General features: G+C 41.4%; 4 protein-coding genes across 5 annotated transcripts in view; 2 read left to right on the top strand and 2 right to left on the bottom strand.

The window, feature by feature from the left end:
- Positions 1-23,327, top strand: part of znf385d (zinc finger protein 385D) — a 152,811-nt gene extending 129,484 nt beyond the window's left edge. For both annotated transcript variants that reach the window (XM_033981402.2, XM_055227589.1), the window contains 3 exons: positions 6,596-6,777; positions 13,851-13,952; positions 22,509-23,327. In XM_033981402.2, coding sequence (XP_033837293.2) covers positions 6,596-6,777; positions 13,851-13,952; positions 22,509-22,751 — 527 coding nt within the window. In that variant the 3' untranslated portion in view covers positions 22,752-23,327. The remainder of the gene's footprint in view (positions 1-6,595; positions 6,778-13,850; positions 13,953-22,508) is intronic.
- A 13,324-nt stretch (positions 23,328-36,651) lies between these two features.
- rab5ab (RAB5A, member RAS oncogene family, b) lies at positions 36,652-46,685 on the bottom strand. Its single transcript, XM_033980576.2, has 6 exons — positions 46,479-46,685; positions 43,484-43,704; positions 42,152-42,303; positions 40,542-40,664; positions 40,374-40,467; positions 36,652-39,760 (listed from the first exon to the last, which is right to left on the bottom strand). The coding sequence occupies exons 2-6, from the start codon at positions 43,647-43,649 to the stop codon at positions 39,645-39,647; spliced, it is 651 nt and encodes a 216-aa protein (XP_033836467.1). The 5' UTR covers positions 43,650-43,704; positions 46,479-46,685; the 3' UTR covers positions 36,652-39,644.
- A 579-nt stretch (positions 46,686-47,264) lies between these two features.
- On the top strand, positions 47,265-58,972 carry efhb (EF-hand domain family, member B). The gene is made up of 12 exons (XM_033981400.1): positions 47,265-47,279; positions 47,345-47,404; positions 48,865-49,008; positions 49,802-49,979; positions 52,370-52,480; positions 53,252-53,381; positions 54,331-54,392; positions 55,000-55,154; positions 55,367-55,574; positions 56,467-56,664; positions 57,621-57,802; positions 58,826-58,972. The coding sequence occupies exons 1-12, from the start codon at positions 47,265-47,267 to the stop codon at positions 58,970-58,972; spliced, it is 1,590 nt and encodes a 529-aa protein (XP_033837291.1).
- Positions 58,973-62,755: 3,783 nt separating this feature from the next.
- si:dkey-82o10.4 (uncharacterized protein LOC797793 homolog) lies at positions 62,756-67,234 on the bottom strand. Its single transcript, XM_033980575.2, has 5 exons — positions 66,766-67,234; positions 66,199-66,270; positions 65,181-65,307; positions 64,607-64,751; positions 62,756-62,970 (listed from the first exon to the last, which is right to left on the bottom strand). Exons 1-5 carry the CDS (start codon positions 67,117-67,119, stop codon positions 62,874-62,876), a joined length of 795 nt encoding a protein of 264 aa, XP_033836466.1. The 5' UTR covers positions 67,120-67,234; the 3' UTR covers positions 62,756-62,873.
- Positions 67,235-72,089: the final 4,855 nt, after the last annotated feature.

Raw genomic sequence — 72,089 nt, 5'->3', positions numbered from 1 at the left:
AGAACTGACTTAGCTGGAACTACAACATGTGAGATGATTTTGTAGCGTTAAAGTAGACCCTCTTAAAAATAGTACAAGTTTCATTTTTTTTGTTTGCTTTGTTTTGAGTTTTTTTTTTTGGTTGAAAATCAAACACCTAAATGGGATCATGACTCAAAGGTTCCTGAAAATGTGCTGTTTCAGTCCATTTGTATTTGTTCTTGTTTTTGGCAGTGTTTGCTAAAGGTGTACATTGTGTCACCATGGTAACCGCTGAATATTTTGCCATAGACATACATGCAAAAACACCACCAATGTTATGGATTATGGCAGTAAAGTTCTCTATAAGATAAAAAAAAAACATAACTCGAAAATGTTCATGTATGACTCACATGTATACAGACAAAGCAATAACATCTCCATGGAGACTAGCCGGTGGCGAATCCTTTAACAAAAAAGTTACGCAGTGAATATTTAAGCCACTAAAAGAGGTTCAAAATCCATACCATCATCATCAGATCATCAGATGTTGTCACGGTCCCTGCTCTGCTCCCCTCGTGTCCTCGTCTTCCCCTCCCTCACCTGTCTGTCTCCGGAGCGGGGCGGAATCCGGACTCCTCCCACGCGCACCTGCTCCCCATCAGCGCAATCAACGCCACCGGCCGTGGATAAGAGGGGTTCGGACGAGTCACTCGGCGCCGGAACGTCCGCGTGTCTCACGTGATTATACTTTTGGCTTTGTACTTTTTGATCTATGCTCGTCCTCTGTGTCTCACTGGAATCCCTTTGTCCTGCTCCAGATCTCCGTCCCAGAACCTGCTCCGGACTACCCCAGCACCCGCACCTCCGCCCCGGTACGTCTCGTATCCTCACTGCCGCGCACCGTGTCCCTCTACGCTCACGGACCCGCACCCACGCTCCCCAGCTACGTTGGACCTGTGCACTCTGATCTATATGAACACTTGTATGAACTTTGTCTTTGATGAGCATTTATTATAGCTCCATTTGATCCATGAACTCTGATCTCTTTGAACTTTTGATTTCTATGAACAATTTGAGATTAAAGACATTATAGAACTTTGTGAGTCTCGCTACTCTGGTCCTTACGCCCCGCTGGTTACGACAGAACGTTCCGGCCAGAAATGGACCAGGCGGACTCTAGACCAGACACCACGCTTCAACAGGCGTTCACTCACCACGGTGACGTGCTCGGTCAGCACGAGAGGACCATCCGGAACCTGCTGGAGCAGAACCAGTCCCTGGCGCAGCAGGTGTCCCAACTCAGCAATCAGGTCACCACGCTACTCACGCACCTCTCTCCTGCCGCTGCCGCCGCGGGACCCGCTGCTCCGCTCTACCCTCCGGAATCCAGGAGCACCGACCCGGAGCCGTTTGCGGGGCAGCCGGACCTCTGTCGGGGGTTTCTGTTTCAATGCCGCTCCGTGTTCCAGCAGCGCCCGGCCCGTTTTCCCACCGATGCATCCAAGACGCGTTACGTATGTGGGCTGCTCCGGGGCAGGGCGCTCCAGTGGGCGGAGGCTAGGTTCTCTAACTCCGCGCTGGATACTACGGACTTCGAGGCTTTTATCAATGAGTTCAAGCTCGTTTTTAGTCACCCGCACTATCGTGCGGACGCCGCCTCCCGCTTACTTGACATCACCCAGGGCTCTAGGACGGTGGCGGACTACACCGTGGAGTTTTGGACACTCGCCGCGGAGGTGGACTGGTCCGACAGCGCGCTCAAAGCCGTGTTTTCCAAGGGGCTCCGTGACTCACTCAAGGACGAGTTGGCCTCACGGGACGAGCCCTCGGACCTCAAGGCGTTGGTCACGCTAGCCAACCGCGTCGACAACCGTCTACAGGAGCGGCGGCGGCAGGCTCGACACTCTCCCGTGCGGTCCACGGCCCGCTTTCCATCACCGACTGCGGAGGAGCCCATGCAGGTCGGGAGGGCGCGTCTCACGGCCGAGGAGCGCATACGACGCCGTGCGGCGGGGGAGTGCTTCTACTGTGGGCGGAAGGGACACTTCGTCGCCTCCTGTCCTGCCCGGCCCAAAAGAGAGAGCCCACCAGTAGCCCTGGGAGTACTGGTGGGTCAGTCGCAAATCCCAGCGAACTGTAATAGACTGCAGCTCCCGGCCACCCTCTGTCTCCGCTCTAGGACTCTGCCTGTCCAGGCCTTGGTGGACTCCGGGGCCGAGGAGGATTTTATCGACCGCCACTTGGCGGAGCAGTGGGGCATCAGCCTGGAGCCTCTGAATCACCCCCTCACTGCTCGCGCCCTTAATGGTTCGCTGTTAGCACGAGTAACTCACGTCACGGAACCGGTTACTCTGCTGTTATCCGGGAACCACCACGAGTCCCGCAGGTTCTATGTTATCGCCACCCCTTCCTCGCCGGTGGTGCTGGGCTACCCCTGGCTTCGGGCCCACAACCCGGTCGTCGACTGGGTCCGGGGCAAGATCGCGGGGTGGAGTTCCGACTGCCATGCTGGGTGTCTGCGGTCCGCCCGGTCTCCTGCGGAGGGGGCTTCCCCACGGAGCGGTCCCGTTCCCAAGGCCCCGGACCTGTCGGTGGTCCCGGAGGAGTACCATGACCTACAGGAGGTTTTCAACAAGGACCGGGCCCTCTCCCTGCCTCCGCACCGTCCCTACGATTGCGCCATCGACCTGTTGCCTGGGGCCCCCTTACCTGCGAGCCGCCTCTACAACCTGTCCCAGCCCGAGAGAGAGACTATGGAACGGTATATCCGGGACTCCGTGGCCGCAGGTATTATCCGCCCGTCCTCCTCTCCCGTGGGGGCGGGGTTCTTTTTTGTGGCCAAAAAGGACAAGACTCTTCGCCCCTGTATTGACTATAGAGGTCTGAATGAGATAACTATTAAGAATAAATACCCTCTGCCCCTCATTGACTCGGCGTTTACCCCTCTCCACGGTGCCACTATATTCTCTAAGTTGGACTTACGTAATGCTTATCATTTGGTACGGGTGAGGGAGGGGGATGAATGGAAAACGGCCTTTAAGACTCCTATTGGACATTTTGAATACTTAGTCATGCCCTTTGGACTCACTAATGCCCCAGCTGTGTTTCAGGCCCTTATTAACGATGTTCTTCGTGATTTTCTGCATCAATTTGTGTTTGTTTATTTGGATGACATTCTGATTTTTTCCAGGTCCCTGCAGGAGCACAGACAACATGTCCGCCTAGTGCTTCAGCGCCTGTTGGAAAATAGACTTTTTGTTAAAGCAGAAAAATGCGAGTTTCACGCCGATCAGGTTAGCTTTCTGGGGTTCATTATAGGGCGGGGCCAGGTGAAGGCGGATCCGGATAAGGTCAAGGCCGTTAGGGACTGGCCAGTCCCTACGAATCGGAAGCAGCTCCAGAGGTTTATTGGGTTTGCCAACTTTTACAGGAGGTTTATTAGGGATTTTAGCAGAGTTATTGCCCCTCTCACGAGGCTCACATCCCCCGCTCAGACGTTCACCTGGTCTCGGGAGGCCCAGGTCGCCTTTGATAGACTTAAGACTTTGTTTACTTCCGCTCCCATCTTGCATCAACCTGACCCCTCTCGACAGTTTATAGTGGAGGTGGATGCCTCCGACACAGGTGTCGGGGCGGTCCTCTCCCAGAGATTCGACCCCCACGACCGACTGTTCCCCTGCGCCTTCTTCTCCCGGCGGCTGTCCCCAGCGGAGGCGAATTACGATGTGGGGGACCGCGAGCTGCTCGCCGTCAAGCTGGCTCTGGAGGAGTGGCGGCACTGGCTGGAGGGGGCCGAACTACCATTTCTGGTATGGACAGACCACAAGAACCTCTCATATATTCAGTCTGCCAAACGCCTTAACTCTCGCCAGGCTCGCTGGTCCCTGTTTTTTAGCCGCTTTAACTTTGTTCTTACTTACCGGCCGGGGACTCGTAATGTGAAGCCGGATGCCCTCTCCCGCCAGTTCGCTCAGGAGGAGACCAGTGCTGCTCCGGAGACCATCCTCCCCTCGTCCCGTGTGGTTGCCGCTCTCCGCTGGGAGATTGAGGACTTGGTACGGGAGGCCCAGCGCGATGACCCAGCTCCAGGTAACGCGCCCCCCGGCACACTATTTGTCCCTGACTCTGTTCGCTCCCAGGTTTTGCAGTGGACTCACGGATCCCGATTTGCTTGCCACCCCGGAGCCTCCCGCACCCTGTCGTTACTCAAACGACACTTCTGGTGGCCCACCATGGACAAAGACACTAGGGCCTATGTCTCGGCGTGCGAAGTGTGTGCCCGGGGGAAGTCGTCTCACTCCCCGCCGTCGGGATTGCTGCACCCACTCCCGGTCCCGAGGCGACCATGGTCCCATGTAGCCGTGGATTTCGTGACGGGCTTACCTCCATCCCAGGGTAACACAGTCATTTTAACCATTGTTGACCGTTTTTCCAAGGCAGCCCACTTCGTCGCCCTGTCCAAGCTTCCTACTGCTAAGGAGACGGCTGATCAGCTCACCAATCATGTGTTCCGCCTGCACGGCATCCCTACTGACATTGTTTCCGACCGGGGACCCCAGTTTACCTCCCAGGTCTGGCGCGCCTTCTGCGAGGGGTTGGGGGCCTCGGTGAGCCTCACCTCGGGATTCCATCCGGAGTCTAACGGACAGACCGAACGCACCAACCAGGACCTGGAGAGGGCTCTCAGATGCGTGGTCTCCGCCAATCCGGCCGCTTGGAGCACCTATCTTCCGTGGATAGAGTACTCTCACAACTCCCTGGTGAGCTCAGCTACTGGAGTCTCTCCATTCCAGGCCTCGTTGGGGTACCAACCTCCACTCTTCCCTTCCGAGGAGAGGGATCTGGCGGTGCCTTCCGTCCACCACCACCTGCAGCGCTGTCGTCGGGCCTGGCGGAGGACTCGGGCGGCTCTCCTCAAGGCGGGGGCCCGCACTAAGATGATGGCTGACCGCCGGCGCATTCCAGCTCCCAACTATGCACCCGGGCAGTCGGTTTGGCTGTCCTCAAGAAACATTCCGCTCAAGACGGACTCACGCAAACTCTCCCCCCGATTCCTGGGCCCGTTCAAGATTGACAGGGTCGTCAATGACTCTGCAGTACGACTGCAACTTCCCTCCTCGCTCCGCATTCATCCAACATTCCATGTCTCGCAGATCAAGCCGGTCCGTACCAGCGACCTTTGCCCTCCTTCCGGTCCCCCTCCTCCCGCCCTACTTGTCGATGGTCACCCAGCCTTCTCCGTCCGGCGGCTCATCGATGTCCGCCGGAGGGGTAGAGGGCTCCAGTACCTAGTGGACTGGGAGGGCTACGGACCTGAGGAGCGTTCATGGGTGCCCAGGGCCCGCATCTTGGACCCGAATCTGGTGAGGGACTTTCACCGCGCCCACCCGGATAAACCTGGGGGTCCACCGGGAGGTGTCCCTTAGGGGGGGGGTACTGTCACGGTCCCTGCTCTGCTCCCCTCGTGTCCTCGTCTTCCCCTCCCTCACCTGTCTCTCTCCGGAGCGGGGCGGAATCCGGACTCCTCCCACGCGCACCTGCTCCCCATCAGCGCAATCAACGCCACCGGCCGTGGATAAGAGGGGTTCGGACGAGTCACTCGGCGCCGGAACGTCCGCGTGTCTCACGTGATTATACTTTTGGCTTTGTACTTTTTGATCTATGCTCGTCCTCTGTGTCTCACTGGAATCCCTTTGTCCTGCTCCAGATCTCCGTCCCAGAACCTGCTCCGGACTACCCCAGCACCCGCACCTCCGCCCCGGTACGTCTCGTATCCTCACTGCCGCGCACCGTGTCCCTCTACGCTCACGGACCCGCACCCACGCTCCCCAGCTACGTTGGACCTGTGCACTCTGATCTATATGAACACTTGTATGAACTTTGTCTTTGATGAGCATTTATTATAGCTCCATTTGATCCATGAACTCTGATCTCTTTGAACTTTTGATTTCTATGAACAATTTGAGATTAAAGACATTATAGAACTTTGTGAGTCTCGCTACTCTGGTCCTTACGCCCCGCTGGTTACGACAGATGTACTATGTATTTTGTCACATCTGAGAAGCAAAGCAGGGCTGGTTAGTATTTGGATGAGAGATCACTGGAAATACAATGGATAAACTGATCTTGTGTCCTTAGGCAAGACACTTCACCCACCGTGCTTACTTACTGATGTGTGAGGGTTGGTATCCGAGTTACTATTTTAAACTTTTTTTTATTATTATTTTAAACCCACTGTTGCCAGGAGAAACCATCTGGCACTTAATCCGCCATTCAAAAGCCAAGTGATGAAGAAAGTGTGGAAGAGCACACATTTTCCAAGCCAAAAACATGCCTTTTTGTTGCAATCAGTGAGCTATAATTGGTGCACGGTTTGAGTGAGATTTTTGATGAAAAATTGGAATCGGAATATTTTGTTTTTGATGTGGATTTACTCAAAAGAAAAAAGTAAATAAACAAAATTGGAAAAAAAGAAAAACGTCCTCTTTCTCTGATTATCTGCTCCAACTGTACCATCAAAATTATTCGCTCAAAATAGTTCAAACCGAGAAATACTCCTTTGGGCTGAATACAAAGTAAGCATGTTTATCTGTCTGAGCGTGCTGCTTCAACTGTATTGTTTCGTATGGCCCAGGTACGAAGCACAAGACCATGCTGGAGGCGCGCAGTGGCTTGGGCTCCATAAAGTCCTTCCCCCGAGCCGGAGTCAAGAGCAAACTGAGCCCCGTGCCCGGCTCCTCCACGGGGCTCCAGAACAAGACCTTCTACTGCGAGATCTGCGACGTGCACGTCAACTCGGAGACGCAGCTCAAGCAGGTAACAGCACATATGCTTTAAAAGGGGGTGTTTTACTTCTATGGGGGTATTAAGTGCTAACACAGCATGTTTAGATAGTTTTGAAAATGCTATATTCGCTCTGTTTCTCCCCTCTCTTCTCTCTCTAAGTCTGTCCATTCCACTAATGAAACTGTTGCATGTCACATCAGGTTTCTGAAGTTGTAGTGTATTGTTTTGTATCATGTTTTTGTATATTTATGGTAAATTGTCGTGCGGGAGCGTGGCTGACATAGGCTTGTGGACAGAATATTAGACAGAATCATACTTTTTTGAATATAGCCTAGGTGAGATTGCTAGATTACTCAAACACACATGGATTACATATAAAACCACTTCCGCATGTTTTTGATGAGGGAACATTATAACGTGGTAGAAAGTTCCAGATAGTCAATTCTGCACAATACCCGCTCTTTAAGCAACTGTATGTAGTGTGCATTTTTACTGTTTTTAAAAAGGTACTACAGCCACAACTGAACCTGCTTTACCAGTGCCTTAAAGTGGAACTAAACTCTACATCAAGTTTTTGCTACTAAACTGTGTATAAAGTGTTTTAATAGCATTGTCTACTGTCCATATAGTCCTTTTGGGGTTTTTTTTAGTGCAAACTAGGTACATTTTAAAGTTTACAGTGTGGATACCTCTTAGACCAATCACATCGTTCCTCATATATCCAGACCCTGCCCCTCTTTAGTCCTCCAGGTACTGCCCAGTTCACCAGCTCTATTTGAAATGTGGGTGCAGGCGGAGTTGAGGTATTTAGTCCCACAGAGGCTGCTCTAGCACTGATTCATGATTGACTGCAGGTGCTGGGGTTTAGGGAGTGAGGATTCAGATCAGCATTCGTGTGAGGCTCATTCTGCTTTCTGGTTGGAAAATCATCTTGAGAACAAAACACCAAATTACAACATCATATCCATCCAATGTTTTTGTAATTAACAATAAATTAGCATAACAATTGTTACCAGTAAGCTCTATATGTGACCAGTAGAGGGCGCTCGAGCTATGATCAAATAGTTTTAGTTGAATAATTATTTTAAAATGTTACAACGGCTCTCCAGACTTAGCCTAGAGACAGAAGATGCCCTGCGTATTATAACAGGCAACGAAGGTGTAGATTAATTGAAGTGACAGAGGCAATAATGTTGAGACATTTAATTAAATATGTTTCATAAGTTACTTCTAATCTTCCCATGAGACTCTCTCGGCCTATCACAGTACCTTCCATAAAATTACATTTCATAAACAGATCACAGCCCATAAGAATTTCCCAGTACAGCGGGCCGACCTAGGACAGCGCTGAGTAAAAACACTGAAAGAGGAAGGAAGGGGGGGCTCTCCGCCCGCAGGAGCCTAGGTGAGAATCACATTAGCATAAGTCATAAACAAAACAAATTCAAAGATTCAGTGGAGGTTACACAACATCACCAACACACTAATGTGTGGGGAGGATTCAGCACAGAGCCACCACAGCTAAAACAACAGCCTACGACGATTTTTGATATGCACGCTCACAACATGTTTAACTCAGATGTTTATGGAATTTAAAATCTAAATTTTAAAAAGAGTTCCTTTAAAGTTCCTATACTACGCAAAATTGACTCTTGTGAGCTCTAAGCCATGTTATAATGGTGTTACCTCCTCAAAAACATACCTGGAGTTGTGTTTTTGTTTCAGTCACACATTTGAGACATCTTTTATTAGTCGTCTGTGTACATCTGCAAAGCTCCAAATGCTCAGTTCCACCTTGTGATGTCATGAAGTGATAGTTTTCAAGTTAACAGCTACATTTTTACTTTTTACTCTGTAGAGATGGGCAAATCCAGGGATTAAATGATCAAAAATTCTAGTGAAGGTGTATGGAGTTTAAAAACACAGCGAAGCACTTCCTGTACTACCACATGATGACATCACAAGGTGGAACAGAGTGTTTTCCATTTGAGAGAAGAACTCTAAATATGCAGAGAGAGTTTGTATGTGGATGAAAGAAAACACAACTCCAGGTATGTTTTTGATGAGGATTTTAACATTATAACACAGATCAGAAAATAGCGTAACATGAGCCCTTTAAACATAATCCCAAATATGCAATGTTGTTTTTTTCCACAGCGTATTTTCGAAGATTTCACAAAGTTTTTGCCCGGACTCAGCAGTATCTTATTTCCTGGTGCGGGCTTTGATGCTTTTGTTGTGGAGAGCGTTAGCCTCCTCACACCCCAGGGATTTGTATCTAAAAATAATTTGCTGAGTTGCCTTTGGGGTCAATCGCAGAGCACTTTGAACGACGGCCATTTTTGCCTGTGCCAAATCCTCCTTGACCAATCGCCCACCCGGCTTCTCGGAGCTCACAGCCAGGAGAGGGAGCCGCGTGCTGGGGAAGACGTCGTCAGACTTGCCCCTCTGTCAGCACGTCTGCAAATACAAGGGTTATGGTTCAAGTTCATGTGATTCTACCAGTTGTTTTTTTCTGTGGTTTTGCGCTGGATGTTGTATCATCAGCTTAACTATGACAAAAGGCAGATTATCAGCGGGAAGGTTCACGATCTGTTTTGTTAAAGGCTTTTGCAAACGGCGAGCACTGCTGACTTAAGTTGTGGTATAGATTTTCACTTGCACTGCTGTTATAATATCCCCAAGAAGTGCTAAGAAGTCATTTTGAACCTCACAACTGCAACGTCAGTATTTGATGTTGAAATATTTAGGAGTTTACGCTTAAAAAAACATGTAAGATTTTGATTTTAAAGGATCTTTATATAGGCTGCGCTCTTACAGTTTTAGTAAAAGAGTACTGCATTCACAACTGAACCTGTGTGTCCAGAGTCTTAACCTGCAGATGGAGGACACAGACAAGTTTTTCTCATTCTCAGTTTATGGACGGGCCTCATGTGAAAGCTCAGAACCTCCAGAATTCACTCACTGAGCTGCAGAGGTTGCACTAGCACTGATTCATGATTGGCTGCAGGTGCTGGGTTTAGGTAGTGACCATTGAAATCAGAGTCCTTTTAGCTTTAAACCAGCTAGACTTAGTTGACATACTTTAAATGACATAAACATGACCAAATTGTGCCCTTAGATTCAAGGTAGACACGTTCAAATGAAATACAGCTTTTACTGAATGTAATACAGACTTATTCTTGATTACAAAAAGAGTGGGCATGTCTGACGCCTGCTGCCAATCATTAATCAGCTAATCATAATACAATCTGCATGATGAGGACCAACAGCTACAGTGATGGAGTCTGGTTATTTTGACCCTTAGTTGGACTGGATTTCCTGGCTTCAGCAGATTCTGAAACCTCTCTGTGGTAGTTTGGGATTTTTACCAACTGAGTGCAGCTTGTACAGTTCAAAGGACGGAAGTTAAGGACTATTGGATTGTGTGATTTGAGCAGTATCCATGGCGACCCTACTTGGAGATAGCTATGTTAGCCAGCTAGCTTTGAAATGCTACAGACTTTTCCTAACAATGCAACAGGATTTCTACATCAAATATGGCAGAAGGCATACCAGAGGAAACACTTCGGAGAGGTTCATGAGAGGCTTTCCTGTTGTGTCTGCAGAGTTCACCTGGCTCCCCCTGGAGGACACTGCTGTGATGCTCGCGCTGCACGACACAGAGGATATAGAGTAGGGGCACTTTTGTCCTGAGGGCTGCTACTCTCCTCAAACTGCCCTGACAGTGGATCTGATACCGGTTTAGCTGCACTGAGACTTTTGTTTGACCTTTCTTTTATTATGGTATTTTACTGCTCTATGTGCTTAAATTGGCCCTCGGGGACAAACAAAGTGATTTTGATTGATTGATTGTAGTATCCGAGCTCCCCCTGCCTTTAGTGGAGAATTTCAAATGTCATATCATGTCACGAGTGGTGCAGAGTGTCAAGAACCAAGAATGTAGCACTGTCAATCTAGATACAACCTGATCTCTGTCATTCTGCCTTTGTGTCCTTGGGCAAAATATTCCACCCACACTGCTAAAATTATACCGGCCACTAGGGCGGCAAGGTTAATTATGATCGAACAAAAATCGCCATTTGAATAAACGGAATTAGCAAATCGCAAAGGCTGCAGTTTTCAAGTACAATCATTTCCTTCACAAAAAAAACAAAATGTCCTGTCTTATTCTGCATAAAGAATTGCTAGCCTTGTAGTTTAGATCTGTATAAGCATCTAACACAAAAGAGAGGGCAACGTAAAAGTCGCGTCTGTTCTTCTCGTTTGCCGTATGGCCCCACTCCCTCGCTGTCCTTACACTTGGCCTGGTTCCTTCGCCTGCCTTTTCTGCTATGTGCTGTCAGCTGGAGGACAGGTGTATTTATAGTGCTGTCCTTTCTGCTTTGTTTGTCTCTGCTCATATTGTACCTCCAAAGAAAAGACACCTCGCCGGCGGCTAAGCTAGCAGACACCCAGAACGCGTCATAGATCGGTCAGAAAAACACAACCGAAGCAACTTTACAACTACTCCGAGCCCAAGTCCTAAAGTATCTGAACAAAACAGTGTGACGCCTGCAGCCAAATGTACTCCCCTTCCATCACCGGGACGGAAATGTCAAGTGACCCCATCAGGAACAGAATCACTTTTATTTGGGCCGAACAACAATGCAAAACCTGGTATAATGCAAGTTGGTTCATTACAGTTGTTTAAAGTGACAGTGACCGGTGACATAACCATAGACTATAATAGAAGCGGACTGAGGGAGTGTGACGTCACCCACAGCGTCCGGTTGCAACCAAATAAAACCAATCGAGGCTAGAAGTTACGCTGGCTAATCTGGAAGAGAGACCATATTTGGAAATCTGAGTACAAACCCAAAGAGCCAATCAGGAGCGAGGGTGTTGAAGATAACGCCCCGTCCCGCTTGGATCACTAATTTGGCAGGGGGCGTGCGCTTAGCAATGAAGCTGTCGAGCTGTTGCTAACGCTGACGGAAATAGCGAAATAAAAACAGCAGCAGTTACAGAGAGAGGGGCTCACTTCGTATTTGGAATGCGGTAGCTAGTGTGTTAGCTATGTCCATTTATATATTCAGTCTGTGGTTATAAAAGTAAAATCCATAACCAAATTTAAAAACTGATTCTACTTTTCCACCCTTCCCATAGAAAGCCACGTATCTGTACAGGGATCATAGCCTGTATATATGAGTGAATGTAGGGAAGCCATAGTGTTGGGTTGAAACTGAAGCAAATCGAGGCTAGCAGTTATAGCAGCTACTTTGCAACCAGTGTTTCATAGCAACCAAAGAGCCAATCCAGGGCAAGGTTGTTGAAGTTACTCGTCCTTTCCCACCTGCATCGATAGCTGAAGCTGACCTCGACGAAAGAAAGCACCTGATTGATTAATTTAAGAAGAAAACTGTGATCATGTAGAGCGGGTTTAAAACATTTTAAGGTCAGAACGATGAGCCTGACAGCAGCAGTTACCGAGAGAGAGGCCACGATTTTTCAATAGAAGTCATTTGGAACTGGATCTTGATGGACAGACTTCACGCCTTCCTATTTGGCAGCTAGCAGGCTACCGTATGTCCAGTTATATTTACAGTCTGACTTGTAGCTATCGGTTTAACTTGACACATGAATTCAGCATCAGCCAATCACAGCCAGCTTACTTTTGTGTCTCAACCAATCACCTCTCAAGCCTGTCTCTTAGATGCACTCTCTCTTCTGTCAATCATTGTGCCGTCCAACTACGGACAGCAACCATTATCAGTTCCATCCTCGAGAACAAGGAAGTGCACTGTTAGCTTCACTCTGGCTGCTTAAAGTTAACTAGCTCTGTTTATTTTCCCCCACATTTTAAAGGGCCCATATTACGCTATTTTCTGATCTATTTTATAATGTTTCCTCATTAAAAACAGACCTGGAGTTGTGTTTTGTTTCATTCCCACATGTTTAACACACAAACCCTGCATATTTAGGCTGAGTTTTTGTCTGTTCCACCTTGTGATGTCATTAAGTGTTGATACAGGAAGCGCTCCACTGTGTTTTTAAACTTAATACATCTTCACTAGAATCATTTGGATTATTGGAATTGCCAAGCTCTAGTAAAGAAAAGATAAAATGTAGCTGTTAACTTGAAAACTACCACTGCATGACATCACAAGGTGGAACAGAGCATTGTGAGCTTTGAGATTTAGATAAACCAGTGGCGGAGGAAGTACTCGATTTTGTTACTTAAGTAAAAAAAAAAAAAAAAAAAAAAAAAAAGATACAGAGGTAAAAAGTTACTCAGGTAAAAGTAAAAGTATCACATGAAAAAATCTACTTAACTAAAAGTATTTAAGTACCTGTTTAAAAAAAAGTAACTTACGAGTAAAAAGTAATGTATTTCACACTAATGTTGTTCATTTGTTAGTGTTAAATGTAGTGATATTGATTACAAATGACAAATATTTTGGCCAACTGTAGCAATATAAATCAGTGTCTTAATTTTTTTTCATGAATTTTGCGTATTTATTTTTGTTTTGCTCAAAGCCGAAGCCTGAACTCGAAAACTTGATTCAGGATATTTCCACGAACATGGTAAAAATAACCCCTCAAATCATATGAAAAGTACTTTTTACTTTTCAGTCCTGTTCAAAAATGTAGTGGAGTAGAAAGTACAGATACTGCTCTCAAATGTAGTGAAGTAAAAGTAGAAAGTATTCACTGTAAAATCAACTCAAGTAAAGTACAGATACCTAAACATTCTAATTAAGTACAGTATTTTACTAGTTTTACTTTGGTACATTCCATCACTGAGACAGATTTATAATAAAAGGTTCCTCAAACATGTATGAATGAAACAAAACACGACTCCAGGTATTTTTTTTTCTTCTTTTGATGAGATAACAGCCATTATAACATGACTTAAATCTCACGAGAGTCCATTCTACATAGTGTATTCTCTTTAAAAGTAAAAGTCAGGTACGTCGGCTTTAAAACTAAACATTCACAGCAGCGTCAAGGTGTTGTGAGGACAATGCTCCTTCGATATCTGTGTCTATATCAGATCTCCTGTTGTGCCACAGCGGTACATTACGGTCTATATTTACCCGTGCGTCTGTGTTCTGTTTCAGCACATCAGCAGCCGGCGTCACAAGGACCGAGCGGCAGGTAAACCAGCCAAGCCCAAGTACAGCCCCTACAGCAAGCCTACCAAGGGCCAGAGCAAGCCCCCGGTGAGTAACACACGGAGAGTACCCGCAACACCTCCCTATGCACGCACAATGTAGAAGTAATCCAAGAGATCCAAGAGGAGACTCACGAAAATATGTTTTAAAAGTTATTACGTTACACACTTTACACAGAACCACTGGTGTGAAATGGAGTGTCTTTTAATTCTGTTGGACTATTCCACTCTCACTTTTCTATTGTCACTGATAAAGGGCAAAATTTTATTAAAGTCCAACTTCACCAGCAAATTTTAAAGGGGCGCTATTAGCTCTGTCATGATAATTAATGTATTTCCTGGTGTATAAGTCGCACCAACCAAAAAATGCATAATAATGAAGAAAAAAACAAACATATTTCACATATAAGTCGCATCTGAGTATAAGTCGCACCCCCTGGATCTATGAAAAAAAGTGCAACTTATAGTCCGGAAAATACAGTACTACAGTATATTGACTTATCATTCTATATATGGAAGCTGGAATGATATTTTTGGAGGGTCAGGATTTATCATGTGTACTTTTTCTTTGCATTACTGTGAATTTTTTTGGTTATTTTTGACTATATGATGAGATTTAAGCCATAAAACGTTGAATAAATAACTTCTTTGACTTATTACAGATGCAAATTTAAACTAAAGTGTTGCATTCTGCTGTTATTCTAGATTTACAATAGTTTTTTGGTTTAAATCTGCTCTTGGGTTGTTGTGTCAGCAGCCTAAATTAGTTTCAATATTGTCGTTTATTGTCTATATTTTCTTCAGCAAAATATCGCACTTCAAAATGTGTTATTGTGTCAGGCTTTTCTGGTGGGGGCTACGTGCTAGTCTGCATGGAAGATGTTACCGCTTTTATGTTATTATCTTTATTCCTACACGGTGAGGCCAATGTCAGACACTCAGACTCTACTTTTCATGGGCGCCCTGTTCAGATACAGAAAAATATACACAAAAAACTAACAGCAAGTACATAGGTCCATTTAAAATATTAAAAACTGGAGCTGGTGTGAGTATAAACGTTTATCACCACATTATTAAAGTGCGTTAGTGGCACTAAAGTATCCAGTTTTGCAGGTCCTTGAAATATATAATTTTCAAGAGTACGGCATCAAATAAGCCTATGAGCCACTTGGCCAAGTTACAAGATCTATGGAGAGAAGCCATCAAGGTTATCAAGGTATTTTAAGTAAGATCTCCGTGTAAACAAGCAGGTGGCAGACTCCCCGTCTAAAAATGTACGGAGTGTATTTTTAAAGGTCCCATATTACACAAAATTGACTCTTGTGAGCTTTAAGTCATATTACAATGTTGCTGCATCTTCAGAAACAGACCTGAAGTTGTGTTTTGTTTCATTCACACATGTTTGAGAAAGTTCATAATGAGGGAAACACCATTGGAACATATTACTATTCTGTCTTTACCCTTTGAACAGTGTTTGACCCACCATGCTCCCAGCTCTCCTCTCTCTCACTCCCCTCTCCTGCTCCATGCTCCGCACTATCTCACTCCCTTCCCCTGCTCCCCATTCTCTCACTCCCCTCCCACGCTCCTTGCTCCCCACTCTCTTGCTCCCTTCCCTTGCTCTCCATTCTCTCACTCTTATCCCATGCTCCCCACTCTCTCTCTCTCCTCCCACGCTCCCCATTCTCTCACTCCCTGCTCATGCTCCCCACTCTCTCATTCCCCTCCTCCACTCTTCACTCTCTCACTCCCCTCCTCCACTCCCGACTCTCTCACTCCCCTCCTCCACTCTTCACTCTCTCACTCCCCTCCTCCACTCTTCACTCTCTCACTCCCCTCCCCGCTCTCCCCTCTCTCACTCCCCTCCCTGCTCTCCCTCTCTCACTCCCCTCCCCACTCTCCCCTCCCTCACTCCCCGCTCTCTCACTCCCCTCCTCCACTCCCCACTCTCTCACTCCCCTCCTCCACTCCCCACTCTCTCACTCCCCTCCTCTACTCCCCACTCTCTCACTCCCCTCCCCACTCTCCCCTCTCTCACTCCCCTCCTCCACTCTCCCCTCTCTCACTCCCCTCCTCCACTCTCCCCACTCTCTCACTCCCCTCCTCCACTCTCCCCTCTCTCACTCTCCACTCTCCCCTCCCTCACTCCCCTCCTCCACTCTCCCCACTCTCTCACTCCGCTCCTCCCCTCTCTCACTCCCCTCCCCACTCTCCACTCTCTCACTCCCCTCCTCTGCTCCTCACTCCCCTCTCTCGCTCCACTCTCCCCTCTCTCACTCTCCTCCTCTGCTCCTCACTCTCCCCTCTCTCACTCCCCTCTCCACTCTCCCCTCTCTCGCTCCCCTCCTCACTCTCCGCTCTCTCGCTCCCCTCTCTCACTCCCCTCCTCCACTCCCTCACTCCCCTCCTCCACTCTCCCCACTCTCTCACTCCCCTCCTCCACTCTCTCACTCCCCTCCTCCACTCTCTCACTCCCCTCCTCCACTCCCCACTCTCTCACTCCCCTCCTCCACTCCCCACTCTCTCACTCCCCTCCTCTACTCCCCACTCTCTCACTCCCCTCCCCACTCTCCCCTCTCTCACTCCCCTCCTCCACTCTCCCCTCTCTCACTCCCCTCCTCCACTCTCCCCACTCTCTCACTCCCCTCCTCCACTCTCCCCTCTCTCACTCTCCACTCTCCCCTCCCTCACTCCCCTCCTCCACTCTCCCCACTCTCTCACTCCGCTCCTCCCCTCTCTCACTCCCCTCCCCACTCTCCACTCTCTCACTCCCCTCCTCTGCTCCTCACTCCCCTCTCTCGCTCCACTCTCCCCTCTCTCACTCTCCTCCTCTGCTCCTCACTCTCCCCTCTCTCACTCCCCTCTCCACTCTCCCCTCTCTCGCTCCCCTCCTCACTCTCCACTCTCTCGCTCCCCTCTCTCACTCCCCTCCTCCACTCCCTCACTCCCCTCCTCCACTCTCCCCACTCTCTCACTCCCCTCCTCCACTCTCTCACTCCCCTCCTCCACTCTCTCGCTCCCCTCCTCCACTCTCTCACCCCCTCCCAGCTAAATGTCATCTTTTATGATCCCATCAGCGCCTTTATTAAAACCTCCAGAGCAGATGATTCCATTTGAAAAGCAGATTTTTTCATCGACCCGCTCCGATCGCGCCCCCTGTGGTCAAACGCCGACTCCGGTCAAAAACCATTCACGTCTTCAAATGTCAGCCGTGAGTTATTTCTACACTCACTCAGAGGCAGTTAAGGTGAATGGAGCCCGAGAGGATAGTGCTCAACCTTGTGTCCACTGACAGTTAAACAGAATCTTGTGTTAATGGAGAAATATGAATATAGACTACTCAACATACAACTTAGTCAACATACAACTTTCTTTTAATTCATTTTACTAAACATCTTATCTATTTTTTCTTAGAATTTTGGTTAAGTTTATAATTTGACTTACTGGTTGGAGCAGATGAGACATACATAGGGGTAATTCTGTAACTGTTACCTGTTTTATGGAAATAATATAATAGTTATAGTAAAATAAATGACACCTGTATTTATTTTTTTGTTTAAATTGCCTTCCTTGTGTGTAAATTGTGGATAGAATTTTCAGTATTGATGACATACAGTTGAAACCAGACTTTACAGACACTATATAAAAAGACACATCCGCTTTTTTTTCTCACTGTTGGACAAGAAATCAGACTAAACGTTTCCTGTTTTAGGTCAATTAGGATTACCAAAATAATTTCTATTTGCTAAATGCCAGAATAATGAGAGAAGGATTTTTTTTTAGACAATTCTTCATTACTTTCTTCAGCGTCAGCTCATTAGAGACACACCTGCGGATGCATTTACAGGCACATCTGAAACACACTGCTTCTTTGTGTAACATCAAGGAAAGTCAAAAGAAATCAGCCAAGATATCAGGAAGAGAACTGTGGTTTTGGACATTTTAGGAGGAAAAAGGGTGAAGCTTGCAAGCCTGAGAACACAATCCCAGCTGTTAAATACGGGGGTGGCACCATCATGTTGTGGAGTTGTTTTGCTGCAGGAGGGACTGATGCACTTCACAAAATAGATGACACCACAAATCCAGGAAATTTGAAACGGAGTGTTTATGAGACCTCGAAACATGAATAAAACCTCAGAAAAAGTCAATTTTACATATTATGTGTCCATTAGGTTCTTTTTCAGGACGTGCTCTGTGTTTTTAAAGTCCATGCATTCTAACCAGGGATGTGTGTTCTTATCATTAAACCTCTTGAAGCTGTTTTATCCGCACTTAAACAGCTTGTAGATTTACTTAGTTTGTCGTATCCTTTAAACAAGTGCTAAAAAGTAAAAAATGCAAATCTGTCTGGCTACTGGGTGTCCCACAAAGGTCCTTAATGTGTCCATTCACATTCACATGCAGATGGTACGACTGTTTATGCATACACAAGCTGCAGATGAACTACCAGAGTCCATGATCCATGTCATAAACTGGCTAAATCAGAGCTGCTTAAAACTTAATGCCAATGAAACGGTTTCTGCCATATTCTTCTGCAGATCCAACATGGCAAATAACGAGACATTTTTGTTTGTGACTGAATATAAATGTCTTGGAGAACAAATAGACTAACAGATATTTGATCCAACTTATCACTCCAGTTAGTCGGATTCATGCATGTCCCATATAATATACTGTTTAACCACATGGGCCAAACCAGTACAGACCCAAGAGTCATTCTATAAACAAACAGTAAAGATACAGGAAAACACAAATATCATCACTGCACCATTTTGCAGAGTTAATAGGCAAGTCAGGTTTATTTGCATAGCACAATTTGTCCACAAAGTAATTCAAAGTGCTTTACAGAATAAGAAGGACATTAAAATCACACAAATCAAAACATAAATAGTCACAACTAATCATCATAACATTAACATTAAAACATAAAAGTGTAGAATAAAAACCTTTCAGTCGTATGCACAGCTAAACAGAACTGTTTTGAGCCTGGATTTAAACATTGTCAAAGTAGAGGCCTGTCTCACATCTTCAGGAAGACTGTTCCAGGTTTTAGCTGCATAAAACTGAATGTTTAGTCCTGACTCTGAGCACCAGCAGGAGGCCGGTCCCTGAAGTCCTCAGAGTGGGAGATGGTTCATATGAGATGTTCTTTGGTGCTGGTCCATGGAGAGACTTGTTCACAAGCAGAGCTGCTCTAAAGTCTATTCTCTGAGCCACAGGAGCCAGAGACCTGAGCACAGGACACATGTGTGAAGTACTTCCTGGTTCTAGTCAGGACCCGAGCAGCAGCGTTCTGGATGTACTGCAGCTGTTTTAACACATGTTTGTAGAGGCCATTGAGCAGGCCGTTACAGTCGTCTAACCTACTGGAGACAAATGCATGGATAAGTCTCTCTAAGTCTGGTTTTGACAGCATACCTTTGATTTTTGCAAAGTTTTTTAGATGGTAAAAAGCTGCAGATTTTATTGATTTGATGTGGCCGTTGAAGTTCATAGCTACTAGTTGTAGAACTAGAGGCATGAAGCTGAGTTTATTGACCATCGGCACAGGACCCAACACCTGGAGACATGAACCCCCAAGATGTTGTGAGAGTGTTGCCCATTCCAGTCTAATACAATCCAGTCTGGCTGTGCTTTTATGTAGGAAGCATAATCATTTTGGCAATCCTAATTGGCCTAAAACAGGGAAAGTTAAGTCTGATTTCATGTCAGACCATGAGAAAATAAAGCGTATGTCTATTTATATAGTGTATGTGTTTGCATTTAATACCCCACAGAAGTAAAATACTCCATCTCAAATAAATATGTCCCCCGTAAGGCCCCCCATAGTGGTCTCACCCTCCTCCTCTGATCTCCCGCCCAGCGCCACCATCAGTCTATTTACCCGCCTTAAGATAAATATGTTCTTCTCAAACCAAGCTGTCTTCCCTTTGTACCGTTTGAGACTATAGAAACAGCACTAGCCGCGCCGCTCCCCTCTTCCCCTTAGCGTTCCTTGAAAATGGCGTGCTCATTCTTCTCCGCTCCCAGACTAATGACCCCAGCTGCTGCCTCGGCGCCACGTAGCAGGGAACGCGCCCGATTTATGTTGATTTAATGTGCACCAGATAAAGGAGAATTTTTATCTCCAGCTAAAGCGCCATCCGTCAGCTAACCGTGCGGAGGCGCCGTGCTAACCGTCAGGGGCAAATGGCTTTTCTGTAACCCGTCATTGCTCCAGTTAACGGACAGAGGCGGGCTGATGTGCGCAGGGTAAAGGATGTGTCCCCAGGGGGCGCTGTACACAGATTGGGGGAGTGATGCGGCGTGACTGGTGCTGCCGGAGACCATAGCTTCTCCATTACAGATGCACTAGATTAAACTGCAGTGACCTCTTCACCCCAGCAGGAGGAGGTGGAGGGCAGGAAGGAGTCTGACTTCGTAGTGTAGGATGTGCGTTGACATGGATGGTTAAGTAAAAAAAAGTTTCATCCAGAGGAAATATCATGTTAAATTTACTGTTATAAGCTTCAATTGCGTTCTCTTTGTATTTTGATTGATTCTCGCATGTTTGAGTGATCTTATATTGTCCTACATTTGAGGCTCAAGTGCTCTGAAAATTTCTGTTTTCACTTACCCCCTATCCCTGCCCTCTGCTGCGTTCTTACATAGGATTAGCCCGAAAAAATCAAGACTCGTGACATGTTGCACAGCCATTTTCTCGCTACAATGAAATGTCACTATAAAGTTGCCATGGAGATTATTGGGCCACTCTTGATAATGGAGAAAATGATTTGGCTAATCGGAAAACACAAATGTTGTTTTGGCTGATTGGAAAACATAACAAGAAATGCTTGGTTATTTAGGCTAAAGGCTCATTCATGCTCTATGTTCTAGACACACATGGAGGCTTCTGTCTGTGCTCTGTGTTGTGTCCATAATCTGGTCCGTCTCTACAGAACATGTGGAATCTTAGCAGCGGAGTTGCACATGAGCTAACTTCTGGGGACAGTAGTGAACACAGCTCATTTTTAAAAAGTGACTATAACCCAAAATTATTGTCAAATAAATGCTTCCCTCACCTCACTTTCTTGACTCTTTTCCCACAGATCCACTCTAAAAACAGCTGTGGCACCTCCATGTTTGTTTATTTGTTGCTCTATTTCGTCCATTTTGGTTAATTCTCTGACTGACTTTGTCCGCCCTCTGTTGGTTGTTAAAGAGAATGCAGCTTTACATTACAAAAGTTTGGAGGCATAAATGCAGTGACAGTTACTACGCTTGGAACACACAGATCTATTTATACACTAAAACTGGATCATAAAGCAGCCTTTACCCTATAAGGATGTTTTAGGACATAAAGCCTAATCAACTGATTCAGTGTCAAAAAGTATAAGCTCATAATAACTTGGGATAAGTTTCAAACTTTGAAAGGGCACAGCTTTACATGCACTCAGTATTGATACATCATGAAGAGCGCCTCCTTTTGGTCACATCCCAGATATATATCCGCCCATTTCACCGTTCGAGGTTTTATAAAGGAGACCACTGTTTCTAGTTACAGGTCCAAATGTGATGCCCTGTCCTGGAGCGGCCTCTTGAGTATTTGCAGAACATTTAAAGGGGTCATGTCAAATCCACTTATGAGCTTTTGACCATGTTATAACACTGCTCTCTCATCATTAGTTTAGTCAGAGTTGTGTTTTGATCATGCATTTTTAGTAAACCTATTGTCACAGGCTGGCCCATGGGCCATGACAAAGATGAGAGGAGACAGACAAAGGTACTGGCCCATTAAAGAGTCTATTGTAAAACAATACTGAATGCAGACAATAATAACAGGTGTGAGGTGTGAGTATGTGAGGTGTATGTGACGTACATGTGTGAGTAATGTATGTGCCATTGTGACTCAGAGTCAGAGGTGTGAGCTCTGTCTAAACAGAGGAACCAGGTGTCTCACCTCCGACTAATGAGCCTCCCCTGCCCGATCGAGGAGCCGCCCCAGCAGAGTAGATGAGGGGCTTTGACCATTTCTGTTTTCACCTACCTCCTACCTGTGCCCACGTCTTTGTTCTTCCTTGGAATTTTTCAAAACTTTCACTCTCAGGGTCATACTTGTAGGATTCAAATACATACACATTTTTCAACAATAAAAGAAAATCTGCTGTTTGCAACGATGACATTTCACTATGAAGAGGAGGGGTTTATCAGTTCTGTAGTTTTGAACAGGAAGTTTTTGGACCTGTTCTATTACTAAGCTGTTTTGAATCAATGTGATGGTTTATTATGAAGAAAAAAAACATTTATGTGCAAGTGTACATGCACCCATAGTACGTGTAGTACCTGTAGTATAGCAATCAAAGAAGTTAAATCTGTCAACTGGACAAATCTTGTAAGAGTGAAGACGTTTCAGAACTGAAGAAGCGGCTTGGATGAGCAGCGAAACTTCTTCACTCTTACAAGATTTGTCCAGTTGACAGATTTAACTTCTTTGCTTGCTATGGATCGGACCTGGACGACTGAGGGTCTACACGGAGAGTCCCTGTAGTACTTACATGCCTGACTTTGATACTAAAAACCAAATACACTGGATTTGTATTAACTGCATTTATTACTTTTCTCACAGGTCAAGTTGCCTCTGGGGAAGGACCTCCAGCCACTCAGTTCACAGATCCTCCCGGCGCACCTGGCCGCCGTCGCCGCAGCCGTCGCCATGGGCAACACTTTCCCTCACCGGAGTACGACTGGAGTGAGCCCCACCCCTAACCCCGCCCTCTTCCAGCCCCAGCCAATCCCCGCTTCGCTGCTACGACCCGCCCCGGGCCCAGTCAGGACGTCCCACCCACAGGTCCTCTTCGCACCCTACTGACCCCGGCCCCCAGCGGCACTGTCCGGGGACCCTTCTATGCATCAGAAGCCAGGCTCTCTGCTACCTTCACCCAGTGTAAAGCTCCTGCATCATGCACTTTGCTCCATGGAGTCCCCTGTGCAGCCGGGGTAGCCATACTGAGTTCTCCTAGTGTAGGCTGCGTTCACGCCACACCAGGGTGAGGGGTAAATGCTGAAGGTTGGTGGACGGCAGCTATTGAAGATTTTGTTTAGTTGTTGGAATAGTACACCACAATAACTTTGCTGATATAAGGTTTGAAATAATGATGTAACTCATAAGATCAGTTTAATGGTTTGAAAGGCTTATGCTACTTTATGATCTATGTTTTAATGTTGTTTCCTCATCACAAACATATCTGGAGTTGTGTTTTGTTTCATTCACACATTTAACAACAACTTCTCTCAGACAGAAAACACTCTCTTCCACCTTGTGATGTCATGTGGTAATACAGGAAGTGCTCCACTGTGTTTCTAAATTCCATACACCTTCACTAGAATAATTTGTATGAATTCAGCTCTGGAATTCCCAATCTCTACTGAACTAAGGTAAAAAAAAAAAAAAAAAAAAAAAAAAAGAAAAAAAAAAAAGTATCTCCTAATTTCAAAACTACTACTACATGACATCACAAGGTGGAACAGAGCATTTGGAGCTTTGGAGATGTAGACAGACTAATAAACCAGGATTTTTCAAACATGTGTGAATGAAACAAAACACAACTCCAGGTATGTTTTTGATGAGGTAACAACATTATAACATGGCTAAAAACTCTCAAGAGTCAACTTTATGTAATATAGGACCTTTAATCTGAAGCAATCCATGGTTCTCTACAAATGTGCAAAAATAGAATTAGTAAACAACATCAACTAAAAACAATTACTGGACTAATGCCAAATCCTCACATCAAATAACACGCTTACATAATGATGGATGCATGATTTACTTGAGTGGTGGTCTGGAAGAACTGTGCTGATGCTAGGAACCAGACCTGAAGGACCACCATTTGCGGCATTACCCAGTTTATCCAACCAGATGGCGCCATTTTTCCTTTTTTTTTAGGGAATTTGCATGATGACACAATGGTAGAATTTGCTGTTAGTCAGTCAAAACGCAAATGTTTTGTTTAAAGGGCACATATTATGCATCATTTGTGTTGTTATTGGCCTTTAAACATACTATTGAGTACTTTTCCTTCACCATCTCATGTTTTAGAACTTAAAATGCTTATTTATAGAGACTACACATTATGTTGCCCATGAGCTATAGTAAAGTTAGCTATTTACGCAAAGTGGTCAGTATGCTAACATAAGCATGAAGGTGTAATGGACTAGTTTGATGGAGGAAGAACTCAGAACGAATTAGCCGCTCCCATTGGGCACCACAGTTTTGTAACACGGAAGTCAATGTACTTGTTTCTTTTATTAAGTAATTTAAGATGAATATTGCGATTTTAAATGTGCAAATTATAATGATCCACATGTGTCATAGATTATAACTATAGAGCAGGCACAAGCACAATATGTGTTCTTTAAAACTGTACTGTACGTCTATGAATTTTTACCTATGACGTAACAATCCTGGGAAAATTGAAACCGTTATTTCTGAGTGCTCAATGAAACAAGTGTGAGTGAAGCAAAAATAGCAATGTTATAACAAGGTTTAAAGCTCAAAAACATCAATTTTGCATAATACGTGTAATCTGAAAAATGATTACTGGGCATATCCACATGAAATTAAAAAACTGACAAATTTCAGGTGAATGATTATTTTCTATGATTTGCCAGGTGTGCCATAAAAGGTTGCTCTGACTCTTTTTAAAATAAATTAAATTGGCCCCTGTCCTCCATTTGAAAAGCTGATTGGATTTGACTGTGTCCCAGGCTTTACAACAGATAAAGTAGTTTGGTACTGATTGGTTTGAATGTCATTCCAACATTATGTACCTATCCATTTTATTTCCGTTTCTTTTGCATTTCTAGTAGCAGAGAAAAGGGCATTTTAGTAGAGCTATGCGATCAAATGAATTTTAACCGAGATCGAGACTTTTGTAACGTTGACCTTGTCTTTAAATTACAATAGTTGAAGTGGGATTAAAGACTTAAACTCCTCCTACATTCACGTTTCAAACAGCTGCTAACTGGGGCAGTACCTGGAGAACTAAAGGGAGTGGTCCAGGTACTGCCCACGTTTTACCTTCTTTTAATGCACATCTTCATTTTTATTTTGTCATAGTTTATATTATGACATAGTTTATTCATAGTTTGTTTAATGTCGCTCCATAACGTCAAAGTTTATTCCTAGTTAATGAATTGAATGAATCACTGACAATGGCGATAAAAATGATTCTGAGAGTGAGGAGGGAGCACGGGGCGGGGTCTGGATGTATAAGGAACAGTGTGATAGGTCTAACAGGTATCCACACTTCAAACTCCGCCCCTGCAGCCAGCTGTTTGTAGTTAGAAACACCTGGCTCTAATCAGGACAGTCATATGCGATGTCACATAGCACTTGAAACTGCAGGGGCCGCCGCTGGACACAGCACACACTCAATTTTTGAACCCAAAGCTGCAAATGTACCTAGTCTGCACTAAAATAGCCAATAAATTACTAGGAAAAGTGGATTATGTGATTACAACAGCGTGTAAAGAGTTTAGTAGCAAAAAGGTTGATTCAGTTTTCCACTAAAGCTTGTTATTTTGTTTTTCTTTTGCTAGCTGTGAGCCCTCCAGAGAACTGTCACCAGTCTTAGTGGCGAAGGCTGTGTGTGACAGAAAGAACGCTCCTACATCACTAACAGTTCTGTCTCGTAGCTAGCAGCCCAAACATGTCAAGGCAAATACATCTCTCTAATAAGTTGTCTGACAAAAAAGAAAATAAGAGGTCAGTGATCATCTTGTGTGTTTTTAATGGGGAGGTCCACAGCCAATCCTCTGTCAGTAAAAGCGTGTGGTTTGGAGCAGAGGGAAGACTTTGGAGGAAGAAATAAAAAAAAAAAAAAAAAAAAAAAAATGTTGATTTGTTTTTAATTAGACAAATTAAAATAAAATAAAAACACTGTGATTGATCAACGTGACGCAAAAAAAACCACAAAAAACCCATATTTTTTTATCTTTAAATTTCTTTTGTACACATCTGATTTTTTACCTCTGATGTAACAATCCATGAAAAAAAAAAGAAAAAAAAAAAGTTTTTTTTTTTTTTTTTTGGTCATATATTGCCCAGCCCTTCATGTCCAGGTCGTTTAGATTAGATTAGCACAGTTGAGACAGTTACCATTTTGATTGCTAGTACTTCTTCTGAGCTGTACCAGTCCGACTTCAGATTCTGTACATTACCATGAGAAAGAAGTATGGCTACCCAGGCTACCTCCTCTGTCCCTGACGCTGGAAAAACCCTGCAGCCCATGGACCTAAACCTTCGGCAATAAAGACTTAAGACTAACCAGAACTATGCAGTGTCAGTGCCCCTTCTACACAGACTACAGGCTGGTGTGAGATGTTTTTTTTTTTTGGGGTATATAAATGTGTTATTTACTATTGACCCTTTTCACCTGGCACCTCCTTGAAGATGGTACTTATAAATACAACCGTAGAGAAGATTTGGCATTGCATCTCATATAAAATCCAGCATTTAAATAAACACACAGAGACATTTTGTATTGCTAACTGCTAACTCAAGCAGCGTACATTCCCATAAAAGTACTGCGAGTATTTACAGTGATAAATGTGGTACAGTGGAAGGATTTGAAGTGTGCACAATATGTCTCTTGGGTATGGTTTGGTAATAGAAGTAAAAAAAAAAACATGAGTAATACCTGATTTATAATACTGTAAAGAAATGTAAGCTGAGATAACTGCACTGGTGGCCTGGTTAGGTGTTGTAACTTTGGTCAGGCCAACAAACAACAAGTTTTCATGATATAAAAGGTTTATATAATGTTTTTTTTTGTTTTTTTAACTCTATGTGGCAGTGTCTCTATACATACAATAACAAATTATAAATAGATTTTGACCTCCTTATGAACATTCAGAGTACACGTGAAAAGATCATACTAGCCAGAAGACTCAAATTAGTTGGCTTGTTAACGTTAACATATCGACTATGCAAACCCAAGAAAATACTGTAACTTTTGAACATAATGATTTAGATACTGCAGTACACATGCTCTTCAAATCATGTTTGTTAGCTGCCAATAGTCTAATACTTGTCCGTCCAAGTGCTTACACCGTTTTTAGTTTTGCTTTTGTCAGGGCGCTATGGAAGCTTGTTCTTGGACGAACACATAGACTGTATATATAAATGGACATAGCTAACCTGCTAGCCTCCATCGGCCCTGGCTCCAATTCACTTTACATTGGAAAACTGTCACCTCTTTTTCCATAACTGCTGCTGTCAGACTTGTCATTTTGGTCTTAAAATGTTCGTATTAACCTACCTACCTACCTTTATCATCCTCACTCCTGATTGGCTCTGTGGTTGCTATGATACTTGGAACTTGGCTGTAAATTGGCCCCTATAACCGCTCTAGCCTCAGTGCGCCTCTTTGACTCACGCTCAGTCCACTTCTTTATACAGTCTATAGTTACCACAATAACACAGCACCACATTTTATATTAACCTTCTGACTGCTCAATATTCACCTTTTGGGCCCCCAAGCTGTGGATTTAATATACTAATATTGCTACCTCCTAAAAAAAAATTATACACAAGGATACTTCTGGGCCCGCACCATTAAAAAGAGATATATTTGAAAACCATATTGAATTTTGTCTGTGTAATCCCTCAGTCGTCCAGGTCTGGTCCAACTTCAGCTTTTACCATATTGAATTTTGCAAAGAAATATGAAAAAATACATTATTTAAAGATACATTAAATATATAGTAAGTACTGTTAAATTAAAACACATATATTTAATTGAATTGCCAAACTGTGTCACAAAAAAAAGGAAAGATTAGTTCAGTCTGATAACAAAATCAACTCTCATGAAAGCTGCACTTAACACGTTTTTGAGTCATTCTACACAAATGTTTCATAAAGTTCCAGTCAGTGATGTACCCGGTTGGACTGTCTGTGTAGAAGGGGCCCCTCTCTCACCATGCAAAGCCCAGTGGGAGGTGCCGTGAGTGGGATGTCCTGTCTCTGGCCTGGCTCTCGGACCATGGCTTTAGTGGAGGAGAACCAGGAGTGAGGGTGCGATGGCGTTCTGAATGCACTTTAGACTGTCCATGTTCACTCCAGCTGTAGCTGTAGACCAGTGTGTATACTGTGTCCGTGTACATATATATGTGTGTGTGGGTGTGTGCGTGGGTGCGTGCGTGTGTGTGTGTGTGTGTGTGTGTAATGAACAGTCTGACCCCAGGGACTAACAGAGCAACTATTTTAATTCATTTTTAATCATCTATGTTGGTGTTAAGCATAAAGATGGTACAACAGTATTCATGGGTTTCAACGTTCTGTTCATAGGTAAAATTTGAGTATTTTGTTTAGAATTCTTAATTACTACAGCAACGAAGCTAATTTGTCATGCATGGATATCATATGACCTAAACAAATGAAATAAGGATCCTAATTCCATGCAATGTAAAGTTATCTAGCAGTGTACTATTGATATAAAGGAGCACTATGTAACTTTTCGGGTAAAGGGTCCATATGTCTGTATATATAAATGGGCATAGCTCACCAAATAGGAAATGAGTGGCGGTCTGGTTCCAATTGACTTCTAAAACCATCGCCTCTGACCTTAAATGTTTGTATTAACCCGCTCTACATGATCCTGGTGTTTTTATTTCACAATTTAGTCTGATAAATTAAGATATGAACATTAATAACACACCAATCAGGTGCTGTCTTTCCCAGAGGTTGCTCATTCTAGCGTTAGCAACAGGTGTGATTGACAGCTATTGCATCTTGTTGCTAAATACCCGCTCCTGCAAAACCAGCGGTACAGGCGGGAAGGGGCAAGTCCTGGCTCCTGATTGGCTGTTTGGTTGTGCACCCGAATTTCCAAATATGGGTCTTAGTTGCAAATTAGCCGCTGTAACTGCGAGTCTCGATTGGTTTCAAACTATGGGCCTCGTTACTCTCCCTCAGTTCTATAAAGAGTCTATCGTCACCACCTGTTTCTTTCCATAGAGATGAGTTTGCCTGGAATTTTCCACAGTATGGCATTAAATGTCTCTTTCATTTATTCCCTTATAGATGTTTTTATTGAATACAGATAGCTCCTATGTGAGAGCTAACCTGTGCAGAGATCTAAACTGGAACTTGATGTAACCAGCTTGTTTCCATGGAGAGAGACATTTTTCTGCCCCACATTTCAGGCAAAATATTGTCAACTCCATAGAGTCAACAGGTGGCAGACCGTCCACTAAAAGTTCCATAGTGCACCTTTAATATTCATTGCAAATAGAAAACAGTACTTGGGAGTGTTTGACTTGACTTGAAATGCTGAGATACTTCTGTACTCAGTTTTGATGTTAACACTGCATAAAGAGATGGGGATCTGCATATTCTGTCGTCTGAAAACAACCTCATCTATAAATCATTAAAGAAGAAATATGATGTATTGCTGTAGTTTTAACTCTCATTTAAACATCTTTTTGGTCACATTGGGATACGTATTTCACATTTTCTACATTAAAATAATATCTACATTTGGGAAATATACTTTATAACTACACCTGTTTCCAATGAGACGTTAGGCGTAGGAGCTCCCTCTGCTGTCAGCAACGGGAATGAACAATGAGAAAAATAAACAAATGAAGCCCTCATCCCCCATAAGTGCTAATAGAGCCATGCGTTTGTAGTGAACACAATTTGACCATAGAACGACCCGGTGACAGTTTATGGACTTAAAAACTGCTCAGGAGAAGTTCAGAATTTTATCCATGACGCAACAAAACTGGCTAAATTCGCCTGAGCATTTTTGAGTCCTCAGAGAAGACATGTTTCTGAATAATAGATTAATAAATGAAGCATGATTGAAGCAAAAATACAACTCCAGTTATCTTTTTTGACGAGGGAACAACAAAATAACATGATTAAAAGCTCAAAAAAGTCCATTTTAAACCATAAGAGGGCGCTGCTCTGTTCGTCTCTGTGTGAGAGCCTGTTGGAAGCATGTCTGTCTCTGTCTTCCTGTGTGCGTGGCTTCCATCGCGTGTTCTGATTGGTTCCTCAGCCCACACTGTCTCTGTCTGTGGTGTCCAGGGCCCAGGGGACAGCTGGCCCCAGGAGACCCCCTGCTCTCCGGGACCCTGACACTGGTGTAAATTAACTGTTGGTGTGTCAAAGTTGAACAATTTCAAATAAAGAGTCTTACTTTGGTAAAAAAACTGTCTCTGTCATTATGTTATATTATTGTAGCTGGTGGAAAAAAAAGTAGAGAAGAAAAGAATGAAAATACAAGTGGCATTTTCTAAAACAGAACACCTCTACTTATGTCATCAACGCCGAAAATTCCATCTAAAAAGCAAGAACAATTTACATGCAGTTCTGACAGTTTAAACCTTCACTTAAAGCCCCTCCACTGGATTTTTGAGCGAATGTTTGCTTGCCTAAGTACAGATATATTGTATAAGCAGCTCTTGAGTTCGAAATAAGCCTGCTGCGTGCTGTCTGCATCTAATTCTGAATCAGGAAGTACGCTGTTAGCATGCTTGTTGTTGTTAGCGTTACCCTGACAGCTAAACTCTGGTCTCTGAAAGTTGTGGAAGCGCTTATAAACTCATCATGGTGAATAATTATGGTGTTCTGAATGCATAAGGTAAATGAGGAGTAACTTTGGACCACTGCAAACTGTTTAAAATGAACTAGTTTTGTTTTTTCACATTTTTAAGACGGTAAAAATCAGGTACAGCCCCTTTATTATTACATATATTTTTGTTTTATCATTGCACTAATATTGTTCATTCTCACAGCTGCCAGAGGAGGGCGCCATTGTCCTATAGCCCCAGCACTTACTTTAATAGATTCTTGTTTTGTTTAGTTTTTTTTTTCAATTACGCATTATTTTAAAGATGCATTATGTAACTCGTTCTAGAGGCTGGGTCTGCCAAATGCTTTCCCTATGGAGGATTTTATTACTTTGCCAGGAATATTCCACAGTATGGCATTAAACGCATCTATCCTGCATTCATTTAATTACAGTTTTTTTCTTGCTCAGAAGAACATGCATTCTTAGTGGGAGTGGGGTCGCCTTTCCACAGATCTGATCTTAAACTTGTTCTGATAGTGTCACCAGTTTGCCTCCATGGAGATAGAGAAGTTAGACCAATAGTATGTAACTTTTTGCCAAGAAACACACTGAAATAAAAGTATGTTTTTTTTAATTACTGATATTTTTACTGATCACGAATAAAATATCATAGTAAGCAAAGAGCCAATCTGAAGCGAGGATGTTGCAGGTAACGGCCGCCTGCATCGCTGGTTTAGCCGAAAATGGTCGCTTAGCAATGCTGTCAATCAAACCTGTTGTTAAAGCTAGCAGGAGCGACCTCGGGGAAAGAAGGTGCCTAATTTGTCTCTTACCAATAATAATTTCTTAATTTACAGACACAATAGCGAAGTAAAAATACCAGGATCATGTAGAGCGGGTTACTACGAACAATTTAAGACAAAAATGGCTAACCTTACAGCAGCAGTGACAGAGAGAGGAGTGAGAGTTTTTCAATAGAAAGTGAATTGGAGCCAGAGTCGATGGAGTCAAAATCCTCACTTCATATTTGGAACGCGGTGGCTAGCAGGTTAGCTATGTCCATTTGTATGTACAGTCTATGGTCCTTACAGTGAATGAACTTGCATCTCTTATTTGGTTTGTAATATGACCTCCTCATACTTGTTTCCATGGAAATGTTGTACCTCTGGCTATAATATTCCACTGTCTATCTCCATGCACAATGTCCCGAAGTATGATTTTAACTTTCCCTTATTTCACTTCAATCGCTTTAAATTCTATACTGCAAAGCACATCTCCGTGGAGTCCAGCGGGTGGGGGGCAGGGGGCAGATCACCGGAAAAGTTACACCGTGCACCTTTAAATTTGCAAAGTGGAATACCAATGCTCCAAAAGTGCCTCATATTCAGTTCAATTCAAAGCAGTGATTTGATAAAAGTTGTGCTGATGGTAATGATAAGATCAGAGGCGGCTGTGCTGATGTCGGCTCTCAGATAAATAGAAGTTGTTTACCGTTTATCTCGTGGCTATAAATGTTTTCAATTTGAGCCAGACTGAAGCAATCATCATATAAATGTAAATGTGAGGAGAGGAGCTGCATAACTCACAAGAACTCACCTCCGACTAAATCTGTCTCTTTATTTGTGAAACGCAAGGTAAAAACAGCTTCACGCCTTTGTTGACATTAAAGAACACACATTATGGACGTCTTGGGATAACTATTTCACATTTTATAAGTTAAAGAAGTAGTATGTAACTTCCTGGAGGTAGTGCGTCGCCGCCTGCCCGATTCCATGGAAATAGAAAATTAAAGCCATACTAAGGATTATTCTCCATGGAGATAAATAAGTTTAATGTCATACTGTGGAAGATTATAGTCAAATGCAAACAAGCAGGAAGAACCCCTCCTCCAGGCCAAATAAGAGTCGGGTTTGTGGAGACGCAAGCATGTTCACAGTGAGGACACATAAGCCGTAAAACAGCCAAAACAAAAACAAACAAACAAAATACAAAAAAAAAAAAACAACAACAACATGCTTTTACTTTAGTCTATTTTTGGCTAAAAGGTTACATATTGTGGCTTTAAAGTAATATCTATATTTGGATAATGTGCTGTAAAAATGACACCTCCCTAATGAGGCATTTAGGCATTGGAGCTCCCTCTGCTGTCAGCAATGGGAATGAACAATCAGAAGGTTAGAATAATAACGACCTTATCCCCCATGAATACTACGCTACACTGCAGAAAATACAATCTTCAGAATGATAGTACTTTAATAAATGCACAAATCAAGTAGTATTTATCTTCTTTTCGGTACATTTTGACTTAAATCTTTGTCAATAAAGATTTGTCAATAAAACAAGTACAACATGTGGGTTTTTTTTACACATGAAATAAGAAAACAAGCATTTTCTCGCTTAAAATGAGGAGACAAATGTTACTGCACTTGAAATAAGAAAAAAAATCTTCGCAATATACTTAAATCAAGCACTTATGAACATATTATCTGTTTTTATAGTGTAACTGAGCTGTGGGTTTGTTGTGATCGCAGTTTGACCGTAGACTCTGGTGATGGTTTATGAGCTTAAAAACTGTATAGGAATTTTATCAGTGACATAACAAAACTGGCAAAATGCAAACAGAGCATTTCTGAGAGTTTAGAGAAGACAAGTTTGGATTAATGGACGAATGAAACAAGTGTGAATGAAACGCAACACAAACATGTTTTTAATCAAGGGACAACAATAGAACATTAAAAGTCAATTTAGCGTAATATGTGTTTAATTAAACACAAACTATGACAATTACATTTAGCAGCTCACACACACACTCACACACACATGCACAGACACACACAGACACACACACCCCGACACACATAGACACAGACACTCACACACACATGCACAGACACTCACACACACACAAACACACCTACACAGACACTAACACACATGCACAGACACACACCCCCCCCCCGACACTCACACACACAGACACCCCCACACACATGCACAGACACACCCACACACACCCCTACACACCCCAACACAAACACAGACACTCACACACACAGACACAGACACACATAGACACAGACACTCACACACACATGCACAGACACACACGCACACACCCCCACAGACACTCACACACACATGCACACACACACACGCACACACACCCCCACCTACACACACAGACACAGACACTCACACACACAGATACAGACACTCACACACACAGACACAGACACTCACACACACAGACACTCACACACACAGACACTCACACACACAGACACAGACACTCACACACACAGACACTCACACACACAGACACTCACACACACAGACACAGACACTCACACACAGACACAGACACTCACACACACATGCACAGACACAGACGCACACACACCTACACACACAGACACGACAGCAGTGTGATGTCAAGACACACTCCATGTAAAAAACTCTACACTCATCATGGCTGCTGGAAAAAAAGCTGTTATTTTTCAGCGTTGCAGTGTGTGTTACCCCATTGAGGGTAACAGCCAGTGCTCAGGAGAATACTTGGAAAATGTATTTAGTAAGAGAATATTTATAGACCATTAAAGATATTAGCCTGTCCTTAAAGTTCATCTGACAGGTTAGACTACTCATTTAACCAAAACATAGTCAACACAATTATATTTAAGATTGCGTAATTTTTTTAAACATTTTGCTTTCTCTTAGGACATACATAGAGATATTCCCGTAACAGTTACCTAGCAACCATAATGTTAACAAGGGCCAAAACTTGTTATGATCATACTGTTATATACTAGAACTCACCACGATTTTATGCATTTCAGACTCTCTTTTTGTCAACTTTTTTTTCCCCAAATTGCTACTTAAATTATGTAAAACTATCCCATTATCCCACCAAACCACGTCAGAATTAGAAAAACATAAAAATCTGTGGTAGTGACAGCCCAGTGTGCTGATTTAACTGTATTTCTTGTATGTTTTCAGATCTGAGTAGGACCAGCTGAATAATCTGATCTGATCTAACGGGAAGCGGCTTGTCTTTTCACTATTGGATACACTATTTCATTTTTTTTTACTTTTTATTTGTGCTTTTTTAAACTTTAACAAACATACATAAAGAAACACAATCTGGAAAAAAGCAAAAGCAGCAGGTTATACATTGGAGTGAGCTTTGTGAACAATCCATTTTGTCCATCGCTTCTCAAATTTACCAGCTTTCAATCTCATTTTTTCCATCACATACATTTCCTCTATTATATCTATCCATTGTTTCAGTTTCAAAGGGTCATTCTTCATCCGATTCCTTGTTATAACTGTTTTATTCGCCAACAGCATCACTTTAAACAGACAGAAGTCCTCAGTTTCATCCAACAAGACGAGGTACATTAAGAATCTTATGGCCAAATACCTCGTTTCATTACTGCTGCAATATTTTCCCCAAAAGATCTTATTTTAATACACTTCCAAAACACACGAAAACGACCGGCACTCCAATCACCGCACAGTCTCCAGCGCTGTTGACGAGTTTTCAGTTGCTTACAGTACTTTTGATGTTTGAAGTGATAAAAAGCCTCACCAGATTTTTGCAACCAAACTCTCTCCATTGTCTTGAACATTCAGAAGTGTGTTTTTAGAGACGTACAGTGGGCCAATCATCCTCTGGCAATTCAGGATATATTATTTTAACAACAAATAGTGTTTAGAGGCAACGTGATGAAGTGGGTAAAGCACCAACTAACCTGAGTGTGCCCAGTTCCAACTTCACCCTGTACCGTCCGACACCATGCACTTACACATTTTGGCACTTTGAAAATTCAGCTTCTCCAATAAAGCTATATTTTTGGAATATTTTGGCAGTTGATATATTAGCAAGAACTTCAGAAATGTCACTTATACCCTTTTGGTTTCCTCATTCCTCATATCACCATATCACACGGTGTACAGCTCCCTCTGCTGACAGCACTGGGGAATGGCACGAGTACTGAAGACAGCTACTATGTAATTATGGGATTAAAGTGGGACTAAACACTTAAACTCAGCTCATCTCTCCTAAACTGGGCATTACCTGGACTAAAGGGGGACACTGAGATGGGAGGAGGGGCAGGGCGTGGAGGTATAAGACTAGTGTAATTCACATATGTCAAACTCAGGCCCAGGGGCTAAATCTGGCCCATGAGATCAAATCCAATAAGCATTAGAGGTGGCCCCCCAGTATATAGCGCATGTACTACTAATACTACAAATCCCAGAATGCTTTACTAGTACGCTGCAGTCGAGACCAGCAAGTGCGCTTCCTTTTCTGTTTGACGCTCATTAGCAACCACGCTACTGGTCACCTCGGCCACATTAACTGCTACACAGAGAGACATAATTAATTGTATTTATTTAAATAAGAAATGAATACTACAGATGTGTCTTTTTTATTTAATTTAATTTCTAATGTTTGTAATATCAAGCTTCAGTTGTTCCAGATTTTGTGTTTAAACGAAACTAAAGTTTGTTTCCATATTCAAAGGTTAAACATTACACGTCAGGTGCAGTCAGTTTTTCAGTATATATTGAGTTTAGCTCGTGAATTTGTCTTAGTTTTAAATGTAGGCCCACTATGAACACCCCTGGAATTGCTCTAATAGGTATGCACACTTCAATGTCCACCTCTATAGTCAGTCTTTTATGATGTCACCAACTACCTGAAGTTGCATAAGAAACACATGTCCTTAGGCTCTGTTTAATCTGGACTCCACACAAACCTGTTGAGGGTCAAATACTAAATGCACGACACTATCCCAGACAGTTGTTTCATGGTGCAACACCACAGCAGAGAAAAGTTGATCTAATTTGAACGCATCAGTATTAGGGTTGTCGAAAATCAGATCTAATCGATACTAAAACTAGTGTAGATACTCATTTGAGCAGGTATTGGTCCTAAAAACATCATTCACAGGACAAAAATGAACCTTTCCTGAATAGTTTTAGAAAGATTTTGAGCTGGATCAGAAGGATAAGACACATAGTATACACCCATGGACCACTATGAACCTACTGGACACTGAGTAATTACACAGATATAAGACACGTGGAAATATATCAGAATCACTACTGAGTCTATTCCTTAACAGTACACACTAAACAGAAGTACTTTGTTATAACAGCCACAGGCACACACCCACAAGCTCTTTATTGAATCGATTTATTTGTATCAGACACTCCAAACTGCTCAGCCCATCACTGGTAATGCTGGAGGACACATTACACATAATTCATTCAGCTGTACAGAGACACCGTTAGCTTAATGCTGCTACCTGCTGAAGCGTAGCCAGGTTAGCAAGTCCCAAAGAAAAGTCCGTCCTCCAAACAGGGCCTGAAGGATCAACACTGTGCCCAGAGAAGGTTCCACGCAGACACATGGACTTCCACATCAATCACAGAAAAGAAGAAAACAGTTTGATATTTGGCCCATTTAGAAAAAAACCCAAAGATAACAAGATTCCAAAACTGTACAGCTTTTCTAGACTTTTATGCGATTGTTAAAAGATGATGTCACTTCCGGGTCTAATCAGCGACTTCATAGCTGATTTCGGGCTTTGTTTTTGTTCCTTATTCATCAAACAAAAGACAGTTACCCTTTAACCACAAACTGTATTAGATATGTAAATAATCTCATAATTACATATTATATTTAATGCTAGCGCTATATTAGCCTAGCCTCTTATCGCAAACTCATACACTTTCTGTCACACTTATAACCTTGCTAGCGGTAAATGACAACAATTCTGTCTTAAAGAGGGGGTATTTTGCTTCTATAGGGTATTACCTGCTAACACATAACATATTTAGATGTTTTATTAGTTTAACTTTTGTTTTTGACGCGCCAAGTCTACCCTCCCTTTGCTGTCTGCGTTAAGTCACTCCCCCTTCAGAGCGATATCACAGCACAATCGGTGAACGCCCCGCTAATGAAATTATAGTACTGCACGCCGCATCAGGTTTGTGAAGATGTAGTGTATAGTTTTGTGTCATGTTTTTGTATATTTATGGAGAATTGTCGTGTGGGAGCGTGGGTGACGTAGGCTGGAGGGCGGAGCGTTGCACAGAATCTTACAGCTAACCGTAAGGAGGGTTCAGATTGGGTCCGAGAGAGAACGCTAAAATAATCAAACATGGATGACATAAGACCTCTTCAGATTTGTGATGAGGGAACAATGTTATAACATGGTATACATTTTGCATAATACCCTCTCTTTAATGCAAAAAAAAATTGTAAACATGTCCAATATTTTCAATCAGCTGATGCACCTTGGACCCAGAAGTGACATCACACTTAACAACTCTATACTAAGACAGGGGAAAAGCATGGTGGCCCTGAAAGACAAGATACAGGGGGAGAAAAAATAACACATGTAATAAATGTGCAAATTATTCACAAATATAATGTATAAAGGGTAGCTTAAATGTTAAAACAAAATTGTAAATTGCAAAATGGGATGAAATTAGTTTGATTCGAACTGTAATGCAATTTACATTTTTTAATTCTGTCACGATTTCTCATTTGTATAGAAAAAACCTCCACAAAACTGTATGCTAAGAGCCAGTCACCAATAAAACACATTTTAACAGCTAATGTCAAGTAGGGAATAAGAAACATGTCACAAATGTATTAATACGATTTCCTTATAAATTGGCTTTAAAACAAAACATTTATTTCTTTAATTCATTTTTTAGTACAATTTACAATCGTGTTTTCCTTGTATTGTAGTGTTTTGACTTGTCCATCTGGGCCACCGTAAAAAAAACAACACAACATTGCACTTTAAAATAACATAATGGAAAATTTTCTACTTGGTAAAATTGTAATTGTAGATCATTTTGTTAACATACATTTCTGCATTTCAATCTACAGTACCCATCTTTAGTTCATTTGTGGATTATAGACGTTTGAATATTTCTTTTAAAATAGTTGGAATTTTAACAGCCAAATTCTGTTTTACTTAGTTGTTAAAATTCCAGTTTTAAATAGCACTTTTCTTTGAGGCAACCATCCAGTAACAAATGAATTTTCTATATAATCTGAATCTTCTTTTTGATTTTTTTTTTTTTGTTAAGTCAGTGAACTGTCTGTTCTCTTGACTAAAATGTTTTTTGTTTTTTTTATTTCAAAACTTGACAGTAAGAGAACGGTCCTCCATTTTGACGCTAGAATATCGCAGATTTAGGTTTATTGCTGGGATTGGTACAGTTAAAGGTGGAGTGTGTAACTGAAGTGGAGGGTCCGTCATGTTATTGTCTCCTTGGAAATGTCTGAAATGTTCCATAGAAATGAGATTAAGCATATCACCATGGAGACAACAGGTGACACCAGGTTAAGTTACAAGTCCGATCTGTGAAAAGGTGACCCTGTTCAGAGTAAGATGATGTCTTTCCATGTACTTTTGAGCAATAAAAACTTAAAAAACAATACTTGAATAAGCACAAGATGGAGAAGTTTGATTGCGTATTATGGAACATTCCGGGCAATGCAGTGACATGGCAGACTCTCCACTTAAAAGTTACACAGTGCACCTTTAACTCCTGTTTTCAGATTGATAGTTATGTTTATGAAACGTTATGTTTATGAAAAAAAAACATGATTTTTCTTTTCTTTTTTTTTTTAAGTACAAGACCTTATTTAAATGAAAGAAAGTCTATTGACAACATAATAATGACTAGTAAAGTATTGGTGCCAGTGTAAAGTTGACTTAATGCAGGGAGAGTGTTGGCGTCCAGTTTGTTTTGTATGTGACAATAGTCTGTACATGGAGCGGACAGCGTCTCTCACATCCAGGCACCCTGTGAACTCAGCCTAACATTCAGCCTTTCATTCACACAGCCACGCGCTCAGTTAGTCACCAGCTCAGGACATACAAATGTGTGTAGTGATACATGCATCCTTTATACTGATATACACGTCTTAAAAAAGGTACAAAATAAAACAACGTCAACCGAAAGAGGGATTAGAAATGCAGCTCTACAGAGTCTTTTAGCTATTCCTGGGAGTGAGGGGGGTCCGGAGAGAAGGAGGCCCAGCGGAGAGGGGATGTCCGGGGGCAGACCCGGGGGAGATCCGGGGCAGACGTGTGGTTGTGGTGGTTGTGGTGGAGGTGGTGGAGGTGATGGTGGGGGGGTACAGGTTAGTTACTGCAGCAGGGGCGGCTGCTGGGCTGGGCTGTCTCTGTCAGGTCCACTCCTCTGTTGCGACCGCTGTTGGCTCCAGCAGCTTGAGGCTCGTTCTTGGGGAGCTTCTTGGCTGCGAGGAGAAAAAACTGGTTAATCACAAGAGAGTAATGATACATACTGAATGCATGATTTCAGCCTCCTATCACACCCTTATCAAGTATGTATTTCATCCTTATTTGAGGCTTGTTAAATCAATCTTTATAGGACAGTATTCACACCCTTTAAAAGTCGCATACACCCTGAGTCAGTTTGGCCTTGACCCCCACTGCAGATGCCACTGCTGTTGGAAGCACAGACGTTACACAGCCTGAGGGGTACTTACAGTCAGACTGAAAGGTCATGCTTTTACTCATCACATTCTAAAGTTAGCCTAGCATACCCGCCCTTCTGGTGTGATTATGATGGTCTACAATTCATTTATTTTTTCGTGAAATGGTTTAAGGAGTATTAGCACTGCTCATCACCAAGTGTACTTCCTGGTTTTGCTGCACTGACCCCTCCACTGTTCCCAGTGAAAGAGGTTCAGGTACAACACTCACACATTCACACACTCATGCACTAGAACGAGAGTTGAACCTGTGTTTGTGTTTGTGTGTATTCCAGAGATAACAGTATAACAACAATAAGCATTGCAGGGACTGAAGTTGCAGTATTTGTATCCTCAGAGTTAAAACTGTACTCACCAATCGCCATGAAAATCTCATTGACGTTCATGGAGGTCTTGGCGGATGTCTCCATAAAAAGCAGGCTGTTGTCGTCTGCGTATGACTGTGCATCCTGTCAGAAGAACAACACACGTTAGACTCCAGTACATGTGAATGGGGATGGCACATGGTTTTAAGAGAACACACCTGGAAGTCGAGCGCCCTCTTGCTGGCCAGATCTGCCTTGTTCCCTGCCAGTGCTATTACAATGTTGGGACTGGCTTGTCTCTGGAGCTCCTTCACCCAGTTCTTTGCCCGTACAAAAGACTCCTGCCAAAAAAAATGCAAATACAAAAAAAAAAAAGCAACATTTAGAAACAATTCATCAACCAGGATATCAGAACTGTGGTCACAGTTTGGTCGGTTACTTTTATTAGAGTAGTACATAGTATTATTCCCACAGGTTTACACTAAGACTGTGGTGGCACAAGTGATCCATATTTGAATCATCTTAGTTACTATTTTTGGAGTATAAATGTTACTTATTGCCACCACTGATGGCAAATTAAATATAATTACTTCTGTATGTTTTTGACTATTCACCTTATTCCGAAATTGCTGTGGGCGCCGCCATTGTCATTGGGGTTGTATTATTTTGCATGGAGTTAGTGATTTTGACCATAAGTCAGTCCTATATGGACAGAGCTGTTTTTAAAGCCTTCCAGAGAAACCAGTTTTACAGAAATCAGCCTACTTTACATCATATTTTAATGGCAAAACTTCTCAAATTATGAATGAGATTCTTACTTAGTCAGAAATGCCACTTAAAAAAAGTAAAGGTTTTTTTTAAGCAATTAGAGGCAAAAGTGGACGGGGCTGAATAAGGTCAATACTAGAAACTTAAAGTCATTTATCACCAATTTTTGTTCAGTTTCTTTTTAGACTATGGGCACAGAAATTTGACTGTGGGGGCACCATTGTCTCACCTATTTATAGCAAACACTGTTGTAAATATTTATGCAAAGTTTTAAGGGGTTGAAAATGTATCTAAATGGAAATCCTAGCTGTAATTTGAAGGTTAAGGTACACACAATTGTCCCCATAGGGAAATGTGTCCATTGAATTTGACCCATCCTTCAGTTCCGCTGAGGGACCAGTGAGACCATCTTCAGATCTTGAGGTAGTCTTGGTCAGGACTATCTTAGCTGGAGAATTTGACCTATCATGCATGTTTTGGGTTGATGGAATAAACCAGAGTGGCCTGAAGAAACTCACCCTGACACAGGAAGAAACAAGAAAACTCCACACAACAACGCCCGGGAGAGTTGGGAGTCAAACTCAGAAGCTGAGACTGCTTACAATGTATGCATGTACTATATATTTTTAAGTGCATTTTAAGATAAGGAAAACATTTGGAAAGTAAGTGTATCTAATAATGTGGCCAGTGTTGTTTTAGTGGTTACACAAGTAGGCCTGTCACTACAATTACTATCGACATATCGTTCAATATATGAAACATGGAACAATATATTTTGGGCCTCAATATTTATGGTGATTACCTTTTCTTTCCAAAACTGGGGAGATTTTGGGTATGTTTGTTGTAATACAATAAGATTTGAGCTGTAGAGGGATGAATTAGTCCCTTTTATGTCTAATTATTGGTACACTCTGCTGTTTATTTGTTGCAGTTTCTGTCTTTTAATGAAACTGTCTATATAAAAATGCGTTACTGGGATTATCTTGCATTATTTCAATATTAATTGGTGGCATAAAGTAGTTTCAGTTTATAAATATATATTCAAATACATGGCCCTCACCTCATTAGTGATGTCATAGACCACGATGGCAGCCTGGGCCCCCCTGTAGTACATGGGGGCCAGGCTGTGGTAGCGCTCCTGTCCTGCTGTGTCCCAGATCTCAAACTTCACCGTCGTGTCGTCCAAACACACCGTCTGAGTGAGGAAGGCGGCTGCACCACAACACACACGTCGGGCCTTAAACATGGGATTAAGTCTAGTTCTAATACAGCGCACCACAAAAACACACCGGTAATTGTAATTTTCTGTCTTCTCTTGCAATATATGTCAGATCAAGATTAAGTTCAAAAGGCATATTTTGAATATGTCGAGGAGAATTATGATTTGAAATGACACAGAAAAATCGACGGCGGAAAAAAAAAAGTCCCATACATTAAAGAATTTGAAGATTAAATTAAACTAACCTTTAACTACAGACCTCCCAAGTTTTTCATAAACAGATAGGGTATTTTGCGGTTTGCAGATAACATTCTACAACCTAAATAAATGCAGACTGTGCAATTTCATTAATTATTAAAGGTACAGTATGTAACTTTCTGGAGGTGGCACATCACCTGCACAATTCTATTGAAATGGAACGTTAAAACCATACTTCTCCATAGAGATGGATCGGCTTTATGTCATACTGTGGAATATCATAGCCAAACAAAATTTCCAACGAGCAGGAGGCAGCCCTCCTCCAGGTCAAAGTCAGATTTGTGGATATACAATAATGGATCAAATATGTTGAAGCTCAGTGAAATGTAGGGATGTCCCGATCTGATATTGGTATCGGCCACCAATCAAGGCATTTAGACTATTGGCTTGGGTTGGATTTAGTGAATACATTGGTCCGATACAGTGTATAGCGTCCTCAGCCTCTGTCGCAGAGACTGAGGAGGCTCTAAAACAGCTAAAACCATGATTAATGGCATGGCATTAATTTGTTTGTTTGTTGTCTTCACAGAAGTCTTCAAGAGTAAAAACGAAACGTTGGACAAATCTGGTGGAGGAGCAGAGCCAAATGCACTAACTAGTTTACATTTATACATTTGTTAAGTAGCCATGTGCTTTTGGCAGGCTTCTCCTCTTTTACAGGTCTCAACAAATCGTAATAATAATATGATGAAAAACATTGGCTTTACAAAATAGAGGCTAAAACATCATCTAATGTCTTTTATTCAACTGGGGTTGAATTCACCAGGGAATACTTAATTATTTGTAAAGCCGGAGCTGAAATTGTGTAAATAAAATTATTAAAAATGAGAATTGAGTATCAGATCAGGGGACAAAAAATTGGATTGGGCATGAAATGTGGATTTTGTGTGTGAGACTGATTGAGTGTGGCCTTACCTCCAATTGTGCTCTCCTGGAATTCATGGAACTGTCCTTTGACAAAGCGCAGGACCAGACTGGACTTCCCCACAGCAGACTCCCCTAAAAGCACCAGTTTGAACTGGCAGATTTTGTTGCCCGCGTTTGGCCCGTTGGGTCGTGTGGCTCCGCCTCTACTTGCCATGGTACGCTGTGGTCCCTCCTCTGGGCACTGAGGTAATGTGTGCGGCGGCTCAAACCTGCAGAGTGAGGAAAGCACAGGGCTACTGTCAAACATATGAGCACGATGTGAACATGGTACAGCAGCACTTCAACACCCACAGTTTAAGAATAATCCATGTATTAGCACTGAAAAGTCACAATTAACACATTTTTAGTGTGATATTGAAGAAAATATAGAAGCTAATTGATGCTAATGACTAGTGCTGCAGCAAACTAATATTTTAGTACTCAGTCAACAATAAATTTTTTGATTAGTCAAACAATTATTTAATATTTTTTAGAGCTGACTACTCAGCTTCTAAAATAATCGTTAGTTGCAGCCCTATCGATCATTTTTTAACAATACGTCCATATAGTAACTATCGTGAGAGGTGTAAAAGCAGCATGTAAATCCTAAGACAATAATGAAAATAACAAAACTCTTAAAAAAAGTGTGTCCAATTGAGAGAATTATTTTTCTGTTTGTGATAATCATTATATAATAGTGAAATGTCTGAGGTTGTGATTCAGTAGATGTGAAAATCCTTTAATCCATAATTTAAGAGCAAAAATAGACTTGGTAGGCTACAGGATGACCTGTTGTTTACATGTCCCACAGCAGTACGTCACTCATCGCACTCACAGGTACTTACCACATTATGTAGTTACGCAAGTTTAGTTACCGAAGCAGCAAGTCCTCTCTGTACTCCAATGTCATACAGAGTCATACTTAAAGTGCATGTGACAGGTTTATATAATTAGGACTTGATTTAGTGGCATAGTGCATGTGGTAAATAATTATATCACAGCTTTTTTGTCAGTTAAGTGGCAGTTTTTGGGTAAAAAGTTGAAGAAAAGCACAAAAAACAGGAAGTAGTGGAGAGTTACTAACCTCTACCTATGTCATCAACACAGTCTAATTATAGCTATAGTGAAATTTAGACAAGTTTTGGAGGAAGTAAAATTATAAACCAAAATTGTATTATAAAATGTAAAATGCTGAAGCGCAGCATCTTTCTGCAGTTACACTTGAATTTCCCTTAGGATCAATAAAGTATTGCTCTCTCTAGAAAATTAATAGACAAGGTTGAATATTAACAACATTAACTTTTGGTGATCGGGTGGTCCCCAGCAAAACTGAAAAATTTCCTGGATTGGTTATTGATTTCCAAATATCGGTTCAGTCAATATCCTGGATGGACATTTAAATTGTTGTAATAAAAGTATTCCGGGATTGTAGTTGGCCCATAAAGTCTCATAATGTTTTAACTTTTATTTATACGAATTTGCTCTGTAGTTAGTTGACAGATTAATAACAGCTACATGACATATTTGGATCAGATGTGTCTTATTTTATTTTTGTTTGAAGGAAATGTTGTTTTCAGTCTCTGGTATCAGTTAAGATAAGGTATCAGCAGATATTTAAAGCTATCAAAATCCGTATCATAACTGAAAGTCTGCCTATCATGATAACAAATTTGGATGTTCAATATATTGAAGAAAATTTAGACAATAAACGATAAAATTGAAACTAAATTATGCCACTGACATAACAACCCAAGAGCAGATTTATACCACAAAAACTATTCTAAAAGTTCAATACTGTTAAAAACATGAGCTGCAATAAATACAAAGCAAAATGAAACACTTCAGTACTTAGTTTGTATCTATAATGACCCACGGAAGTGATTTTTTTTCAACATTTTATGGCTTAAGTCTTATCATATAACCAAAAATTTCCCAGTAGTGCAAAGAAAATGTACACACGATAAATATTCATCGGTCATATATTAAACGATAAGTCAACAAAGTAATTACTGTGACAGGCTTATGAAAAGGCAGAATTTGTCCTTCCCTATGAATTTGGTAAAACTAGCAGTCAAACTTGTCCCATGCACTTCAAGGGGGGTTGGACTAAACTGGGACTAAAACTGTTACTAAACCTGTACTAGACAGGGACCTGACCGGGACTACAACTGGACCAAACCAGCTGGGTCAAACCAGGACCAAACCAGGACCAAACCAAGTTCACATCAGCACTGAGCTGGACTAAAACCAGGACAAGCGTGAACCTGCCCTAAGAAACAGCAGTGAGCAGCAAATCCATGTTTACATATCAACAACACACATGAGACAGAGGACATGGTCAGTACATGATCAGGACAGTAGAGCCCAGAGCAGCTCGTAATAAGCACGCAGACATGTCGATGACCCACATGTTTGTCATTACGCCATAGGAAACCACAGACACTGTTGTTGTTGTTGACTTCAACCTAATAACATTAGCGTTAGCATTGAGCTACAGATTCGCAGGTTTATATATTTCAATAAGAGAATGGGTGACGTGATTTTTGCGTCAGTCTTAAAGCACATAACATGATCTTTGACCGCAGACATCTGAAACCTCGGCCTGTGCCTCATAATCACTGTGGGGTGACAAAGTATGATCCAGCTTTGGGTGTGTACGGCTAATGACAGCTAACGCCAGCGCTGCTACCTGCCGCTGTTATTTACACTTTTAAAGACGAACCTACGCGAACAGTCCCACATTAGTTAGTCATTTATACATGAGGTAAAAAGATGTTTTCCTAAGTCAGTATATTCACGTTGAATACAGACAGCTCTATGTGGGTTAAGAGTAAAGAGCTAGCTAGCTAGCTGTTAGCTGGGCTGTAGCAGGGTGGGCTAGCTCCCACAGAAAACAGCGGAGGAGGAGTGCTAATGCTACGCGCTAATGCTAACCGTGCTAACAGGGCAGAGGAGGCTTCGGGAGGAGCCCTTTAACAGCGACAGTCCACGGGCAGACACTCACCTCGTAAAAACAGAGGGTTGGACGGTGGGAAAAGCCCGCGGAGAGTGGGGCTGGTGGGTGTAAGTGTGTCCGATCACAGGGGCTGACAGGTGGAACAGCGGCTACTGGGACCTAGGAGCGCTCATCTGCTCATCTGGCTCTGCTCCTCTGGCTCTGCTCCTCTGGCTCTGGCTCCGCGGTGTCGCTCTCACTTCCCTGCACTTCCCCTTCGCACACCGATGACAGCTTAGACTGCAGCAGCCCGAATAAACAGGAGAACACTGTAACCTGGAAAAAAATAAAAAATAAATAAAATATTGTTTATTCATAAAAATCCATCGTTGGCCATACATAAATATAAATAAATAAATTATATATATATATATATATATATATATATATATATATATATATATATATATATATATATATATATATATATATATATAATATAAACATGACAATATAAACATGACAATTACGCTATCACATCTTAGTATATTATTTCATTATTACCAGGCAATATTATATATATCATAATATTATATATATATTATATATTATTTTATTATTTATGTAGGTTATGTAGATTAGTTTAGGTGATGTAGTCTATTTAAAATGCATGAAGCTACTACTGTGCGCTGAAGGCTGAGCTGTTACCTAGCAACAACAGCTAAACAAGTCAATGTGCAGCAGCAGAGTAGCTAACTTAGCCTTCATTTAGCTAGTTGTGTCGCTAAAGTTAACTGTACAAACGTTACTAAACAATCATAAACTTTGTGTGTAGCTTTTGGTTCTTTATGTAAAATGAATATAGCAATGGTAAGTTTTAATTGCATTGTAAATATTTGTGTATGAGTGTAACTGAACTTTGATGTATACACCAGGCTGGGAAAGCTGTGCCTGCAGGAGATACAGTGAAAGAATGTCTTCAGGAGTCACCCAAGGTCTGTCCTCACACTGCTGTTTCTGCTGGAACCTTTGCTGTAGACTAGAGTACAACTTGTAGTACGCAACCTGCAGTGGTGGAACATAACAAAGTAAAAGAAGTAAAGTACTGCACTTAAGTTAAAAAAAAAAAAAAAAAATAAAAAGGTATCTGTAATTTACATTTTACAGTGGATACTTTTTCCTTTTACGTCACTACATTTAAGAGCAAGTATCTGTACTTTCTACCCCACTACATTTTTGGACTGGGCTGAAAAGTAAAAGTACTTTTTTATTATTGTTTGAGACCTGCTGAGGGTTTATTTTTTAGTCTGAGCAAACAAAAATATACAAATAAAAACAGCTAGATTCAGTTGTTTCTGCTAAACAAAATTCAGCACAAATCTTTATCAAAATCCCTACATTTGAAGCTTTATTAGATCAAAATCTGTGTTTACTTTTTACTGTTTAAATACATTTTTAAACAGGTACTTCAATACTTTTACTTAAGTAGATTTTTTCATGTGATAATTTAATTTTTACTTGAATATTTTTTGCTCTGGTATCTTTACTTTTACTTAAGTAACAAAATATAGTACTTCTTCCACTACTGGCTATCTGTTGTGTTAAACTAATAGTAATCTAGCATAAATCTTTGTTGTAATGTTGTTTCCTTATTACAAACAGACCTGGAGTTGTGTGTAGCTTCATTCATGTACTGTACATTTAACACACAAACCCTGCACATTTAGAGTTCTTCTCTCAAACAGAAAACACTCTGTTCAATCATGTGATGTCATATGGTAATACAAGAAGTGATCCACTGTGTTTTTAAACTCCACACACCTTCGCTAGAATCATCTGGATAATTTCATCCCTGGAATTTCTAATCTCTACTGAACAGAGGGTAAAGGGAGCTGTTAACGACCACTACCGTCATGACATCAAAAGGTGGAACAGAGCATTTTGAGCTTTGGAGATGTAAACAGGCAACAATAAAGAGTTATTCAAACATGTGTGAATAAAACAAAACACAACTCCATATATGTTTTTGATTAAAAGCTCTCAACTGTCTATTTAGCATAATATAGGACCTTTAACATCTTAACTCAAAAATCTTTTTTAAAAAGCACTTTAATAACACTAAAATAGTGCTTTTTCAGATCCACAAAGTTGTTTTACAATAGTGTGCATTACTCATTTTGGCTACCCCTATAAGCTACTTCTGTAGCCACAGCTGCCCTGGGGTAGACCACCACCATCACTTACAAAGCATTCACTGATCCATATTTCCATCCTGATTTAGTATTTTAATTTGCATATGCATTCAGCAAAACTGACATTTGAATCAGTCATGTGTTTGTGTTACCATAGAGCACAAAAGAACTATGTAATAAAACCCAGTGTTATGATTTTTTATTTTTATTTTAGTTTACTACTTACTTTTTGTTTAATGAGTAGTATTCCAATCATGTGCTAGCCCCAGACACCTCCTGAGGTGAGGAAGTTTCGCCACAGTAACCAACCGGAGCCAGGAGTGATCAGAGTGCATCATGGGAAAGCTGGAGATCCGGATGTGGCCAGTGCCCTGGTCCATGGGGTCAGCACCAAAGCCTCCCTCTCTGTAAGTCTGTAAATCAAGATTCAGCTCACAGTTGACTAAAGTCTTACACTTACACACTTTTCCAGAGATGCTCACAGTCGTTTTACAATTTTGTGTATTATTCATTCACTCCACACTCGTGGATCGATCGTAAGATATTATTGTAGCTACAGCTGCCCTGGGGCAGACTCATGGAAGAGAGGCTTCCAAACTGCACCATTGACCTCACAAACATGCAATACTAGACACTGTAAGTGAAATGTCTTGCCTAATGACACAAGAACAGTTTCCACTGTGGCTCCACTGTGGCACTAAGTATTACTCGTGGTCTCTCATCCAAGTACTGACCAGATGCAGCCCTGTTTAGCTTCTCAGATGATCAGATCAGATGAGATCTGGTACAAAAGATACTTAAAACTAGTTTTGCTTTGCCGCCTCATTGGATTAGTGTTGTCACCATATACAAAAGTCAAACTCAATTATGATGTTAATTAAAAGGATTGTACTCAATATATATCATTTAAAAACACACACACACACACAAAATAATATAGTTTCTTTAATATTACGTGGTCCTATACTAGATCAAGATCAAGAATAATCTAAAGTATAATATAATAATATTCTGTATAATCCGTCAATCGTCCAGTGCTGATACATCTAAAGTTATGTTAAGAAATGTCCTCATTTGTCCCATTTAAGGCATGATTTTATATTTTCTAAAACAAACAAAACTAAGTGTGTTTAGTTTTTCATTAGGATTATCCTGTCAGACAGACATTGATGTATTTGTGTCACTGTTTTCTTCTTCCAGAGCACTAACCTGCTGAATCCCCCTAAGAGCACAGTGTTCCAGGAGAAGCTGCAGCAGCTGAGTGAGGCGCAGTACAGGTCCCAAGAGAGGGCACCACTGGGCCGGGCCCGTGGGCAGAGCGGAGGACTGCCCGCCTGGGTCAGAGAGAACACTGTGTTTGGGGTCAAGAACGCCATTGGTCAGTCACACAGCAGAGTAGAACTAAGGCAGGGCAGTGACGTCATTCATGTCACAAAAATTTGCAAAACATGTTTAGAAATTGCCACTTAAGAGCCTCATTCTTATGCCTGACCTTAATTCTTCTATAGAAAAATTAAGGTCAGATATAAGATTAAGCCGCACACCAGATATAAGATTAAACTATAATTTGTTCAAATTTGATTCAAGAATATTAACATAACGTATGAGCTTTTTGATGACAGCCGTGTAATGAGTCTAGCATCAATTAGACAAAGTAAATGTGCTCTCTTTGAACACACTCGTGCTGGAGAAGAGCACTATTACATGTTCAGTGGCCACAGAGTCACTGAGGTCCAGTCATAGACTCAAACTGGGGGCCACAGGACTCAACTTGAAGATAATGACTAATGATTTGGGACTCAGCTCAGACTTGAGTTTCTGAGGGCAGTGACTCATGAGGCGACGAGATCCAGACAAGAGTCCATGAGTCAGAGTCGACTCATGGATCTAATACTCAGACCTGTCTATTTAAAGCTTACACTGCATACCTCGGTACATCAGCTTTAAAAGACAAGTTTTTAAATGATGTTTAAAAGTGGGATTAAACTAAACCTGAACTCCTCCCTCAATCACATGTTCTATTCACCTTTGTACAGAAGTTGCCATGGGCACTGCCACAACTCTTCAGGTTGTATTATTTTGCATGGGACTGCTGATCTTGACAGCAAATAGGTTCTATATGGAGCACAGAGCTGTTTTAAAGCCTCCAGAATCGGTGCAGCGTTGACTTGTTGTTGCACATAAACATTAAACATTGGCATAAATTAACCTGCTTTATATCATATTTTATTCTTAATTGAAATGAATGGGATTCCCACTTAACCAGAAGTGCCACCACAAAGAAAGCACAGTTTAGTATTATGTACGACAGAAGTGGGCGTGGCGGAATAAGGTCAATAGAGCTGCTCACTTGGGCAGTACCTAGAAGAGTAAAAGAAAAGAGCGAGGGGGAGAATGGGTCTGGAGGTATAAGGAACAGTGTGATCGGTCTAACAGGTATCTACACCTCAAAGTCCAAAGTCCACCCCTTCAGCCAGGTGCTTGTAATCAGAAACACCCTGCATGATGTCATATAGTACTTGAAAATGCAGTGGCCCCTGGAGAGAGCACACTTTAGGTTCAAAGTGACTTAAAGCTGTGAGAATTCACAGGATGCCCAGTAAGAAAGCATCTAGTAAAATAGTAAGAAATCTCTTCTTAAATGAGCTGGACCTCAGATTGTAATGGCTCAGCTTGGACTCAAACTCAAACCTTATTTTGTGACACAGACTTGGACTCAACTTGGACTCAACTTGGACTTGTTATTAGTGACTTAACCTAAGGACTTGAACTTGACTCAGACTTAAAGAATTGTAACTCATCTAAAACCCTGTGGATGGGATGGATCAGTTTGCCAATCTCCAAGGATTCATTCAGACTCTCAACTACAAACCTATGCTATGTATAGATCTTCATTTAAACCACTACTAAATCAGGTCTAAAACAGGTCTAAACCAGGACTAAATCAGGTCTAAAACAGGTCTAAACCAGGACTAAGCCACTACTAAATCAGGTCTAAAACAGGTCTAAACCAGGACGAAACCAGTACTAAATCAGGTCTAAAAAACAGGTCTAAACCAGGACTAAACCAGTACTAAATCAGGTCTAAAAACAGGTCTAAACCAGGACTAAACCAGTACTAAATCAGGTCTAAAAACAGGTCTAAACCAGGACTAAACCAGTACTAAATCAGGTCTAAAAAACAGGTCTAAACCAGGACTAAACCAGTACTAAATCAGGTCTAAAAAACAGGTCTAAACCAGGACTAAACCAGTACTAAATCAGGTCTAAAAAACAGGTCTAAACCAGGACTAAACCAGTACTAAATCAGGTCTAAAACAGGTCTAAACCAGGACTAAGCCACTACTAAATCAGGTCTAAAACAGGTCTAAACCAGGAATAAACCAGTACTAAATCAGGTCTAAAACAGGTCTAAACCAGGGCTAAACAGTACTAAATCAGGTCTAAAACAGATCTAAACCAGGACTAAACCAGTACTAAATCAGGTCTAAAAAACAGGTCTAAACCAGGACTAAACCAGTACTAAATCAGGTCTAAAAAACAGGTCTAAACCAGGACTAAACCAGTACTAAATCAGGTCTAAAACAGGTCTAAACCAGGACTAAGCCACTACTAAATCAGGTCTAAAACAGGTCTAAACCAGGACTAAACAGTACTAAATCAGGTCTAAAACAGATATAAACCAGGACTAAACCAGTACTAAATCAGGTCTAAAAACAATGTCTAAAGCAGGACTAAACTAGCACCCGTTGGACCTGTTGTGTGCAGGGCTGGATGTGCGGGAGCTGCTGAACCCTCCTAAGACCAGAGCAGAGGTGGAGAGAGAGGCCCAGGAGGCACACGAGCTCTACATGCACAGCCACAACCACTACTTTGTCGGTAAGAGCATCTAGTATTATTTTTGTAATTTTTTAGCTATGTCCAGTGTGTCCAATCACAGAAAGGTCTTTGGTTTAATTCCCTGGTCCTGGTTTTGTGTGTGGTGAGGAGTCAGAGTGAAACACACAGCAGTTAAAAACAATGTGTGCTCATGGCAAAATGGTTAAGCTTTTTAATAGTTTGGTGGAGGTCTTTAAAAACACAGAGAAGCCTTGTGTGTTAGAATGTGCTGACATAGAGCCATCACATGGAAAAGATAACAATAAATTTGCTATATACTTGTGGATAGACCTAATAATCAGAGAGATATTGACCAAAATCCTGGTCAAATGTCTGTGTTTTTGACAATAAAAAAAGCTAAATTCTATCATAGAACTCTTCCCTGCCTCCAACTCAGTTTTAAAGTTGCTGTACCTCATTTTTACAGTCTTAAAAACGTGACAAACAGAACTAGTTGATTTTAAACAGTTTGCAGTGGTCTAAAGTGTTCCTTACTTACTTACATCTTAATTATTCACCACAGTGAGTTTATTAGTGCTTTTCAGAGATCAGATCAAAATTTTGTTGTCATGGTAAAGCTAACAACAAATGTAATGCTATCTACACACTTCCTGATGTTTGGATGGATTCTAAAACACTTTATAATTAGATGCAGACAGTACATAGCAGACTTATTTTGCCCTCAAGAGCTGCTTATACAGTATATCTGTACTGGGCTAAGATACATCAAACATCAGCGCCTTTAGCTAGCCCTGTGTCTTGCTCTTTCAGGTGAGCGTATCAACAGGAAGTATGACCTTCCTCACTTTAGCGCAGACAGCGTGTTCGGACTCCCCACTCCTCACCATGACGACGGGCGTAATCTGGCCAAGACTCTGCGGTGGATTCACTCGGATGAGCTGTAAAGCCTCCCATGCTCCATATATGAACTCATTATGTTCTATCAGAGAGATAAATGTGTGTATTTACAGAAGTGAAGATCCTGGTCTGCTGAGGACAGATGACTTTACACAACTACCCGCTGATAATAATGAAGAGTACGTTAATAGCACTTGTATTGTATTTTACCAGTTTATTTAAAATCATCAGACAAAACCAAAATGGCAGGGCGAGCATACAGAGCGCCATCTTGGAATGAATATTTGGGATTTTGAAATCATTTGTAGTATACAAGTACTATTGCAAACAATGTATTCAAATCAATGTCACTTTTCTGGAGGTTCCGCTACCTGCATTGAGATTTTATTCCTTTGCTTTGGAATAGTCCACAGTATGGTATTAAATGTTTGCTATCTTGTTTACAGGTGCTGCACCTGATTTTTGCTGTCATAAAAATGTGTTCACTGAACTAGTTCATTTTAAACAGGTTTATTTATTTATTTATTTATTTATTCACCTCAATAAGTTTATAAGCACTTTTCACAACTTTCTGAGACCAGAGCAGAGTTTGCTGTCACGGTAATGCGAACAACTGGCACGCTAACAGTGCACTTCCTGATTATCAAACAGTCATACACTTAAGGTGCAGGCAGCACACTGCTGACTTATTTTGACCACAACAGCTGCTTACAATAAATCTGTACTGGGGCAAATACATGGAAACAAAACCGGGTACAATTGCTGTTGTTTACCAGAAACACATTCTTACCGTGAGTGGTAAAGGTAAAATTAATACCATACTGTGAAACATTCCAGGTAAAGTTCTATGAAGACAAGCAGGTGGTAGGTCCTCCACTAGAAAAGTTACATGGTGTACTTTTAATATACTGAAAATGTCTCCAAAATGTCAAGTCATTTAGTAAGCTGTAAAATATCTAGTGACTCTATATTAAACTGTCTTTTATTTGCAGAAAGGGACCAACTTCAATTTCATCACAAACCTTTGGGATTCTTCCACCTTCGGATCAGTATGGTATGGAACATTTAGCTTAAAAGCAACTTACGCTAAATCCTTTTCATTTATAATGTGTATACATACATGTTTGCACCTTAGAAACATACACAAAGTTTTTTTTTTTTTGTTTACACTTCTATTTACATCTCTGCATTATGTTGATAATAGTCATGTTATCATTTTCTTTTCAAAAATCTTGATTTAAATGCTGAAATTTAGTTGGCTTAAATGTAAAATGCCTCTCTCTTATCTGAATGGTCACTACCTAAACTCCAGCACCTGCAGCCAATCATGAATCAGTGCTAGTGCAGCCTCTGCAGCTCAGTGAGTGGATTCTGGAGGTTCTGAGCTTTCACATGAGGCCTGTTCATAAACTGAGAATGAGAAACACTTGTGTGTGTCTATCTGCAGGTTTAGGCTCTGGACACACAGGTTCAGTTGAGATAAAGTAGCAAGGGTACACACTTTAGCCTTGGTCAGTTATACATAAAATCCAACCTGCACATCTGTGGATGTGAACCATGAATGTATTACAGTCTAAATTAAAAATCTCCAGCATTTGGCAGATTTACCCATGTTCTCTTCCAGCACTGTAGCTCACCTCATGATTGGTGCTTGTGTGCAGGAGCAGGAGAGGTGATCTACCGCACTGGCCCGGGACAGTACACCCAGGGACCCACCACACAGCGCAGCCTGGTCCATGCCATCCGCCACCATCTCAAGAAGGTCAACTTCCACTTCTTCCCCTCGCTGCTGCGCGCCTTCAGACACTATGACAAGGTAAAGGTTGCTCTGTAGTCTATAGCAGTGATGGAGGAGTAAAGAGTAAAGGGAAGAGTGATGGTCTGGAGGATTAAAGGGCAGAGTGAGGAGTGAGGGCTGATCTGGAGGCATCTTCCAGTCCCCTGCCAACTTTTCCACTTTTTCCTGAATAGTAATAACAGTAAAGAACCTTCCCTCCTTTCTCCTCTCGCTGTGGTGTGGACTTGCAGAAGGGCCGTGGGCTGATAGACCTTCAGGACCTGGAGGAGGTGTGTCGTGAGTTCAAGTTGGAGCCCGGGCCGGCCGTGCTCCAGGATCTGCTACACTACTGCGACGTGGACGGGGACGGACTTATCAGCTTCATGGAGTTCGCCAACTTCCTCTGCTGGAAAGACAACATGCCCATCAAGATCCGGGACCAGAAGATACTCACTGGAGGTAAGCATGGGACAATGCTGAAACCAGAAGTCAGAATTTCAGTTACTTTCTGTATAATCAGGGACCCAATGTGTATTTTAAGGCTGAATGTTTACTGAAAAAATTATTTGTTATTTTTTGGTTAAGTATTTGCAAATGTGATCACATTTGCAATATAGGATTTCAAATTAGCTCACCAATGCACATTTTCAACCCATCCAAAAGCACAGTGCGTTTTGAGTTTGGAGATGTAGACAGACTAATAATAAAGTGTTACTCAAACATGTGTAAATGAAACATAACACAACTTCAGGTATGTTTTTGAGGAGGTAACAGCATCATAATATAGCGTAATATAGGACCTTTCAAGTGCATATGGCAGGTTTTCATGTTTTTCTAATTCTGACTTGGTTTGGTGGGATAGTGCCTGTTGTAAACATTGGTTAAGTGGCAGTTTGTTGGAAAAACGTTGAGAAGAAAAGTACAATAACATAAGAAATAGTGGTAAGTTTGAAAAGAACAACAAAATATACGAATTGCCTCCAAAATACAGGGACAATTTATGTGCAAATAAGGCATTTTCTGACAGATTAAACAATCATTTAACATAATAAAGGTGTTATCACTTTGCAACATTGTTATGATTAGACTAAGAAAACAATCTAATGCACAGTTGGCCATTATGGTTGTAACAGATATGGAATTACCTCTGTAAATGTCATATCTGCTGCTCATGTCCAACCAGGAAGTAAAATAAACTTCAGCAAAACTCAAAAATTAAGCAAGATTTTCAGTGATATCTTAAATATAACGATGTTAACTATGCACACATGCACTTTAAACCACAACTAAAAAAGGTGTCTATGTTTCACAAAAGTCTTTAGAACAACTGTGGTGTTTTGCTGCCTCCCAGAGCACATGAGCAGTGGCTTGTCTGACAGAGAGGTGCCTTACTCCAGACCACTGCTGAGGCCCGAGGACCTGGAGCCTGTAGAACCAGGCAGGCCTCTACGAGTCCCTCGCACGCTCACCCGCTCCAGGGGAGATCCAGAGGCCTTCACTCCCTCCTCGGCTCTGATTGGGGCCGTCACTGATTCTGCAGCGGGGAAAGGTGAGGCAGTACACTGGGACAAAAGAAACTGGTCCAAACTCATTTTCTGCACTTTCAAACATGTCACAAAGTTGTTTACTCATCAGAAACATAGCTGGAGTTGTGTTTCATTTAATTTGTGCATGGTTGAATCTCCCTCCTGTCTTCCATCAATCAGCATCATCCAGTGGTACTCCAGGAAGTGAGCTCCTTCATGTTTTTAAAGTCCATACACCACCACCACTTTTGTCTTTAGCCTGATTCAAACTAACCTCACACAGCAAAATGGATTCTCGTGATATTTGTGAGTTCAGAAACCCAATCACAGAGCGGCATGGAGGTTTGTGCGAAAGCCAGAGGTGAAGCATCCGAGTGAATCAAAACAAACATGGCAACGCTGACAGATGTACTTCAGCCTATTTTAGCAAAAATACGACAGCCACATTATTTATTTTTTTGCCAAAAAATGTTGGCTGTGTGATCACCTCTAGAAATGTACATATTGTACCTTTCATGTAGATTATTTTTTTTAGAGCTTTAACATTTCAGGTGTTATCCTCTGTTACTCTCACTGTTTAGAATTTTAAATTTCACTATTATTTACAATGATAAGAATAATACAGATACACTGATTCACATATACCACGACATATACCATATTAGAAATCCATTGTGAGAACTTTAGCTTGCTTAGTTTTATTAATTAATTATTTTTTTATTTTCTAATGACATGTTGAACCAATTCTCTCTTGAAAGTGTGAATTAGTCAGGTCTGCCTGGAAGAGAAATTGTGTGTGGATTTGCAATGCCAAATGTGGCCTTGAGGTGTTAAAAAGCTGCACACCACATCTACAATATTACCAAATGTATTAAGTAAATATTGTTATGATTTCTGTAATTACTGGACTTTCAGAATTTGACTTTCATGCCCAACCCTTAAATTCAGGAATGTCACTTTACTCTCTCCTCCGGTACAGCCCTGCGCTCCTGTGGCGTCCCCACCATCCGCACAGACCTGCCCGCGCCCCGTCTGAGGAGAGTGAGCGACAGGACAAACTACGGAGACACGGCCGACGCCGCCACCCTGCTCTGTCCCCACGTGCACGCTGCTCTGGGCGTGCACGAGCAGGACTTCCTTTGCCCACGTAGCAAACAAGAGGTACCACTCCGACTCACTGCACCATGATCTGAGACAGACACAGAAATAGATCTACATAGCCGATAAACCGATAAACATAGCCGTCAAATAATTATTCAGAGTGGGACCGCTACATTGTACATTAACTGACTATTTTGTACACTTTTTATCTTTTAAGTTGAACCTCAGTTCTTAAAGTACATATAGCTTTCATGTTTTTGTAATTATTACTTGGTTTGGTGGGATAGTAACTGTGACAAATATTTAGTAAAGTGGCAGTTTATGGAAAAAAGTACAAAAATACAGGAAGTAGCGGTGAGTTCTAAAACGAAATATCTCTAACTATGTCATCAATACCCAATTCAAGGACAATTTATCCATAAAGAACATATTTTTCTCCATTTAAGCATATAAAAATATTAATCCATTTAAGCATATAAAAATATTAATTCATTTAAGCATATAAAAATATTAATCCATTTAAGCATATAAAAATATTAATTCATTTAAGCATATAAAAATATTAATCCATTTAAGCATATAAAAATCTGAATCATAGAAGCCACATAAAGGGCTTATCAGGAGAGAGACACAAAGCCTGAGACTTAACTTTCTTTATATGGTCATTTTATTACTATAAACAGCAAAGTCAGGAAAAAGGATAATCCTTTCACAAGTAAACTTCAGTTACAGTAATTTACTGCTTCAAATGTGTTAGCTCAGATATGATAGCAGCCACTAAATGTAAATATGACAGTTAAAACCCAGGTCTAATTGCATTGATTCTTATGTTAGAATGCTCAAGTGTCCTGTCCCAACATGGCGGCTATTCCATCAGAACGTGCTCCACTTGAACTGTTTCCAATCAGAACATAAAATGATAGATCTTACCAAAATAAAAATATATAATTTATGTGAAATTAGTAGTCCAACCTGTTAAAAGCACATTTCTAAGGGAAATCAAAAAATGCTGTTGTATCATTTCTTGTCAGTATTGCCCTCTCCATAAAGCTCGTCATTCCCTCTTTGCTGTGTGTGTTGCAGATCGCAGAGATCTTCCAGAACATCGGGCTGGACTTGTCCCAGCAGCTGTTGGACGAGGCCTGGGAGCTGGCCACCGTGAGGAGCCCCAGTGGAGACGTGAGCGTGGAGAACTTCAGGAACGTGCTCAGGGAACTAAAGGCCATGTAGACATGAGCTACACGCCTGGTCCTGTCTGCACAAACAAAGTCATGGAAGTAAACAAAAGGAAATGGAAAACGGTCCGTCAGCATTTTTTTTAAAACAAGCATCTTCACAGAGTTGACTCATAACTTGTCCTGGTTTGAGATACGCCATCTGCTTGTCTCTATAGAAATGTTATGTCAAATTCAAGGCCCGTGGGCCAAATGTGGCCCTCCACATCATTTTATGTGGCCCTCAAAAGGGTAAATTAAAAGGTATGATGGTCTTAAAATGTAATTTTACCAAGAGATACACAGTTACACAGCCATATTTTACATCTAGGCAAATTCATATGCAATATTTGTAACTTGAATAAGTAATAAATACAGAAACAGGTTAAAAAAGTAAAAAAAAAGTAGTTTGAGAGCAGCCATTTGTCCCTCGGTGAAAATGTGTTTGACACCCCTGCTCTATGCTAACGCGGTTGGTCCCTAGAAAGTTATGTGGTGACACTTTAACTGAAATTATTTTTTCACATTAAAGCAACATCATGTAACTTTCTGGAGGTGGCACATCACCTGCACAATGGTTTTAAAGCTACCATCCATACATTTATTTGATTTATTTTCACCAGTAGATGTCACATGCGAAACCGGTTCCTTCCTCCCCTCCTGCTTTTTTTTTCTCACTGTCGGACAAGAAATCAGTCTGTTTTAGGTCAGTTAGGATTGTCAAAATAATTTCTATTTGCTAAATGCCAGAAAAATGAGAGAAGGATTTTTTAAAGAGTGCTCGCTTTTGTCCCAGTGCTTTATTAATAAGCAAATCATCATTATTTGCATTAATTTCCATGCACGTCATGCTTATAACCATTTTACTCATAATTAAATTCATATCATTGCAAAGCTATAATTCTCAGATACATTAAAAGACAGTTGAACGTTCCCGCCATTGTTTTGCTAACCAGATTAATGAACCATATGGCATAAATCTTGTATCATCAAAAGTCGACTATTAAAAATGGCGACTTGTTTTTATCCTGTTTATTTCTTAATGACAGAGTGATGCACAAGCGTGGCCAATCTTCTAATACGCGCCTACCATATCCGGCCGTGTATTGACACATGCTAGCTTTAATCTCATTAGCAACAGCCACCCACGTGCTAACTTCCACCGGTACATTAGCATTCGAAAACGTGGCAATAATCCGCACCACGTTAGCATGAATTATTGGTGGCTAATTCCAGAATTTGTCAGAAGTGTTGTCAACATTAATAGCAAGCTCTGTCAGACGGGAGCGACAAGAGACGGCTCCTGGCACCGCATGAGAAGCACAGGTTGCGTTTGAGGAACCTAATCAGGTGGGGAATTTTCTGATAGAATTAGTCACCGCATTTCAACCTCTTTATTTTGATTTGTTATTTATTCACTTTCTGAAATACTGTCGCCGTCGTGTGCAAGAACATACACCCACAAGGGCAAAGGGATTATCTGGGTACATGTTATTTAAAAATATTAAGTACCTCAAAAGTGGGTTAACCAAATAAGGTGAGTTAACTTTTTAAGATAATGGTTCTACTTTTTATACTGCAGCACGGTGGCATGAAAGTCGAGTGAGATTTCGGGTTCGATTCCCGCCCGGGCCTTTCTGTGTGGTGTTTGCGTGTTCTACCTGTGTCTGGGTGTGGGTGGGTTTCCTCTGGGTTTTCCCCATCAGCCTAAAACAGCAGTAGTGAAGGTCAGAGGATTCATTTATGTTCCGACCAAGTTCTGTCATTGTGTCCTTGTGCAAGACACTTTGCCTAGTATGAAAGTGGTGTGTGTGTAAGTGAGGTGGTGGTTGGAGGGGCTCATGGTGCAGACTGGCATCCTCACTTCCATCAGTATGTCCTAGGGCAGCTGTGGCGACAACAGTAACTTGAGTGTGGAGTGAATAAAGGACGTGCTTTGAGAGATTTTGATGAACCTGTAAAACACATAACAAGTGTAATATCCACACACAATAGGCACAACTCTCCAGGTAAAGTAGTCCTGACCAAGAGTAGCTCAAGATATTTATAATAATGCCTTAATAATGCGCTTTACAGGCTTGTCAAAAACTCTCACAGCACTACTCTATTATTCATTCAGTTCCACATTTGGTGATGGTAAGCTGCTATTGTAGCCACAGCTGCCCTGGGGCAGACCGACAGGAGCGAGGATGCCACACACCACTTTCATACTAGGCAATGTGGGTGAAGTGTCTTGCCTAAGGAAAACAGAACTTGGTCCAAGCGGGACTTGATCCTCCAACCTTTGGGTTGGGGGACCAACACTCTAACCACTGAGCCACTGTCACCCCCAAGATCTGGAGATGGGTGCCTCCTTCAGCAATAAATCAAACCTGGGGCCTCATTTATAAAGCCTCCGTACGCACAAAATGAGGTCTGAAATGTGCATATGCAGCTCGTCACGTCAAAGATGGTATTTATAAAAAGCAACCTTAGTGTGAAACTCCACACATGGATGTGTTCCTCCTGGCCCCTTTTCCACACAGGCACATGTGACTATGGCACAGACACGTCCTGCATCCATGTCTGTGAGGGGCTGCTGGTTTCTGTTCTGTTGTAGGAAGAACAGGCGCAGAGGCAGGTAGTGTACAGCAAAGCAGAATTAAATGCAGAGTCTAACTCATAGTCTAACAAATTGAGATTACACAAGTGTTTTAAAATCCTCCTGGAGTGGTGTGTCATGCACTCCTGTATGAAGGAGGCTATCGGGAAGAAATGAGGAATGTGGCCTTGACCAAAATGTAACAGTTATGTCTGAGATTTCTGTGATTATGAGAAATGACAACTGATATATGGGAAACAGAACGTTTCATAAGCAATGTATTATATTTGTATATTGTTCACAGAGCACAAAGCCATGAGAATGAAATCTGTGTATTTCATGTTCTTTATGGGCGCTGTGTGTACAAAGAGTTTTTTGTTTGTTTGTTGTTGTTTTTTTATCATCATCTATTTTTTCACACACCTGAAATTTGTTGTGTCTATATGTACTCTTTCCAGGAGAATTTGACACACTCTTTTATAACTTAATCATTTTTTTATGGATGTGTTGTTGTGCACTATGTAACTTTAAAAAGTCAATATAATTATGCTATTGTGCATAAAGACACATTACTGTCTCTACTTTCTTGCGGCTAGAGATGTGCAAATCCATTCCAGTAGTGATACTTTCAGTACTGTTATAATTTATGGTGTTGATATTTCTATTCTTTTTGTTATTATAACACCCATAACATCACCCATCAACCATATTTATATTGTTGACATTTCAGATTGTAATTAAAAGATCTGCAAATAGGAAATGATCAGATATAGTCTATTTATTATTTATATTTGAATTTGTAATTGTCTCCAGTGTTAGAATCAACTGGAACCAAATCTAAAGTGAAGAAGTTGGCATCGCTCACCCGTCCTGGTGTGCTTCTGACACATGTTTTTTTTTATTATTACAAGCTCCCAAAGATAAAAGTACTACTAAAACAAGAGAAAACACATTTCATATAAATGAAAAGAGGTCACTTAGTCCTGATTTTTACTCATAAAAGCACCTGTAGAGGGCGCAAGTACTTGACCTGGTGCATTACACGTCAAATCTTTTACTACTTCATTATTAAGAACATTTGACCGACTCTCTCAATAGTTTTTCTTGTATCTTGTTGAGATAATACTCACAATATAATAAACAGCACAGTAATGGTTTAAAAAATACAATTTATTTGTACAGGTACTCGTACAAAAAAGCCTTCGTTCAAGTGCTCATGTGGTCAAAGTGTTTAAACAGGTGTGTGAGGTAAAGGCAACAGGCTCATTATCAAAGTTTTACTCTGACAGTGTCTTTTGGCCTCTGGTGGCTCCTGTAGTCCAGTGTGAGTGAGCTGTTAGTCAGGGGCCTTAGGGGCCAGTATCCAGTGCCAGTGCCACACAGTGATGACTGTCCAGTCTGGAGAGGCCCCCGCAGTCAGCTCTCTGCGGAATCTGTAAAGACAATACATTTTATATATAAGGTTCAGGCGTCAATGTGTTTAAAATGAGATATACCCACAGACTGTATAAAGAAGTGGACTAAAGAGTGTGACGTCACCCACAGCGTTCAACTCCAGTCAAATGAAGCTCATCGAGGTGAGCAGTTATAGAGCGAATTTGGAGTTCAGACTTCCATATTTGGTTTGGTTTTTTGGTTGCTATGAGACTCGTAGTCGTAATTCCAGAGTGAGGCTGTTGGAGGTAACGCCCCTTCCCACCCTCACCTCTGGTTTAGCAGGGTGTCAATAAAATCTGTTCTCCTTTAGGAAATAAGGCGCCTGATTTGTCTACTGTTAAAGAAGCATTGTACAAGTTAAAATGGTTAAAAAGACAATATTTCACTCCCGTACTTGCTTAAGCAACTGCCTAATGCACAGAGTGAGTTTGTCTGTTTCCTCCACGCTGCCTCTATAAGATCACACAGTCAGTTATATGAGAGTAATTTGGGTTTGAAAAACCTGCACTGTCTCAGCGGAAGTGATACAATGCACATCCTCAGTTCATTGGATCTGAGTTCCTGATACTCCGCCATAACTAAACAAAGTGGGGGTTTTGACCATCATAGCAGAGTTACAAAATTGATTCTGCATCGTCAAGAAAGAGACCCATCTCCACCGTTTCCCAAACTCCATCAGAGACTCCACATAAAATCAGAAAAAGAAAAGTTTTATCTAGTGCGACCAAAAAGAGTCTGGTGCCAGAGCAGCATTTGAGAAATCAAGAGAGCTCATCTAGATGGTAGACAGCCATTGAATTTGTGTAGCTACATCTGTTTTGGTGGATGCACTGCACATTATGCATTTAGTTTATTTGCAGTACGCCAATAGCAGCTTGTTGTGAATTGGTCACTCGCTGTTTCTTTGACAGTTGTTTGGTTTGTGCTCGTACAAGTCTGCACACAGTGAACACACACAACACTGCAGCTGCAGTTCCATTTCACGCCAAATGTGGCAAACTAGTACAAAAACTCTGTAACTTCATTTACAGACACAATAGTGAAATAAAAATACCAGATCATACACGGACAAGAACAAAATGATGAGCCTTAGAGCAGCAGTTACAGAGGGGCCAGTTTTCAGTAGAAACACAACACATGTTTAAAATAAAGAATGTTATAAAAATATTTTTAATACTTTTGAAGTAATTTCTACAGCAAGTACTCCAATACTTAAACTTGTACTGCTGACCGTAAGGAGGGTGCAAATAGGGCCTGGTGGAGATGGCTAGATTACTCCAAAACGCATGTATGACATCTAAAACCTCTTCAGGCATGTTTTTGATAAGGGAATATTGTTATAACATGGTAAAAGTAAATTTTACATAATACCCCCACTTTAAGCATTCATTTGACCGAGAGACTTTACTGCTATTGGAGTAATATTTGCAGAGGTGTATCTGAACTTTTACTCAATGAAATGTAATGAAATGAAATGGAGTACTACAACAACCACTGGGTTTAGTCCTGGTTTTGTGGTGCAAGTGGGAGCAAAAACACAAACACTGCTCTAGTAAACATACTAGTAAACAAAGCTAAAGCAGTCCAGCCTCTCCAGTCAACAGTAATATTCTGTCTGTACTTGATCCTTACTCGTACACTGCAGTTGCCACTTTGGTCTGCTGGCTGCCGTCTTGACTAGGAGCCACCCTGAAGACCCTGGTGGCCTCGGGATCCTCGGGCCCCTCCAGTGTGGTCAGGAACCAGAAGCGCATGACGATGGAGCAGAACTTCCTCCCTGAGACAGACACAACATTCAGAACCACACAAGCTCTCATGGACTATTTATATTAACTGACAGAAGTACACAGTGTTTATACTCGTTTGCAAAAATACTAATTAAGCCATTTTCAAGCACATTTACACCTGACTGGGCCTCCAATGCACAGAAATTATACATATGAACTTGTGATCTGAGATATTACAATAAATTGGCTTATTTGACAGAAACATAAATCTTTATCAGTAGCTATAGCAAACCACCACCAGTGAGTCTAGGGAGAATAATGCAATATGAAGCCTCTTAAAATGTCTTAAAAGGAGATGTATAGGTCATAAATTGGATGCATTATTATTTAGATCCAAGTCTGAGTGAGAGTCAATCCTCTGAGCTTCAGCTTGGTTAAAATAAAGAGACACCTGTATAACAAAAACACTTTGAGCTCACCGTATTGGTCAAAGACGACAGTGACGTCCTCCGGCAGCAGGAAGATGATGTCATCAGTGTTGACAGAGAGCTTTAGCTTCTGAGCGTGGGACAGGGGTTTGGTCCTGGTCTCCACGTACTCCATCATCTGAACACACATACACACACACACCGTTCATAATTTTTTACGCTGCTTGATTGTTTTCTCTGTCCAAGATTGAGACAGCTTTATGTTACGCACTTGAAAAGCAGCTTGATGTCAAAACACAAAGATAAACTGTTGTAAACGAGCTCCACGCTGTGTCCCTACGGAGGGCAGGAGGACAGAGGTGTGTGGGCTGTAGTCTCTCTAAATTGAAGCATGAAGCTCTGGTAAAAGCTACTCTGTTGTAGATGTGCTATTATAACGCCAATATTATTTCCCACCTCGAGCTAATCTAATCCCTGTCACAGAAAAATGATGCAATGAGCCATTTAAATAGAGCATTTGTGTTAAATAAAGTCATTGCTTCATCCTGCAGCCCTGAACATTTAAAAAATTGGCAATAATTTGATATGAATGGTAAAGCTGTATTAAAACAGTGTTTCCCAATCAGGGCTACGGGGACCTCTTAAGGTACGCGAGCAGTTACCTGGGGGTACTTAAAATGGATTCAAATTTTAAAAGAATGTGATGTTGATTAGAAGCTTTGAATATAAAATGTTCTTTGAGGTGCATTTTACATCTGTATGAATACATTAGATTAACGTACCTGGATGATTTTGGATATCAGTTTCATTAAAACAAGAAAGTGCAAGAACATATCTTAAGTAAACAGGTCTATTATAATAAAGGATTAGCAATTCACAAGTGAGGGAGAGTCAGGCAAAGTTTAGAGGGGATTTGAGGCAAAAAATGATGGAGCCACTGTAGTAAAACATAAAGGTCGATGCATCGTTCGGCTCATGAGTCTCAGAATCATGATCAAATTGAATCGTGAGGATTCCCACCCCTAGGCTGTATAATAACTTTACATATAACACAGTCATAATGTATTACCTCATCAGAGACCAGCCCCTTGAGTCTGTGGAACTGGCCTGTGGACATCAGGTGGGACACTTGGACCAGAGCCTGGGACAGGGACAAAACAAGTCAACACCAACATAAGGAAAACGATAAGCTCAGAGTTACTGAGCGCCCTGCTCAAGGTCAAGGTCAAGACTTGAATGTTTGTTAGGAGACAGTATGCTTGTGTCTGGAGGGATCCCCTCAGAGAAGGCCTACTTTGGTTTTCCCCATCAACTTTAAACATGCAGGAGATTCCTTAAGATAGTAAATAGAGTAGTGCTTATGTAGCTCAAGATTTGGAGAAGGGAAACACTTCTATGAAACTGTAATGTTAATAGAAAAAACACACACGCCTATTCTCATGATAAACAGGACCATGAACAAACAAACCTCTGACCCTTATTTCACTTTAATAGATTATTAGGGTATCATGATTATTTTGTATTTCTTTATTTGACTGTGTGATCAATAAGTCAAGCTGTACATGTTGACGTATGGGTCAAATGCAGAGACAGAGGGTCAAATGCAGAGGACACCCCTCCTCAGACCTCCTCTCACCTGCTTGGCCCCTGAGTTGAACTCCTCTGAGGCCAGGTCCACCTCGAAGTACAGCTTGATGAGGAGAATGATGAGGCGGCAGCGGACCCACGTGAGGGGGTCCGGGCTGCCCACCACAGACACGGAGGACAGGTCTCTCTCCGGGCCGGAGCAGAGCGCTCTGGAGCAGCTGAGACCGGCAAAGGGCAGCCCCGAGCCCGGCTTTCTACTCAGTCTGTGCCTCCCCGCTCCATCCCCGCTCAGAGCAGCTCCAGGGCCCGGTCTGCAGCTCCTCTGTCGGACACAGTGAGCTCCGGAGCGGGTCGCCGGGAGGTGCAGGGAGACCAGGCTCCGCAGGCTCCGGGCCCGATGCATGGAGCGCGCAAAGACGCACAGAGAGGCGGCAGTGCGCACTCACTTCCCCGCTCTCCACTGTCTCTTGCAGAGGTCTTTTGGAGATCCTTATGCAACTCACCCCATGTTGTACCCATAATGCCACAGTCCAGGATGTACACACGCGCGCTTCCTCTAAAGGGATGATGGGAGATGTAGTTGAGGAGTTTTACGCACAGACATTACAATCTTAACTTTCCAGAAGAAGGGCTCGCCGCCTAGTTGCCTCCATGGAGATGATTTAATACATTGCCCTGAATGTTCAACAGTTTAAACTCGTGCGTCATAATGGAAACAAACAGGTGACACCATCAGGCCACGTTACGGATCAGATCTCAGCAGAGGCCACCCCGCTGACGGGAAGAATACACGCTGTTTGGGATATTTTTGAGCAATAAAGGCACTCATAAAATGCATGATAGCTCTGTTAAATGTTACCTATAATGTGCACTAGAGGGCGCCACATATCAACCAAAGATTTCAGCGCGCTCTGCTTCTGTACTTATATTTATACAATAAATATTATACAAAGTACTATGAGCAGTGAATTTGTTATGATCTTATTTCAGACCACAACAGGCTATTTTCCATACGTTGCCAGGTGCCTGCATAATGTGACAGAATACTACAGAGAAACTTAAAAAAAAATGTTTTTATCTTACATTATAAATTGATTTAAAAGTCCAGTATGTAACTTTCTGGAGGTCGCACGTGACCTGCACGATTCCATAGAAATATAAAGTTAAAACCAAACTTCAGAACATTCTTCATAAATAGACACAGTTTATGCCAAAAGATCAACATTTCCATGGAAACAAGCAGGAGGTCAAATAAGAGTCAGGTTTGTGGAGATGCAAGCACACTCACAGTAAGAATGCTTTTCAGTGCAATAAAAAACAAAAAAAAACATGCTTTTATTTTAGCACATTTAGGCCAAAAAGTTACATACTGTGGCTTTAATGAGACTTATTTTCAAAACTCCTCATTTTTGGTCATAGACTGTATAATCCTGGTTTAGTAGAAGTCAGAGCCACTAGGGGGCAGTGCTGTCCACGCGCCACAGCTGCTGGAGGCGCGTGGCTCATACACACGTGAGAGTTTCATCAGTTTACATGAAGTTACAGCTCAGCTCCAGCAACGAGATACTGTGTGCTCTGACCCTTTAACCTCTGTTATATTTACATATGTAACATATTTTAAAAAGTAATTTATACAACAAAAACACATTTGCACAGAAAGAAACCAGACTGCAGATGTGTGTGTGTGTGTGGGTGGGGGTGTGTGTGTGTGTGTACGTGTGTGTGGGGGGGGGGGTGTGTGTGAGAGCTGAATTGGTGTGTGTGTGTGTGTACGTGCGTTTGTGTGTGAATCAGTGATAAAAGAAGTACTCAATTTTGTCACTTAAGTAAAAGTATTAAAGTAACTGCTGTTATTTTAAGAGTAAAGAGTAAAAGTATCTTGTGCATACTTTGTGGTCTTATAAAGCTTCAAATGTGTGTTGATAAAGATTTGTGCTGAAACAACTGAATTTGTCCAGTTCAAAATGTAGTGGAGTAGAAAGTACAGATACTGCTCTCAAATGTAGTGAAGTAAAAGTAAAAAGCTTCATTTTATTTACAACGTAAGTACAGATATCTAAAAATGTGTACTTAAGTATAGTACTTTTCTACTTTTATTACAACTTTTGTTACATTCCACCGCTGGTTTGAATGTTACTGCGCTTTATTTGATCTTTTACAGGGATAGAAATGAACCAATTAGAAATACTCACGTCGCTGTCATTTTTGGGGTGATTGTACTTTTTTAACTTGTACTTGTAATTGGACATCACCGTAGCCATGTAATTGTAATTAGTTATCCTACATTTAAAATCATATGAGCGGTGAGTACGGCACACGTCCCAGTCGTCCCAAAGCTCAGTCGTTTCTGCTTCTTTCTAAACAAACACATCACAGAGTCTCCTGTGATGGGACAGAGCTCAGACACACTGAGGTTTCAAACTAAATCAGCTTTAAACTGTCTCATTTATATAGAATACTCATCTAAAATGCTGCGAAAATATGTTAGCAGTCATTTTAATGTGTACTTTTTACTTTTATAATTTTGACAGCAGTATTTGTACTTGTGTATTGTTGTTTAAACGCGTCCAATACTGCATTAGTTGAGTCTGATCTGCTGTAAACCCTCCTGAGCTGCTGCTGCAAATCAGAAAAATAGGAAAAACTTCAAATGAGAATCTTTAAATGAAAGTAAAAATTTAAATAACGCACAATTCAATCTTGTAAAAAAAAAAAAGTACAACAAAAAAGATTAAATTCAAACACTTTCACTGAGTCTCATCACTATGAAAACAATTTTAACGCTGCTAAACAAATGTAGATACAGGCTCCAATAAAATCACCTGAACCCAGCGGAACTCAGTGGAAGAAGTACTCGGTTTTGTTACTTAAGTGAAAGTACAGATACCAGGGCAAAAAAAAAAAAACTCAAGTAAAAGTATCACATGAAAAATCTACTTAAGTGAAAGTATTAAAGTATCCGTCTATGTGTGTACTGTATTTTCCGGAGTATAAGTCGCACCGGCCAAAAAATGCATAATAATGAAGAAAAAAAAACATATTTCACGTATAAGTCGCATCTGAGTATAAGTCGCACCACTGGCCAAACTATGAAAAAAGTGCAACTTATATAGAGTAAAAAATTTAAATACTATGAATAATACCTGGACAACTGCGGTATTACACAGCGGAGTAGAAAGTACAGATACCTCCTCTTACTTTGTTACTTTCACCACTGCCTGAACCTAAACATGAACATATTAAACCAGATGCCCTCCATGTGTCTTGTTATCTCACAGTATACAGTATACTCTTTTATACTGCAGTAGAACAGTGTTTCCCAATCGAGGGGGCAAGCACTTAGTAGGAATTACTTGTGATTTGAAGTGAAATTGTATAGTATCTTGGATATTTGGTTCCACTATATAACACACTACACCTTAATTAGCCTTTATAAAGCAAGAACACTTACTTCAGAATGATACAGGGGGTTAAAGTGCAATTTTGCCCTAGGATTTACTAAATGAATGCTAAAAATTCCACCGTTTTAGACCGAAAACTATATGCAAGTCACTACTTTAACTGTCTATATGTTAGCCAGTGGCCTTACTGAAACATCCATGTACTCCGCTTTGATCATGTGCGGATTAAAACGGCTGACGAGCTGAATGTTTGCGGTGGTCCTAAGTTATCCATGACCTTATGCAATCTGTGCGAGGACACTATAGGCTTGTACCAGTATGACAGCCACGCATTTCATCTACTTCCGGAGCAGTTGTTCAGACGCAACACTGACTATGAAGAATTCAATGGATTTAGTGATTTGGAGTGAGATCCAGAGTAAACTTGTTGCTTGTTTTTTCCGCTTTATTTATCTGATTAACTGTTAATATCTTACGTTAACAAACCAGACACATATTCAGTTCAGTCTATGCTTCATGTAGCCGAATAAATATAAATGTGTTATGTTAGCGTGCTGTACTGATATTCAGCCTGTTGTTCTGTATTTTATTTGTATTATTATAACTTGCCTTTAAAGATAAAATGTCTGTTCTTGGTGTCAGACTTTGTAAAATAAATTTCCCCAAAAATGCGTCTTATAGTCCAGTGCGACTTATATCTGTTTTATTCTTCATTATTATGCATTATTTGGTGGGTGGGACTTATACTCCAGAGCAACGGAAAATACAATAAATGTATTCTGGTAGAGTTACTTTTTATTTGTTGACATTCAAATACAGTTAGTTCCTTAAAATCAAATGAATACATGCAGTGTCATGTTTTTACTCTATTGTTGTGTTTCAGGTGACATCACAGGCCCATAATATACAGCCTATAATAAAATGGTGGGGCAGTTAAAGTAGATATTGTTCAAATCCAGACTTTTATTGTCATATAGTGAGTTGTCGGGTCTTGTCGCTAACCAAAGTGATCAGGTTCATGAATTTACCTTGTGGATATTTCATGACAAAGTACAATATAATCATTAGAGTCTGTCTCTTGCCCCATCTGGGAGTATGACATCATCACATCGTACAATCTGAATACCACCTATCATAGGCTCTGTCCAGGAACACGCTAGCTCGCTGCGTCTCAAAGCTAACCGTCGCTTTTATTAAAATCAGAAAACATAATATAAACAACCTATTCAAATTCAAATTAATTCAAATAAAGACTACCCAATTGTTTTAAAACGTAGAATACTTCAGTTTGTGGCGTTGTTTTAGTATTTATTATGCCTCAAAATTAGCATTAGCGTTAGCATTGAGACACAAACATCCCTCTTCCGGTGAAGTATTCCACTGCCTCATCTTTAAATATTTATTCGCTTTAATGTGACTCGGTAAAAACCTCACAGAGATACAACTGGACAGGAAGTAGTGACACTAACAGTGAAAGTACCGGGTGTTATTGTGCACAGAGGCTTTATAGTACAACTCAGTGTGAGAGTATTTTAAGTACTTTACAGAATGCAGTACTCTAATTGACCCCTGTAACAGAATACATCACAAAATGCAGTTTAACGCATGTATTCAGGACTGTGTAACTAGATACATTTTCAAAGTATTCTTACTATGGTTAACCCTCCATGTTATGAAATGATTAAAATATATGTCCCTTGATGAAAAAAAAAAAAAAAGTCTCCCTAAAGTTCTGTTCTGGTTCCTCACAGTGAACACTAGTGATTATTTTGTCCATATCATCATTTTATCCATAATTTCCAACTCCAAACTGTATAAACTTGAATACTTTTTGTATTTAATGCTTATCAGGTGATGTGTACTTGTGTAACGAGGGAGGGTGTGGCCTAAGGAGATCAACACCCTATATCAATGTTATGTAGAATTATAAGACAGATTCTTCTCCTCGGGAAAAATGGGCCAAAAAACAGAT

The sequence above is a fragment of the Periophthalmus magnuspinnatus genome, chromosome 16 (assembly GCF_009829125.3).
Source record: "Periophthalmus magnuspinnatus isolate fPerMag1 chromosome 16, fPerMag1.2.pri, whole genome shotgun sequence".
In the NCBI taxonomy this organism is placed as follows: domain Eukaryota; kingdom Metazoa; phylum Chordata; class Actinopteri; order Gobiiformes; family Gobiidae; genus Periophthalmus; species Periophthalmus magnuspinnatus.
The sequence above is the reverse complement of the archived record's forward strand: the minus strand, read 5'-3'. Positions and strand labels throughout refer to the sequence as shown.

Bases quoted from the DNA above. Each gene is read 5' to 3' on its own strand.
- rab5ab (XM_033980576.2), bottom strand. From the start codon at position 43,649: ATGGCAAGTAGAGGCGGAGCCACACGACCCAACGGGCCAAACGCGGGC. The intron at 40,468-40,541 runs GTGTGTTCTCTT...TTCTTCTGACAG, and splicing joins AGAGGGCGCTCGACTTCCAG to GATGCACAGTCATACGCAGA. The intron at 39,761-40,373 runs GTGAGTACAGTT...TTCTCCTCGCAG, and splicing joins TGAGATTTTCATGGCGATTG to CCAAGAAGCTCCCCAAGAAC.
- efhb (XM_033981400.1), top strand. The intron at 49,009-49,801 runs GTAAGTCTGTAA...TTCTTCTTCCAG, and splicing joins GCACCAAAGCCTCCCTCTCT to AGCACTAACCTGCTGAATCC. The intron at 52,481-53,251 runs GTAAGAGCATCT...TTGCTCTTTCAG, and splicing joins CCACAACCACTACTTTGTCG to GTGAGCGTATCAACAGGAAG.
- si:dkey-82o10.4 (XM_033980575.2), bottom strand. From the start codon at position 67,119: ATGCATCGGGCCCGGAGCCTGCGGAGCCTGGTCTCCCTGCACCTCCCG. The intron at 66,271-66,765 runs GTGAGAGGAGGT...TCCCTGTCCCAG, and splicing joins TCAACTCAGGGGCCAAGCAG to GCTCTGGTCCAAGTGTCCCA. The intron at 64,752-65,180 runs GTGAGCTCAAAG...TGTCTGTCTCAG, and splicing joins TGTCGTCTTTGACCAATACG to GGAGGAAGTTCTGCTCCATC.